The sequence below is a fragment of the Sminthopsis crassicaudata genome, chromosome 2 (assembly GCF_048593235.1).
Source record: "Sminthopsis crassicaudata isolate SCR6 chromosome 2, ASM4859323v1, whole genome shotgun sequence".
Lineage (NCBI taxonomy): Eukaryota > Metazoa > Chordata > Mammalia > Dasyuromorphia > Dasyuridae > Sminthopsis > Sminthopsis crassicaudata.
In genome coordinates this window covers 26190103-26259342 of record NC_133618.1, presented here as the reverse complement: position 1 = coordinate 26259342, position 69240 = coordinate 26190103, and the positions used below count along the sequence as shown (strand labels likewise).

General features: G+C 37.9%; 3 protein-coding genes across 3 annotated transcripts in view; all 3 read right to left on the bottom strand.

The window, feature by feature from the left end:
• Positions 1 to 12063: 12063 nt before the first annotated feature.
• On the bottom strand, positions 12064 to 16847 carry LOC141552605 (major histocompatibility complex class I-related gene protein-like). The gene is made up of 7 exons (XM_074284689.1): positions 16745 to 16847; positions 15977 to 16240; positions 15493 to 15750; positions 14133 to 14411; positions 12923 to 13042; positions 12419 to 12451; positions 12064 to 12095 (listed from the first exon to the last, which is right to left on the bottom strand). The coding sequence occupies exons 1-7, from the start codon at positions 16845 to 16847 to the stop codon at positions 12064 to 12066; spliced, it is 1089 nt and encodes a 362-aa protein (XP_074140790.1).
• A 36-nt stretch (positions 16848 to 16883) lies between these two features.
• LOC141552604 (H-2 class I histocompatibility antigen, alpha chain-like) lies at positions 16884 to 29286 on the bottom strand. Its single transcript, XM_074284688.1, has 5 exons — positions 29103 to 29286; positions 28411 to 28677; positions 27167 to 27445; positions 26930 to 27046; positions 16884 to 17005 (listed from the first exon to the last, which is right to left on the bottom strand). Exons 1-5 carry the CDS (start codon positions 29284 to 29286, stop codon positions 16884 to 16886), a joined length of 969 nt encoding a protein of 322 aa, XP_074140789.1.
• Positions 29287 to 63677: 34391 nt separating this feature from the next.
• Positions 63678 to 69240, bottom strand: part of LOC141553142 (zinc-alpha-2-glycoprotein-like) — a 5769-nt gene continuing 206 nt past the window's right edge. Inside the window, exons 1-5 of the mRNA XM_074284984.1 lie at positions 69230 to 69240; positions 66924 to 67184; positions 66161 to 66427; positions 64367 to 64645; positions 63678 to 64239 (exon numbers count right to left, since the gene is read on the bottom strand). The exon at positions 69230 to 69240 is cut by the window's right edge and continues 206 nt beyond it. Coding sequence (XP_074141085.1) covers positions 64100 to 64239; positions 64367 to 64645; positions 66161 to 66427; positions 66924 to 67184; positions 69230 to 69240 — 958 coding nt within the window. The 3' untranslated portion in view covers positions 63678 to 64099. The remainder of the gene's footprint in view (positions 64240 to 64366; positions 64646 to 66160; positions 66428 to 66923; positions 67185 to 69229) is intronic.

The following is a 69240-nucleotide window of genomic DNA, read 5'->3' as shown; positions in this document are numbered from 1 at the left end:
ATCCTGTGCCTTTTGCTTGGGATTACCTTTGGTCTGCAGATTTTTAGGACACACTGCAATTCATTGCAGCACAACATCTGTTTCTGATAGGAGCCAGTAATGTTTCTAGGAAGCATCAAAATGTTTATTTGGTAGGCTGACACAGCACTCAGTATTTCAGCTTGTACAGCATTTTCCATTATTGGAGATTCTTCTATATTCTTAAGTTATTCTGTCCAAGGAAGGTGATTCAACTAGCTAGCTGAATATGCAATTTAATTTAGGCAATTTTAATGTTAATTTAGTAACATGAATCAGCAAAAATTATAGTCCTGAACCAATCAGCTTTTAGTTTTTTTTTTTTTTAAAGCACTGGTAAGTGCTATAATAACGGGCAAGGATTATGAAAATGAAAATGAAATTTGAAAATGTACTCATATTCTATGAAGTTATACATGAATAAAGTTATAGAATTATAGTTCTTCACACTAAGGCAAGGTAAGTATTACATCTGGTCTAGTGATAGGATGAGTAAAGGCCTTTTCTAGATAAGGTGGGAGATGTAAGCACAAGAAAGGAACAATTTCAAGGAGTGATAGTGTAGCTGACCATGAGTAGGGTAAGCCAAGTCTCAAAAAAGAAGTAATTTATTGAACCCATGTTACAGAGGTCTGATATAACCCGGTTCCCTATTTTCTTCCTCCCATATGCCCACAAAAGAGAAATATACTAGGAATCCTGATAGGATAGATTCATATTATGCTACAAGAATGAGGGAAGATTGTGACTCTGATACACTATTTACAGTCTGGAGGGGTTGGTTTAGAATCTCTCTTGTCACATTATCTGTATGATCTTGGGTAAATCACTTGCATTCTCTGAAATTCCATTTTCTTATCTATAAATGAAGTGGACCAAGTGACCTTTGACTTACCATTGAGCTGCAGCTCTATGATTCTATGATGTATAAGTACTGCCTACATATGACTACTAGATTTGAACATTGCCCCCCAAAAGAAAGAAAGCTGCTATAATTCTATAATTGTGGCTGCTCTGTTGTCACCAGCTGTAAAATCCACTCTTCCTCCTTCTATCATCGTCTTTAGGAGAAGTGAAGGAGGCAGGCAAGCTGCCACTCGGCTTGTCAAAGATGAATCCTGGACTCTGGAGTCTGGAGCCTGAAGTCCTTTCTCCTCAGTGTTCTGTGTCAGAGAGGCTCTGACCCTCTCCCTCAGCCTTCCAATATTTGCCTCTGATTACCTCACCACAACACATTCAGTAAGCGCCAATCATGAAGAGAGCCACCACATCACATATGTTTATAGAACTATTATCACACCTTGAGTAGTAATTATCCTTAAGTGCTCTACTCTCTTAGATTCAAATACACCTTTTCAGAGTTCTAGCCCTCCAGTAAAATGTCTAGAGTGCTAGACTTGGAGTCAGGAAATCTTGAATTCAAATCTGACCTTAGACACTCTTTATGTAACCCTGAACAAATCATTTCAATTTTATCTACCTCAGTTTTCTCATTTGTAAAATGGGGATAATTAGAGTACCTACCTCTTGGAGTTATTTTGAGGATCAAATGAGATATTTGTAAACTGTATCAATGTTTGGCACAGGGTAGGTGCTAGATAAATGCTTATTCTCTTCCCTTCCTGTTGGTGTACCTGGGGATGACTGACAAAGAAAGCCATTTGGAATTTTACACAAAAAGTTATGAAAACCCTTCAGTGTATCAATACTATTGCTAGTCTTATACCCCAAAGAGATCCAAGAAAGGGGATTTGAGTCAAGATGGGACAAGGTCACTAAAATAGAACAACCCCACTTCTATTCCATTCATCTGGGATGGGAGCTGAGAACTATTGCCAGAAAACCAAGTGTAGAAGGACTTGCATCTGCCCTGATCCCTTAAACCTTCTAGCTTCTCAAGGAATGTGCTCTCCATTATTTAAGGGTGAGGTTTTTTTAAAAAATGCATTTAATATTAGTTTATTCTTAAAGATAGTTCAAAATATTTTATAGTTCCTGGCACAGCTTTTAAAATTTATTTTATTTTAAATTTATGGAATAAAACAAGCATTTCCACATCATAGTAAAGATAATTGCCTTTAAAATTGCAAATCTATTTTGTACAACTTGCTATTCTTTTAAAATATATAATGAAGTTATATAAATGTCTTTTTTCCTTTCCTCACCCTCTTTCTAACTGTATTTTGATAAAGAATACCATAGACAATGTAACAGTATCAGTATTAAACCTATATGTACCAATATTATAGCATTTAAGTTTTTAAAAGAAAAGTTAAATGAATTACAAGTTAATAGATAGCAGTACAATGATAGTGGCGAATTTTAATCTTCCCATCTGGGAACTAGATAAAACTAACCAAAAATAAACAAATAAGGAAGAAGTTCAGGAAGTGAGTAGAGTTTTAGATAAGCTAGAGAAAGATATATATACCTTTTCCTCAGTGATTCATGGAACCTTTACAAAGATTAACTATATATGCGAACATAAAATTTTATAGTTACAAGCAGAAAAGTAGAACTCCTAAAAGCATATTTATCAGATCATAATGCAATAAACATTATATTTAATAAGTATCTAAGGAAACAGATTAAAAACTGATGGGAATTTAAACAACCTAATCTTAAAGAATTAGTATGTTAAAAACAAACCACAGAAACAATCAACAATTTAATAAAAGAGAATGGCAATAATAGGACAACATATCAAAAGATATGTGATACAGCAAAAGCAATGAGCAGGGGAAAATTCACATCTTTAAATGTCTGCATCAATAAAACAGAGAAAGAGAGCAGACTTGGAATTGAAAATGGGCTTAGAAATTTTAAAATATTGAGTTCTTTTAAAAATTTTCATTCATTTATTTAACAAGCCTTTATTAGAGTCCTTTAGCCCTTTACAATTATACCTCTAATCCTTGTAGCCCTCAAAAACCAATAAGGGCTTTAGCATTGGACAGCATGATGCCTGTTATCCTGGGATTGAGCTCAGCTGTGGCCCTTATTATATCCCAGAAGAAGACAGTTATACATAGAAAGAGAAGAGGGAGAGTAAGTTCAATTGTGACTGGAAAAGAAATGATATTGACCCAAATCGGGGTCCAAAATTTTGATTGAATTTTTTTTGGAGTTTCAGGAAGGGGTATCTAGGTAAGTTCTATTATCATAGCACCAGCTTTTAGTGTACTTATTTCTGTTGTGGGAACTTGAAAATAAAAGGAGTTAGGGCCACTTCCTAGACTAACAGAAGTGATCTGGTTCCTATCCTCTGAGAATTCCTAATCTTAAGAAAGAGACATATTCTTGCCTTATTAATGTTCCTAGTATAGTTTGGTATATCATGAAGATAGATAGATGGTCCTATATGAGTTTTATAGACTGTTTTTGGGCAGTAGGAACTACAAATTAGAATTATTACAATATTAGAATTTTGCTGTTCTCTAAACTGTGAATGGCTAGAGTCATAAAAAGCAGGCCCAAAGATAGACTTTAGAGACCAGGTAGAAGTTTAATTAATCACTTGCAGAATGAAGAATACAATTTGCAAACTGGAAGTTCTGCTAGGTAGGAAACCTCCATCTATTGCAGAAAAGGTAGAAATTTTGTACACAAATCATAAGTGGGAAGGGAGGAGGAGGATGGATTAAAATACAATCATTCCCAGAGTTTGGTGGGTTTCCCGGGACAAGCCCATCAATGGAAGACAACATAAAAATTCTTGAATTGTTTCAAATCTGTGATCATCCCCTATTTAGTGCATAGAACCAGAATTCTGTGATGTTAATAATTTTTGTGGTTCTTGATTTACTTCACTTATGGTTCACAGGTATTGTACAGCACAAGAATATAGCTATTGTCAGAATGATTGGTAATTTTAGGCTATATTGTGAACTTCTGATTCCCAAGGCAAAAAGGCAGCTCTGAAAATTTAAATTATTAGTACATCCATTATACATATTATATGGTTTACTATGAAAATAATAATTTCCCCCCCATGATATGCTACAGAGCAAGATAAGCAACCTTGGTCCTTGCAACATAGTGTAGGGCACAGTAGAGAGTTGTGAAAAGAGAAAAGAAAGTGATATGTGGGAGGGGGATATTTCAGAAAGCTGATCTCACTAGCACTTGTGCTTATGATTAATCCCTTCCTAAATCTACCCTCTGTTTTATTACACCTCCATTCCATCCTGTTTCTCTGTTGAGTGAAATATATTTTTTTCTGCATGTCCTCAGAATTGGAGTAGAGAAAAAAGAGGTTCTAAACCTTCCTCACTTTATTAAAGATGGAAAGATAGACAAACAAAGACACACACAGACAAAGATAGAGACACACAGAGAGATAGAGAAAGAGACACAGAAAGACAGACAGACAGATAAAGGAGAGGAGAGAGACAAAGAGACACAGAGAGTTAGAGAAAGAAACAGAAAGAAAGATAGAAGCAGAGAAGGAGTAACTAGACAAGATGGCTATTCAGTAAGATGGTGAGTTCTTTAAAATAAGTTGTTAATTTCTTCTTGACAAAAATATAGAGATTTCCTCAGGTCTACACTGAAAAGAGTCAGATCATATCAACAGGGGAAAAACTCCTCTCCTCTGGTTCACCAGTGAATGATGATGTATTTCCCTTCTGAGAAAATGCTTTCAAAAGACCTCAAGAGATTGTTTGGTTCTATGATACCTTATTGATTGCTACAAGATTGGAAATCCTTTGTAACTGTGTTGGAATTTCCAAGTTTGGTAGATTCAACCAAGGACTAACTGAGTGTGTCTTTTGGCTAGTGTTTTCTAGTTAAAATCTACATATTTGTAGATTAAATACAGAACTTTCTATCCTAGCTCCTACTTGGTGGGTAACAATTTGACCTGCTTAGCAAGATAATAATCCCTGCTGCCTGGAAGTAAATTCCACAAAGTGGAAGCAAACAAGAGAAGCAAGCAACATAATTTAGCAGAAAGAAAACTGAACTTGAACTCAGAAGTCTTAGGTTCAGCCCCAGTTTTGCTAATTTTGCTACTAGATGTGTAGCCTCAGTCAAGCAAGATGTGTGACTTCTCTAAGCCTCAATCTCCTTATTCCTTAAATGGAATAGCTCACATATCTGTGGCGATTTGAGGCTTACAAGACTTTTTCATCACAACAACCCTATATTATGTACATTATTACTTTCATTTTACAAATGAGGAAACCAGGATTCAGAAAACTGATGTTCTTGGAACTACATAGTTAATAAGTGGCAGAGACTGTCACTTAATAACAATTGCACTTCCTATTTGTCAGAATTTTCATGCAGATTTGGGTGTAGCACTTGGATTGCTGACCATGGTTCTGAAACATTGGAGTCCTCCGAATTTTTGTGCCAAATTACCAGTGAAAAAGCGGAAGGACTGCACATTATTATGTCTTTGTATGGATGAAATATCAATATATGTATATGTTGGGTTATATAATACTAGGTACAGTCAGATATAATTTTTATTTATTTATGACCTATATAGGAGGCCTTTGCTGATACACACCATATAAGATGAGCATGAATGTATTATTCTCTGATTGGAACACTCTAGATTTCCATGGGGAGTAGTAGTCATTTTCCTTAGGACCCATTGTGTGACTTTGATATTAGCTGGGGAAGTGATTCCAGCAGGGGCTATACCCTACCAAAACTTTCTGTCCTTTACTTTTCCTTTGGACCTTATTCCACCTCTACCTTTACCCCAACTCTCACTGAAAGACTTGATCTTATTCTAATTTCATTTACTTCTTCAAAAAACTCCATTAAAATTTCCATGTTTACATGGATCTCAACTTTCTATCAAGGGACTGTGTCTACCAGTTTCCAGGATATTTTTATCACGTCATTATCTATCTTAAGTCTCTAAATAATTTTGAACTTGGAAGTGGTAGAGGGGTTTGGAAGAGATTCCAGCCTAGAATTGGAAGAAAAAGTAGCATTTGAGTGATAGAAATAGAATAGCCATATGTCTTCCAAGGGCAGCATGATAGAGACAAGGGGCAAAAGCAGGCCTAAGGGCAAGGTAGATGGAAGTAGAAGTAATTAGCTCAGGGGAGAGTGCCAACCTCTGTGGTCAAATTAGGGCTACCTTAAAATTGGGTTATTAAACTTTTTAGTTCCCGAAGTTTGTTGTTTTCATTTCTCAGAGTCTCTGTTCCTTAGTCATAAAATGAAGTCATTGAACTAGATTTTCCTTTTAATTCCAGAAACTAGATCCCTTAGTGGAACTTGATCATGGTCATTTGAAAATCCTTGAGATCCAGAGGCAGTGGGCAGGGCTGAGAAAATAGATGCTAAACTCTTCCACTTTATGTAACAAACCCTGACTGCCTCTCAGCCTTGCAGCTGTGACCGCAGACTCTGTTGACAGTTGGCTGGGTTCCCACAATTAAAGGATTATATTTTGTTTCTCCTTCCTCTTGACCTTCTCTCTTTTCCCCTTTCAGTGTGGCGGCTCTAATAGCTAGTCCTAGTTGAAGAACCTGGTGAACTTCATAGGTCCCAACTTTATGGATCAAAGTCATGCCATGGCTAACCCTAAAGGCATCCCTAGTTTTGGAACATAGTTCATAAGTTGGCACAACTCCACTTAGTAGATCCTTGACTTCACCTGGAAATCATGCAGTGAGTGAATTTCAGACTCCATAGTGATGAACTCACCACTCTGGAAAAGTTCAAAGCCTTACAACATCCTTTCTTCCAAACAATCCTGTGAGGTAGGCTACACAGACTGTGTTACAGATGAGTTTCAGAGAAGTGAAATGACTTGTCCAAAGTGACTCAGGGAGTTTGTAGAAGAGGTGGGATTTTAGCCTTCCAGGTCTGCTGATCATCCAGAAATCTTTCCACTACAATATGCTATCTTTATGAATTGAATTATGGTCACAAAAATGCAATTGTTGAGTAACATGATCCAGATCACCTTTGTCTTAATAGGCTTGGTCCTGTTAAACTTGAGGAAGAAATTTATTAGTCACTCCACAGTTGGAACTATGATCTTAGGTTTCTATCATAGTGACTAATCCATAGAAACAATAGCAGCATTTACATAAACAGAAACCTTCCTCTCTCTCTCTCTGATCCTTCCTTATGGTATACATAGTCCTCATTCCAGATAGTTTCTTGCCAAACAACCTTCTAAGAGTCTCTTGCCCACTAATCCCTGCTCCAGCACCAGGGCAACCCTAGTATCACACATCACCCACCTAAGGTCTGTTTTGCCAAGAATACATTTTGCATTATGTGCAAGCAACTATATACAAAAGCTATAGACAGGATAAACAGGAGACAGTCAATAGAGAGATAATACCACCATTAAGGGGGATTGGATAAGGTTTCTGGAGGAAGAGGGGACTTTTGCTGTGGCTTGAAGGAAGAAAGGAAAATGAAAAGTTGAAGAAGAGAATGAAGACCACTCCAGGCATGAGTGAAAGTCACTAAAAATGCATGGAATTGGGAAATACTGGGAGAATAATTTACATTGTATGGCCCCCTTTCAGTCATGAGATGTAAAGGTCAAAGGGACCTTCCAAAGGGACTTCCTCATTTGAAAAGCGAAGGAAATTAGGTTTGAGAGGAGAAGCAGCACAGCTAATATGGCAGAGATGTTGAGAGAGAGCCAGGACTGAAATCTAGATTCTCTTAATAACAACTTTAAGGCGTTCTCCCATCTACCACACCACTTGTTTTCTCAAATTTTCTAATTTATGAACACATTGTCAAGAGAGTATCCAGACTTTTGGTACCTTTTAAGACTCTAGTGATAGAGTGTTCCCAGCATCCCAAATTCATTTATAGCCTAGAAGCCGATGCCATCTCATTTCCAGTTGTGGATCCCATTTACCTCCCTCTCAAATCTTCTCTGGGTTTACTTAGCACAACTCAAATTCTTCTATAATTTAATTTTTTTTTTAAAATTACAAACCAAGGGGCAGCTAGGTGGCACACTGGTTAAGAGTACCAGCCCTGAAGTCAGGAGGACCTGGGTTCAAATCTGACCTCAGACATTTAACACTTCTGGGCAAGTTACTTAACCCCAATTGCCTCAGCAAAAAAACCAAAAAACAAAAACCAAAAAAATCCCAAACCAAACAAAAATAAAAAAATCCCCCCCCAACCCATTATAAACCCAAGCAACTTTATAGAAGAAAAAGAATTTATTGATCATTACATTCTAATGATTTATATCTCTTTAATTTCTTCCATACTTTGCAGTGTGACATTCATATAAGCCAAGAGATTTTATTTGATTAAATAAGGGAAAAGGAACAACTTTACATTTAAAGGAAGGCATGAGAAAACAATAGTGGAAAAATGCCAAGGACCTTAAAGTATTTTGTGGATTTTTTTGCATCCTCCCACTATTTGATATCCATGTTTTACATTCTTCAATATTTTGCCTTCTAAGTCTTCTTTTGATTACATAAGAATATACTTGTCATGTCCATTGTAATTGTCAAAATTGCTCCAAGATGGCACCCGGTTTCTTCTTCAGTGGACTCTTGCAAAAGTGGAAGACACCTTTGAGACCTCTTCGTCCAACTCTGTAGTTTTACAGATCAAGAAGAGGACCAGAAGGAGCAGCCATGTGTCTGAGGTTACACAGCTAATATGTAGCAGAAGTGGAATTCAGATTCAGTTCTCCCAAATTTCCATCCAGTGCCCACAGCTTGATTCCTTATTTGTAAGTAGTTTGCATTCACCTTTCTTTGTATTCAGTTATTTTGAGATTTTATTTCGTTGCATTTCTATGAATGCTTACAAATTTTCGGCTTGCCCTTTTCACATCTGTAAAAAAATCCTATGGAGTTACTGTACCCATTTTATCAGTGGAGTAAGGGCCAGTGAGGACACAGCCAAAGATATTGGAGACGTGGGATCATGTATGTTTTGAGGTAAGGTACACACAGACTAGAAAGACAAGAAGGGGCCAGTTTGTTCCGAACTAGAACTAAGGGGTTTATATTTGAGGCTAGAGTTAGTCGAAAGTCACTAGGGTTGGTTGAGTAGGACAAAGACAGGGTTGGGCATGTGCTTTAGGAATCATTTTGCCAGTGGATTGGAGTCAGGAGAATCTTGAGGCGGTGATTAATTTGGGACTGATTGCAAAGAATCTTGGTGAGAGGTATTGACGGCCTGAAGTAATGAGGTTGAATAAAGACAAGGGGTTGTATTGGAGAGATATTGTGGAAGTAGGAATGATAAGGTTTGACTATTGGTTGGATATGAAAGGTCAGTGAGAAGGAATAGAGGTTTAAACTTGTTAAGTGGAAGAAATATGATTGCACCTCTAATATTAACAGAATGGCCTGTTACATTAGTGACTTCTGAGTCAGAAAACCTGAATTCAAGTCTTACCTGATACATACATGACCTTGGGCAAGTGACTCAGCTTCTGAGTGCCCCAATAGAACTATCTCCCTATTCCTGACTAGTTGTGGATCTCCTTTGGAAGAGGGATTTTTCTCACTGGGAGATGACTATATAGATAGAAATCACTGGCACTGTGTTAGGTACCAAAAGACTGGGTGAAATTACCGACTCCATCTCTATCTGTGTGACTTTATATGTCACATATTCTGAGCCTCATTGTTTATCATTTCATCATTTTCATTATTTCACTAAGTGGAGACTAATAGCTGTAGCCTATTTCTCATAGGATCTCAGTTTCCTCATCTGCAAGATGGGAATAATAAGTCATGAAGAGGGTCAGCAGAGAATGTGGCTTTCTAGCCTAGAGGACTTTTGATCAGGAAAACCTGGATTAAAATTTTGCCTCTTCAACACTTCAACTCTGGGAACCTGGAAAAGTTTCTGAACTTAGACCATTCATTAAGTAAGTAATAGATGAAGTCTATGTTAAGAAAATTGCAGGCCCTTCACATAATACTTGTGAAGTTTACAGCATGGAATTGTTGTTTGGAAAACACATCAGAGCTAGTACGGGAAGTCCTGAGGGAAGAAAATCTTCCTACCAATGCAAATTGACATGTTCTTTGAAAGTTACAGTCTTAGAGCTTTGTCTCAAGCACTGAAAGTTGAAATTACTTATACAGGATCACAAAACCATTAGGATCACATAGAGTTACATGATTTGAAATAGACTTTAAACCCAGTTTTCTGGACTCAGAAGTCAGTTATCTACCCACCCAGTGGGCCTTACTACATAATATAACAAATAAAATTTTATCTAATTTTTCTGGATTAACAGGTGTATAATGGTATATAAAATCTGTTGTAATTTAAATTTATTATTATTATTATTTTGGTTAGAGTGCATTTCCCTCTAGAATTATCCATTATCTGTACTTCCTTTAGAGGAAGTTATCAACTCATCTCCTTTGACTATTTCTTAATACAGAGAAATTGACTGAGAGTATTTTATTCTTGGGATTGGTCAATTTTCATCAATTATATTGGTCATACCCATTTCTTCCCATTCTGCCATTTTATTTTTGAGATTAAAAAAAATTTTGTGCAAATGTTTTTCAGACTTTGTTTTATATTTTCTGATATGTTCATCTATTCCTGGTGATTGTTTCTATTTCCTCAAGATCAAGAAATTTACCTTACCATCTGCTTTGCTGTTTTACCTTTAGAACCACTGGGCCTTTTCATGTAGAATGAAATATTCTTGGGAGCAAGGACTGTCTTTCTTTTTTACTTTTATCTCTAGCACTATGCTAAGTACTAGAGATAAAATTAATAAATGCTTTTTCAGTCATTTATTTATCATCTACTTATTCACAAATGAGTTATTTTATCTTATTCCAGGTTTTCTTTAAATAACTTTTTTGGGAAGGGACATGAGAAAATAAAGAAACTGTACTGACTGGTCTCCCACAGATTTATATTATATAATTTCAACTGGTCTCACTGAAATGAACCAATCCTTTAATACATCTCTAAATGAGTCCCTATGCTACTCAAGACAAAGACTTTTTTTTTTTTTTTGGCTGAGGCAATTGAGGTTAAGTGACTTGCCCAGGGTCACACAGCTAGGCAATGTTAAGTGTCCAGGACCAGATTTGAACTCAGGTCCTCCTGACTTTGAGACAGAGACGTTTCTAAACCTTTTAATTGATCTTTAAGCTTCCTTTGAATCCTCCTTCCTCCATGCCTTTAGCTGAGAACTTTGCCTCATTTCATTGAAAAGATTGAAGCCACTTACTGGGAACTTCTCTTATTCTCTCCTCCTAATCTCATGTCACTAAGATGCCTTCCCCTACTGTCTCCTCATTATTTCTATCTCATAGGAAGAGGGAGCTCCTCTCCTTATCCTTTTATATGAACAAATGATCCCATTCTATACTATTTTCTCCAGTGAGGATGAAGTCACAAATCGTCAATCTTTCAGTGATTTGGCTGCTTGCTTGATGTCTACCAACATGTCCATGTGTCCTCCATGCTCAAAATGCTTCATTTGTTTTATCTTTCTTTGCTAGCCACAAGCCTCTAGTTATCATTCTTTTCACAACTAAATTCTTTGAGAAGACCTTCTATAATCAGTCTCATCTTTTCCTTCATTCTCTTCTAAAATCTGTGCTCTGACTTTCAATCTCATTATTCAACTGACATCGACTCCCTGTAGGTATTTGTTCAAGACACTCCATTTCTTGACTCCAAACATTTTCACTGGGTATTTCTCTCAGTGGAGGAAGCCTGGCCTTTTTCATCTCTGTTTCCTGGCTTTCCTGAGTTCCTTCAAGTACCAGCTTAATTATACTTTTACAAAAAAAAAAAAAAAAAAAAGCCAGGAGTCTTCTTTCTGAGATTATCTCCAATTTTTTGTTTGTTTCTGTCGCTTTCAAATTTCTCTATTTCTTTGTTTTTTTCTAAGTCTCTAAGTATGAAATCTATGTTGTGTGCTGTTTTCCTTATTAGAATGCAAGCTAATTGAGACTATTTTTGCCTTTCTTGTAGCTTATAGCAGGTGTTTAATAAATCCTTGTTCATTTGATTATCTAGAATTTAAGACTTTTTGTAGTGTGGAATATGAAAATAAGTGCGTTTTAACCAAACATCCCTTTCCTATATTTTGAAGTTGAGGGACTTCCTAATTTCTGTAAGGGAGAGGGAGAAGGTTAAAAGAAGGAGAAGAAGAATTAGAAGGGGAAGGGGAAAAGGAAGAAGGAAAAAGTTCTCCTAACAAGATGGCATTCCTGTGGAAAGAGATGTTTGGAATATTTAGAATGTTGAGATTAGAATCCTCTCATCTCCCCAATATCTGTTGCCTAGCAGCTGAAAGTAGGGAGGAGACTAAAATTATGGGATTCCTTCTATATACATTTCTCCTCCATTGCCCCTACCACCTTCCTCAGTGAACTTCCTGAAGTACCACTCGATAGCTTTCTTCCCTTGGCCCTCCCATCTCCTTGTCTCTTACCTTCTTCTTCATTGTGCTCTTGGGTCCTGTGGCCTGTGGGAGAGATGGAGAGAATTCTAGAGAAAGACCTGGGAGAACCAAAGAAAAAGACTTTGCCCTGTGTGGGGAAAGACCTAAAGACAGCCTTTCATTTAATATTGAGGATCAGGCCACATGTGAGAATTTGCTAGTCTAACAATGATCACATCAGAATCACCCTGTGTATAAAGAACAGGGGTTTCCTCGTGGCCTGGAGCAGTCTTTTCTTTCCCATTAGGACAGGATGGAGCCAACTTTTTTCCACGATACACTAAGACTAGTCAGTGACTGGTGGGCCTCTGCTTTTGGTCTTTCTTCTAGTATCCAGCAAAGGGATCCATATGGCTAACTGCCACCTGCCCCCCCCCAGCAAAAAAATACTCCTGAAATATTGTGTACTCAGGCCTTGAATCTCTGTGGGAAACACCAGGTTCTTCTTAATTTTGATCCCCCCCCCATTCCCACCTTTGTCCTCCTTGTTCCTACCCCATGCATCTTTTTTCCTCCATATGATGAAGGCTGCAGCTGAGACCAGGAACAGGATGGTAGTGGCTGAGACACTTAGAGACAATTCCCAGGACTTTCCTCTGGTGACTTTCCCTGGTGCTGCAGGGAAGGCAGAGGTTATAGACAGAAAAGTGGATGGGGTCTCTTCCATGGCATTGTTTCTTATGGGAACTTGGAAGCATTCTGCTGTATGAATCCCTTCCCCTTCAGTAGCAGATCTGAGGCCAGTAAGAAGATTTTTTCTCAATTATCCCATCATTTTCAAAAGGAAACTGGGGTTCATTTGAGTACTATTTATGTAATTTGAGATTCAAGTTTGGTGAACTACATAGGACTCTTCTTATTGGTGGAGAAAATAATTATTCAATGCTGCACACCCCTTTGTGAAAAGGCAAATTGGCAGAAAAGCTTGAGAAAGAAAAGATCTGTTTCTAGCCTTTTGTTTCAAGAAAGGATACACGTTTCTAGACTGTCTTCTAGACTACCTAGCTATAGATATCTAGATATATCTAGACATTTATATCTAGATGATCTAGAGGTAGGGAGAAAAGATTTTGGGAAGTAGCAGGACAAGCAGAGGAGCCAGGACCTTAACCTATTACTGATTTTCTATCTTGTTTCCCTAGAGATTTATGGGAATTTCCTCTCAGGTGATATTGGAAGCACCACGGTTTGAGCTGAAATGTTTTGCTCACAGTCATTCTGTGTATTATCTGATATTTTCTAAGCCTCTCTGAGTCTATAGACTTGGCTAAATAGGTTTGCTCATCATTGACTATTTGTGATACATTTTTTTTTTAAATTAACATTTGCTGGGAAGGAACAAGCCTTTGGATATAATTAGCACTCCTTCTTAGGGATAATGATTAGGAAAATGACTAGAACCTAAAAATCATTTCCTCTAGTCTGGTGATATATGAGAGGGCAGATAGATATAAAAGATACCCTCTTTCTGGTACCCTCTTTCTGAGGAGAGCAGAATAGCCAACCTCATGGTCCTTTTTCTTGTTCCTCTCTGAGCAGGAATCAGAGTCTCCTTTGGAGAGGGGTGGACAAGATTTCAGAAATATCTCTTCATGATATCCTATGAGCTGCCTTTGGGGAAACCTATGTGGACATGTATAATCCACATGGCTCCCCACATAGATCCCATTTGCCAGACCTTTCGTAGGCCTTTGGGCTCACTCACCTGGGTACACGGCAGGCACCCCTAGCTCATAGTGCTCTACAACACAGGCGTAATTATCTCCAGTATCCCTTAGCTCAAGCTCCACAGTCAGTTGGAGGTAGAAAGTGGCATCAGCATTGGGCAAGGTGCCGCTGGAGGTCTCCTTTCCCCATACCCCCATTTGCCCATCTTTTTCCCAGTGGAGCAGGATGGGGCGGGGGTAGAAGCCTCGGGCTGTGCAGAAGAGAATGATCCTGCCATCTGGGGTATCATGGCGAGACACGGTCACCTCAGGGGGCTCTGGGAGAAAAATGAGGCTGTCATTCTGAAAGATCAGGGCACACCTATGATTTTCCCATTACTTCTAGCATCAAATAGAAAACTTTTTGTCTGGCCTTTGGCGACCTTCACAATAAGATGCCTCCTTATCTTTCCAGTCTTGTTATCCCTTATTCTCCTCTATATGCTCTTCCATTCAGTTACATCGGCCTTCTTGCTCTTGTTCCAATAAGATATTCCATGCCCCAAACTTTGTGCCTTTTCAGAGCTGTCTTCATTACCAGCTGGGGGTGCTCTCCCCTCAGGTACACCTCCTAGGTACCTTGGTTTTCTAATTTCTGCAAAAGACCTTTCCTGACCTCTCTCCTTCTTCTCCTTCACTCAGAGATGATCTCAATATTTATCTATATATCTTGTACATACATCATTTGCATGGTCCCTCCCATTAGAATGTGAGGGCAGGGACTGATTTTGTCTCTCTTTACACAATGCCTGATATACAATAAATGTTTAACAATAATAATAAGAATTTATCGATTGACTCTTGGTTTTATCCTTTTCTCAACTTTCCCCCCCTCCAAAGGCCCTCATAGGCAGTCAGGTGATTCTCCAGGAAGTTAGACTAATGAGGTTAAAAACCCCTTGTGATGCTGCCTCTGGGATTGGGGAGAGAAGGGTATTCAGTATTTTAGATCGATGTCCCACTGTTTCTTCATTTTTATCCTCTTATAATAATAGTAAAGTAACAGTCCACACTCTCCTTTAAGGTTTAAAAAGCTTTTCCCTCACAAGCATCCAGTGAGGGAGGTAGTCTCTGATTCCCTGTCTTCCTTCGTCTCTTGTTTCCTCTATCTCTGTCTCAGTCTTTGAATGTCCCTGAGGATTACCATCCTTCCATTTCATGAATTGTACATCTCACTGATGTGCTAATCTTGTAGATACATTGTCTTCTCAGAGCAAGCTCTATATAGATGGTTTGGAAATGTATATCCTGAGGGTTTCCAGCTATATCCTAGTCTCCTATTGATGTCTGACAAGAATCACAATTACTTTCAACTGCAAGATTGTGATTCTGCATGAGAAGGGGAGTCTGGGGACTTACCATTCTCTTTTAGGTGAAAGAGTTCCAGAACAATCTTCAGAAATTTTGGGCATTCATCTACTAGTATCCTGTCCCATTGGACGCTTTCCTCCAAATAATTGCAGAAGCGTGTGACCTCTGACTTCTTGGTTACCCATCCTTCACTCTGCTCATCTAACTGGCAGACAGTCTCCCCATCAAAACCAACCCTCATTCGGCTGTCCACTTGGATGTCTCCATCCAGCTCACAGAAAACTGTGACCTGGGTTGTTTGAATCTCTGTGGGGAAAAGGAAGGAATAGAATTGGATCCTTTTTTGGGAGGCAATTGGAATAGCGAAGGAGCCTGGCTGGGGACCCTTTGATCATTTACTAGCACACTCAAGCCCTTGAGTCAATGTCTTAGGAAAGACTGACATCTTCAGGGGAGGAAGGTAGAAAAGAATGGTCAGGAGATGGAAAGGGATGAAAGAGGGAAGGATAAAGTCCTGGTGGAGGAAACTCACCCCAAGTCTCATTGTAAGAGACCATCCAGTAGGCACAGAAACGCCGCAAATCATCCTCTCCCCCTTGCTGCAGATGTTCTTTCAGTTTCTCCATCAGTTTGTTCTTCAAAGGTGGGTAGGCCCAACCCAGTTTGATCAGCAGCTCATTGTTCTGGGTATCATAGGAGAACAAGAGCTGGCCATCGACCCACACATTGAAGATGACGTCTGGAAGGTTGTCGATTATGGCCAACCCAGTAAACTGAGTCTCCAGGTTGTGGAGGGCTGGATGACAGAGAGGGTGACTGTTGCTAACATCTAAACATGCTTTCTTACCCATCCCTCCCCATTCTTTTCATTTCCTGATGGAGAGTGATGAGGGCAAATCCAGAAAGGGGTAACCTGTGGCTTTTTAATTCTACATACTCCTTCCTTTTACTAACCCTATCCAATCTATGGGACCAGAGGAAGATTCTAGGAAGGAGGCCTGTAGGCCTTTCCTTGTATCCATAGCACTTAGTACAGTACAATTAAACGCCCATTGTGAGTTATAAATAAAACTTATTGACTGATTAATGGAACTGGAAGTTTCCCACAGCAGTGAAAGTATCTCTCTCTCTCTCTCTCTCTCTCTCTCTCTCTCTCTCTCTCTCTCTCTCTTTCTCTCTCTCTCTCTCTCTCTCTTTCTCTCTCATATAACCAGAAGCTCTCTAAGAGTGGGTTATGAAATCTCCATGGTATTGGAGGCTGATTCACTTGGGGAGGCCACTCCCATTGGCTCAGACTCACCTGCTTTGGTCTCCCTCAGAGCAAACACTCCCAGAAAGAACAGCCAAGGGACGAAGATTCCTTTCTTCCTCTGGCTTCTCATCTGGAGGAGTTCACAACCCATTTTTCCTAGGATCTCTTGGACCTTCTTCCTGGTGACTCACACTGGATGGTTCCAGTCTCCAAATTCCCTCTTCTCCAGGCCTAAACCAGTTTTTGAGGGCAGGTGCAAGGAATCAGCTCCACAGTAAGGATCAGCAAACACTTCGGGTCTTCTTGCTTCTGAAAGAGGAAAAAGTAGGGCATTGCGAGTGCTAAGTCCTTTTTACCCTCCAAACTCCATTATTCTCCAGTGGGGAATGGAACTCTTAAAGCCTTTTTTGACCTCCATCTAGGCTTGGCTCTCCCAGACTTTAGCCTTCTATTAAATGACAGCTGAGGTGCTATATAATTAGGCAGTACCTACTCTGGGCTTATGGGAATGAATGGAACGAAAGAGTCTGTGGCAGGAACAGGAAGCCCTAAGTTAAAGTCACTATAAACACTGCTGGGGCCCAGAGTGGGGAGGAGACATTTGTTCTCCTAAGAACATTAATTTCCTTCGACCTACACACGTTTCACTTTATCTCAAATAGCAGAACTAAGTGTGGTGGTGATGGGTGGAAGCTATGAGTGGGCAACACACAGTTCTTCAATATCGAGAAAAACTGAATTGTATCAGCCTGGGCATTCTTGAAAAACAAAAACAAATACAAAAATAAAAACAAAAACAAAAACAAAAAAAACCAACAAAACAAAACAAAACAAAAACCAGAAGACAAAAGGAAGATGCAATTGAATGGAAGAATGGTTCCCAGATTCTTGTTGGAGTGGTAAATAAAGGAATTGGTTTTATCATGGATTTGAATGCATTAAGAAACATTTTCATGGTGCAGCGTTCATCAATTAATCAACAAGCACTTTAAGCATTGTGTGCCAGAAACACTATTAAACAAATATTTGCAGAAGACTATTATGAAAATCAATGTTGTTTACGTGCCAATATATGTTGGACAGGATAAAGTGCTAGAGAAATTCTACGAATTCACTAAGACTTCTAAGTCTCTAAGTCTCTAAGGATACATTTTAACATCTGTTATTTCAGTTGAGGATAAGGGAGGCTGGCAAAAAATAGGTTAACAAATGTGATCCAGGGGCCAAAAAAGAGAGATATCAAAAGCTTGTAGAAGGTAAAGAATCATATCTTAAATACTTTATCATGAATACTTTCTATTAAAAGGCACTGGATAAAATTAGAATTAAATGTCATAATATGATATTCCTAGGCCTGGGCTGACCCTCATATTTTACTTCTGAGGAAACAGGCCAAAAGAGACAAAAAATCTTGTCCTAGGTCAGGTGAGGTTCTAGGGGAACAGATACTCAGGAGACTTTGTGCATCTTCAATTTGGAAAAACTATTGCTTATGAGCCCCCACCATTAAATTTACCATTAATAGGCAGACAGCTGACAAAGTAGCTCAAAGGATAGACATTTATTGAAATGGAATTGTAAGAATAGCAGTTACAAAATCTCTCTCCCCATTTCCTCCCTATTCCTATGGAGTGTACAACAGATTATAATCTCTCATGACCACTTGTGGCGTCAGAATAGTGGGCAAAAACTAGAGTATGCAAATACAAATATAAGGAACATACATGACAGAGGCAGCTCGTGTCCCTGACACTGTAGGGCCTAAATGTCATTCCCCCTTATAGTAGATTCCTCATGCTGTTCTCGTGTGGATGCACTGTTGCTACTTGTAGGTCACTCAGCTGAAATCTCAAGTAACAAAGTTTCTATGGACATATACTTTGACTCATTGGATACCATTCTTGGTAGGTGTGACATCTCCTACTGGGAAAGTTGTTTTGCTGTAAAACACTATGACTAATGGGTAGGGGGAGGAAGGAGAGAAATCCCCTTACCCTCAAAGGTTAGGGATAAGTTCCTCTGAAGATTGTTTTTTTCTTTGCTTCTAGAGGCCCTACTCTTTCGAATAGTCTTTTGTCTCACTTTTTTAAAGGCCACCAGGGTCATGACTGAAACAAGCTATTAAATGACTATCTGTCCTATAATTTTACCTATTTTTGATTATAAAAGTTTGCATATTTTATTAAGGAATAGCAATCTAGATATGCCTTTGCATTTTGTTTAAGACTTAAATACTTTGTTGGATCTATTTCGATTTCCTCCTTCTGTGATTCCATCAACTAGGTTAGGAAGAAATAATTGACTAGAGATGATTAACTTTCTACTTCAACTATAATAATAAAAAATAAAATTGATTACATTTTAACAATCTGGAAACGACTCGTTATTAATGTGAGAGTCATTCTTGAGTCAGCTGTTGATTTATAGTCAGATTATTAACTTTTTAGGATACAGATAAAAGTGGGAAAAAAATCTAGAAGAAATAATAAACAGGGAAAAAGGCACTGTGTATAATTATATTAACTTCAGCCTCAACTAATTATTTAAATGTTGAAATGAAAATAATTGAAGGATGGGCATTTATACAACTTATTGTCATCTCCCAAAGAAGTTTAGTTAGTATAAATGAAGTGTCATAATAAGGATATATTTGTGTATGATAGTTTCTGATAATTCTATTTTCTTTTATGAATCTGTCTTTTCATTTTGTAAATGTGATTTTCTTTTCTTTTTCTTGTTCAGGCTAAGTATTGGTTAATTGATTTTGTTAGTGTGCTAGAAAATAAAACTTCTTCCTGGTTTTGTTATTATTTCTATAGTCTTTTTATTCCCAAGTTTCTTTATTTCTCTTACAATTTTTAAGACTCATTTTTTTTGTATTGACATGTTAATTTTTTCATTTTCTAGTCTTTTGAAAATGTTATGTTGTTTGTTGATCTCTTTCTATTTTATTAATATAAGTTTTAGTTGTGAATCTCTCTGTGAAAATGGATTTAGCTATGTGTGATAATAATAATTAATAATTATGCACTCCACAAAATATATTGCATGTAATTACATCTTATATAGTTATGTATCAATTATAAATACATAATAATTATCTAGCAACAAAAGTTACTTCACAGTTATGTTCTCATTTTCTCCCCACAATAGTCCTGGGAAATAGGTACCATCTTTAATCTCATTTTATCTTTTTTATTATTATTAATGATATTATTAATCTCAGAAAACTGAAATTAATGGAGATTAAGTGACTTTTCCAGGCTCACATACCTAGTAAACATTTTAACAGGATTTTAACTGATGCTTTCTGCCTCCAGGCCAGAGCTTTATCTGCTTGTCAATTGTTATTTTCCTTTTATTATCATTCTCTTTAATACAATTATTCATTATTCCTATGACTTCTTTTTTGAGTGTTATTACTTAGTTAAATTTGGGTCTTTGTTTTTTATATATCCTTCATTTTAATTTTATTCCATTATTATTTGTAAAAGATGTGTTTTTATTTTTGGCACTTAAAAATTGTCTCCATTGATCAATAAATATTTATTAAATGTCTATTCTAGGGGCAGCTAGGTGGTGCAGCTGATAGAGCACCAGCCCTGAAGTCGAGAACTTGAGTTCAAATCTGGTCTCAGACACTTAACACTTTCTGGCTGTGTGACCCTGGGCAAATCATTTAATCCCAGTAGCCTCAGGGGAAAAAAAAAGTCTCTTCTATGCCAGGCTATGTGCCCAACATTGAAGATACAAAACAAGAAATGAAACAGTCTCTGCCTTTAAGGAACTTACATTCTATTGAGGACAACATGGATATATAAAAGTATTTAATAAATAATAAATAATTATTATATATACTAAATTATTATATATACTAAATAATATAAGATCATTTCAGGCACTAGAACTTGAAAGATTTTAGGAACTCCTCATGGAACATTTATGATTTCCTTATTTCTTAGTACATGATAGAAGTGATGTTACGATGGCATTTTTAGAATCCTTTAGGGAAAAACCCACTGTTTTGAATTTATTATTCAAAAATTTCTACAGGTTGGTCAACTATGTTTTTTCCAGTGGTTTCTTTAGCTTTGCATTTTCTTTATTGTTGGATTTATTCAGCTCTTAGAAAGGAATATTAAAATCTATTATTATTGCGATCTTACACTATTATTGTGTTACTATCTATAAATACCATTTTATTTTGGCAAATCATTTAAGTTTGCTTTTGAGAGGTAGAATCTATATCAGTTTGTGTATACATGTTATTATTGCTACTGTTATTGTTCTTTTTGAAACTGAGTCACCCTATCTTAGTCCTTTAGGTAGGGATTGCTGATTGGCACTGAAGCTTTAACTTGTTCTGTTTTTTTTGTCTGTACTTCTCTTAAGGCCTTCTGGTGGTCCTCAGACTCCCTATATCATATGCTGGGCTTACTCCGCTTTTGTTCACTTATTTTTTAGTCATATCTGACTCTTTGTGGCCCCAATTAGGGTTTTCTTGACAAAGATATTGGATTGCTCTGCCATTTCCTTCCCCAACTCATTTTATAGGTAAGGAAACTGAGGCAAACAGAGTGAAGCTTGCTCAAGGTCACAATTAATAAATGTCTGAGGTCAGATTGGAACTCAGGAAGAGGAGTCTTTTTGCACCAGATCCAGTGCTCTAGCTACAGTACCACCTACCTTTTTTTTACTAAGTCTCAAAACCGAACCCAAGTCCTCCACTAGGCAGGGATTTTAGGTATGGGTTACATACCTGGCTGGTACATATATTTTAAGTAATTTTTAAAAACTGTCATGGAACAGCTAGGTAGTGCAGCAGATACTTCACTGACTCTGGAGTCAGGAGAAGCTAAACTCAACTCAGGCCTCAGACACTTAACTAGCTGTATGATGGGGGCAAATCTCAACCCTGATTGCCTCCAAAAAATTATCTGATGCTTCAGGCATACTATAAGCCTTATTCTTGTGCTTAACATGAGCTGTTTTATATTACTGTCTTGCCTGGATAAATGAAATTCCTTATTTTTTCCTTCACCCTAAACCTAGAATTTTGTTTCACTACCTTGTTTTTACCCATATGCATCTATATTTAAAACATTTTTTCTTTTAAATTTCCTCTTTCAGTATGAAGTTAATAATCACCCACAAGCATGAATGTTTCCTCATGTAAAGAATCAAAAAGAGGATCTGTAAAATCAGGGAGTTGGACTCGATAGCCTCCTACCTCCATTCTAGTTATGAATTTTTCATCCCATGACTATACGAATCTTAAACTATGAATTATTCAATATAATTTGTAAGTGCCTATTAATGACAAAATTACTATGTCTTCATCCCCCTTTGAACTTTTTTTTTGTTTTTATCTGTGTATTTTAATGCTTTATTGATGCTCTCTTTATTCTTTCTTTTATCTAATCTCTATGTAACTTTTTTCCCCTCTTCTCTTCCCCCTCCCTTGTCTCACCCGGTAGAAGTCTTCCTTTGGGTCAAATAAACAAATCAAACCAGCTCTTTACCATATTAGTCATGATCAGACATGGATGGCCATCACACACCTAGAAGTGAATGGCAGATCTCATTATTAGTCTTCTGAAGTCATGGTTGCACAATGCATCAATCACTTCTGTAATCCTTCAAAGTTGTGTTCCTTTACATTATGATGGTCATCTGAAAATAGTTCTCCTTCTTGGATTTTGTCTCTTGTGAACTATTATTTTTCTTTCTGCATTGCAATTACTTCATGAAGAATGTAGTATGTAGTGTCCGGACTAGATCTCTGGAGGATCTCGGTACCAGCTCGAGTCCTTGCTCATAGGTGAGGAGAGAAGAGGCGGGACTCACATGAATGGTCAAACATGGAATCCGCTTATTCCAAATTCTCTCAGCCTTATATACCCTAATACTTCCTTATGTAGCTATAGCACTGTTCATGCACTATATACTGTGTATGCGGGACCACATAAACAACTTGCTATTGTGTATAGATGTCTCTTTGCCACTTGATATAGCTTTGCTTTAATTACAATACAGGTTGTCCTGCCCCCTGACTTCTCAGGAAGGCCGAGAGCCCTTGAAGAGGATGGAGAGCTGAACCAGACACAGCAGCAGGGTTCCTTTTTCTGGACTCTCCCAGGTTTCCCCACCGTCTGTGGCCCTCTACAGTAGTATGGGGGCAGCTAGATGGTGCAGTGGAGAGAGTACTAGCCCTGGAGTTAGAAGAACATAGTATGGTTGATAGCTATGAAAAGTTTTCCTTCTCTCCTTTTCTTTTCAGTTAAAGCCTTTTTTGATTAGATTCTCAAGGCTCCAGCAGATACACTCATTCCCGTCCTTGTTAGGTGTGTTCCAGTCCTATAATACTTATATTTTAAAATACTCCAAAGACCCAGATCCTTCCTCATATACCATATTTAAATTTTTTTTTTTTACAAGGCAATTGGAGTTAAGTGACAGGTCCTGGGTCACACAATGAATTATATCTAGTGTCTGAGGTTGTATTTGAACTCAGATTCTGCTGTGCTTTATCCTGTGCCAAAGTGTTGCCCCTCACGCACCATCTTTCTGGCCAATTGTCTGTTTTCCAGCTCTTCCTTTCTCATCTGAATCTTTTACCTTCTATAGGTGGCAACGACAAGGAAATCGCTGTGGTCCCGAGATATTCCATTTCAAGCCAACTGATCTCCAGCAGCTGCTTTGTGCCACTCACTGAGCTCAGTGCTGGGGATACTCAGAAGGCCAAAAACAATCTCTGTTCTCAAGGAGCTCCAGTGTAACAGGGGATAGGAGACAGTGTGAACAAGGTACAGAGAGAACAAAATGGAGACACCATGAAGGGAGGGCGCTGAGGTTAAGGAGCACCAGGAAAGCCTCCTTCTAGCAGAGGGGATTTTAATAGCGACCTGAAAGAAGCCAGAGCAGTAAAGAGGAAGCAGTGAGGAAGGAGAGAGATCCAGGCATGGGGGAGTAGGCTTCAGAGAAGGACACTTCCCAGTGTCCTTGATGTGAGTAAATAAATGTGAGTAATGCCCGCCAGGGAGTAATGCTGTTTATTAAGCAGGCAATGTGATCTCGTCATTTTAATTTATTGCAGCATTGTCCATAAATGCTTCCTACAGAGAAGTTCCATTCCAATTGTTTTCCAACTGAATTATGTCCCTTGTCCCCATCTCCTTGCCTGTAGTTCTCATGATCTCCCAATTTATTTACTCACAACTCAAGATCTCCCACCAGAGGGCAGCCTATGCTAAACTGGCGGCCGCGTGCCTTTGGTGTTTCTGTTCTGTCACAAAATATGTGTGTGTGTGTGTGTGTGTGTGTGTGTGTGTGTGTGTGTGTGTGTGTGTGTGTGTGTCTCCCTCTGTCCCTGTATCTCTCTATGTCTCTCCCTGTCTCTGTCTCTGTCTCTCTCTGTCCCTGTATCTCTCTCTGTCTCTCTCTCTCTTTGTCCCAGGCTCTATTTGTCTGTCTCTTCTTTTCTCCTGTGTTCTTTATCACTTGATGGCTCTCTCCCTGCCTGGCTCTGTCCCAGCCTCTAGTACAAAGGTTGCTCACTCTTCCCTGTAGCAGGTTCCTGGGTCTCTTGACCTGAAAGACAAATAGAAAAAAACTACAGAAATCCCACAGTCTGGGAGGGGCCTGAAAAGATGCTTATTCATTCTCCTGTTTCAGACAGGACCACAGGGACTCAGACTGAGATCTGCCTCTCTTCAGTTAGGCTGGGAACTGGCAGTGAAGGCAAAAATGATAATTCCCCTTCTACTTTATACTGAAGGTCTACAATGATTCTTCTGGGCTGGTTAGATTGATCTAAGTAGAAAAATAATAGGGGACATTTGTTCAGAAACATAAGGTTTTCAAAGTATATTATATATTATACATATTAATTCACCACAACATTGAGAATATTATTTTATCTATGATTTTACAGATGAACAAACTTGAGGGTCTTCACATAAGTGTTTTGTTTGTGGTCACAAAGCCAGGAGTTATCTGGAAGTGATTCATACCTTCGTCTCTCTTGACTCCAAAGCTACTCTCCTTCCTACCAAAATTTGTGGCCTTTCATAAGAAAAAATTCCTTCCTTCCTTCCTTCCTTCCTTCCTTCCTTCCTTCCTTCCTTCCTTCCTTCCTTCCTTCCTTCCTTCCTTCCTTCCTTCCTTCCTTCCTTCCTTCCTTCCTTCCTTCCTTCCTTCCTTCCTTCCTTCCTTCCTGATTGTTGTTAAAGTATAAGTTAAATACAATATATGTATACTTGTCCATACAGTTATTTTGTTGTACAAAAAGAATCAGACTTTGAAATAGTGTACAATTAACCTGTGAAGGAAATCAAAAATGCAGGTGGATAAAAATAGAGGGATTGGGAATTCTATGTAGCGATTCATAGTCAACTCCCAGAGTTCTTTTGCTGGGTGTAGCTGGTTCAATTCATTACTGCTCTATTGGAACTGATTTGGTTCATCACATTGTTGAAGAGGGCTTTGTCCATCAGAATTGATCATCATATATTATTGTTGTTGAAGTCTATAATGATCTCCTGGTTCTGCTCATTCCACTCAGCATCAAGTCTCTCCAGGCCTCTCTGAAATCCTCCTGCTGGTTGTTTCTTACAGAACAATAATATTCCATAATATTCATATGCCACAATTTACTCAGCCATTCTCCAATTGATACCAGTAAAGATTTGAATCCTCTTCAATTAAGTGTTAGAGAGTTGCCTGGGAATCTGAGAATAACTTGTTCAGGATCATACAGCCAGTAGGTGTCACACATGAAACTTGAATTCAAGTCTTTCTATCTTTATCATAGGATTTTAATTTATTAACATTTTGCTTCTTATTTTGATCCTAAAAAGTACTTAATAAATATTCTTAATAAGATAAAAAGGATGAATGACTTATTTATGAGCATCCAGCAAAGATAGTTTGATCACTAAGTATCATCAAAGTTTTTGATGATTCAAATTTGATACATCAGATTTGGAGATGATTCCAAGCCAGGAGAGATTTCTAATGTCATCTAAAGATTATAAGGAAAACCAATGGCCAACTCAGATCCTAAAAGGTCTTAATTTTAAAATTTATTTACTAGTTTTTTGGTATTTAAATTTATTAGATTATGATTTACATTTTTCCTTCTCTCCTCTCACTCCTCCCCAAGATGGCAATCTGAGATAGGTTATACATGTATAATCATATTAAACATATTTCCACATTAGTCACATTGTGAAAAAATAAGAACAAAAGGAAAAACCATGAAAAAGAAAAAAAAAAAAACAGCACCAAAGGTGAAATTAGTATGCTTCAATCTGTGTCCAAATCACATAGTTCTTGCTTTGGATGTGGACGCCATTTCCCATCACGAATCTTTTAGAAATATCTTAGATTATTGTGTTGCCAAGAAAAACCAAAGTATCAAAATTGATCATCCACATAATGTTACTCTTCAAAAAAAATCTTTAAAGGGGCAGAACAAGAGGCAGAATATAGTAAGATGAAATTTCATAGGAGTTTTTATATATTGTGGCACTCCAATGGAATAAACTTCTATGAAAGCTGGGACTATTTTTCCTTTTGTGTATGTGTTACAAGAGTCTAGCAGTACACTAATTGATCCTTGGCAAATGCTTATTAGGTTAGATTGGATCAGATTGGAATATAGATAAATAAATTAAGTCTCATAGTTAAATTAAAAATAGCAGTAAGTATAAGGCATATGTGTACATATGTAAATACACACTATATTTTCTGGGAAGTAAAGACCTAAGGATTTTAGTAGAGGGAAAGCTTGATATTTCAACAATGTGACTTGACCTTGTGACAGGAAAAAAACCCCAGAGTAGTCTCCAACTGCATTCATAATTAATCATCAATAATTATGACCATAATTAAGAATTAATGGCATTTATGTAGCATTTCAAGCTTTGGATGACATTTTACATGCATCACACAACTGTGAAGTAAGTGTTATTATTTTTCCCTTTTGCAGATAAACATACTAAGATCTTGGAGATGTTGACTTGGCCAGGAGCTCATTGAGAAATTTTTTGACCAAGTATAGTTTAGACTGCCTAACTTCTGTGTCCCATTTTTATTCCAAGATTCTGGAATTCTTTTTTCAAAACATTTTCCTACAACCAATTATTGCATTTGTTAATACACAATATCTCATCTCCTTGTCAGCTCCCCATTCAATACCTTTCTGTTACCTCTCTCTCATTACATGCAAACCTGTACACCATTTCTTCCATGCTTTGAGGGCTCCAGCACAGCTCAGCAATAGGATGATGGCCAACACTATGCCCAGTGCCAGGAACCAAGATTTCTCCTTTGTGAGCTTTCCAGGGACTGTTGGGAGAAAAGGTAGATTATAATTGGATTTATGTTCAGTGGAAGAAGGAGAAAGGAAATGAAACTACACCCTGGTCTCCTGGGGAAATGATGAGTCTGCCTGGCTTAAGCATTCACCTGAATACACAACAGGGGTCTTCAGCTCAACGTGTTCCACCACACAAGTAAAATTCATTCCTGGGTCTTCTGGTGGGAGCTCTAAGGTAATGTGGAGGTAGAAGGTGGAATCCATATTGGGCAGGATGCCACTGGAAGTCTCCTTTCCCCACACACCCAGCTCTCCATTCTTCTCCCACTGCAGCAGGATGGAGCGTGGGTAGAAGCCTGTGGCTGTACAGGAAAGAATGATGCTGCCTTCTGTGTTGACATGGTGAGATACGGTCACCTCGGGGGGTACTGGGAACAGAGTTCAAGGAAGAAGTCTTCATGTTATAATTTAAGTGAATATTTGATGCTTCCCTTGTCTCTATTAATTTTCCCTGAGCATCCTTTATCTTGTTTGACCACAATTGGTCCATTATCTCTTCAAAGTAGCATGATAAGTTATAACCCTTTGTATTTTCTTGGACACCTAAAAAGTGTCACATAAACACTAATTATAGCATCAGAATCTGTTGGTGTTGATGGCCATATCAACAATATTCTAAACCAAATTCAAGTAGAATCTTTTTCAGATTCTTCCCATGATTTCATCAGTGGGAACCATTTTAATGAAGATTACAGACCCTTTATGCTATAACAAAAATGTTATTCTTGTGTTTGTCACTGCCACCCCAAACTCCAACAAAATAAAAATAAAACATTACATGATGGTTATTACAAAATCTTCTGATTATGATGTTCTAAATTTGGCTAGATGTCTTACTAGTCCATCATTCTTGGAGTTGTATGTATAGTTTTTCCAACTTGGTAGAAAATAACCGAATATGTATTCACTTTGCTATTTTGCAGCCCCTTGAGGGGGCTGACAAGAGGAGATTAAGTTTAGCAGAAGGAATAGAAGGAAAGATAGAAGGAAAAAAGGAAAGAAAAAGAAAAAAAGGAGGGAAGAAAAAGGATAGAGAACAAGAATGGCAAAAGAAAAGAAAGAAGAAAAAGTAGAAAGAGAAAAAAAGGACAAAAAAGAAAGGAAAAGAAGTAGAAAAAAGGAGATGAAGTGGAAATAAGAAACAAGGAAATAAGAAAGGAAGAAAAAAAAGAAACTCAATTTTTCTCTCATTTCTCTGACTTTCACATTGTAAGATGGGGTTATGGTCAAAAGTCCTGCATCTTGCCTGTTTCTCTGGGGTTCCAAATTACTACACAGAATGAAGGAGATGACTGGACCTCCTGGGAGGAATTGGGAAGAAGCAAACACTCACCATTATCCCTTATGCTTCTGTATCCCATGATTTTCCTCATAAAGTCAACACAGTATTGATTCATGTAGCGTTTCCTCAGATCAGTCCAGAAGGGGCTCTCCAGAATGTGCTGGTATTGCTTGACTTCAGGCTTCAGGTACTCCCATTGCCCAACTTCTTCATCTATCCTGTAGATTTCCTCTCCATCCCAAATTATATGGACATGGCTCTTTACCTTGATGTCACTGTCTATTTCACAGTCTGCAAGGAGCTGTGCTGTGTGATTTCCTGTGAAGGGATATTGGGGTAGGTTCCTCTAGGACTGGTGAAAAGGGAGAGATTAGTGACTAGGATCAGTTGCAGCCCATCCCTAAATTGAGGTCTCAGACAAGGGCACCCATGCTCTGAGTTCAGGTTTATTGATTTTAAAAGTTTGGAAAATAGTTAAAGTTCTTCGGTGAAAGGTAAAAAGTGTCTTAGAAGGATTATAGAAAGAGATTGCACAACCCAGGATATACAATCAAGTGGATGAAGCCTAAGGCTCAGGAATTCTTTAATGCTTTCTCCAAGTTAATAAATAAAAATGAACTGGGACCAAAAACATCCATTTCAGTGGAATGATCTACTGGGGATGGATCGACTGGATTTGGAAGAGAAATAGACAAGGTAATGATGAAAAGAAGGTTGGGGGGAGATGAATGGGTCTGACTTACTGTTAGGGTTTGTATCATTCATTGCTAAGAAATGCATCATCCAGCGGAAATGTTGCTCATGGTCCACCAATAAATTGCGCTTCTGGATAATGTAATCCTCTCCCAGTGCTTCAGTGATCCAGGGTATCTTGATAATAAGTTGCTGGTTTTCTTTGTTATAGAATCCCACTTCAACTTCATCCATTAAGCTAATTGCACTTAGTTCAAAGAGAGAATAGGTTGTACCCACTGCAATGAACTGACCCACATGCCTGTGGTGTACTGAATTATGGGAAGGAAGAGAAGAAGAGAAAATGGTATTTCAGATTGGGGTTAACAGAGGATCAGTGATTCCTCTCATCCATTCCTTTGCCTTTCCTCTGCACCCCATCATCAGTATCGGTAACTACAAATAATTCTAAAATCTTAAATATCCAAATCTTAGTCTGTCTGTCTCCCTTGTACTCCAAGTATCACCAGTTATGTGGTGGATATTATTATTATTATTTTTCCAGTCTAGTGTTTTTATTTTTATTTATTTATTCATTTATTTATTCATTTTATAATTATAACTTTTTTTTTTACAATACATATGCATAGGTAAATTTTTACAACATTATCCCTTGTACTCCCTTCTGTTCTGAATTTTCCCCCTCCTTCCCTCCACCCCCTCCCCTAGATGGCAGGCATTCCCATACATATTAAATATGTTACAGTATATCCTAAGTACAATATATATGTGCAGAACCGAATTTTGTTGTTGTTGTTGTTACAAAGGAAGAATTGGATTCGGAAGGTAAAAATAACCTGGGGAGAAAAACAAAAAATGCTAACAGTTTACACTCATTTCCCAGTGTTCCTTCTCTGGGTGTAGCTGATTCTGTCCATCATTGATCAATTGGAATTGGATTAGCTCTTCTCTATGTTGAAGATATCCTATGTGGTGGGTATTAGAAATGGGATTCATACCTAGTTATGTGGTGGATAGAGTGCTGTGCTTGTAGTCAGGAAGACCTGAATTCAAATCCAGATTTAGCCACTTACACTCTTTAAGATTCAGTTTCTTCATCCATAAAACTGGTATTATAATTATACTTATTTTTCTGATGTTCTAATGATCAAATGAAATATTTGTGAAGCACTTAGCACAGGGCCTGCAACATAGTTGAGGCTTAATAAATACTTATTTGAAAAAAGAAACTTTTCTTTGGACATTTCTAGTTAGATTGCTTATAGGTAACTGAAACTCAACAAGTCAAAAACAGAACTCATTATCTTTCCAGCTAAACCACTCGTCTTCCTTACTTTCAATTTCTGTCAAAAACACCACTAATATTCCAATGACTCAGGTTTATAATCTCACATTCATTCTCTCTCCCTCCTCTCCTCCATCAAATAATATCTGATCATTGACTTAGTCTGACTGATTTTATCCCAGAACTTCTCTCAAATCCATTTCTTTCTCTCCATTTACACCCCAGGCCCCCCCAGTTTTAACCTTCATCCTCTTTCACCTGAACTTTTGCAACTTCCTCCCAATGTTTCTTTTCTTCAGATCTCTTTCCTCTAAAATCAGTCTTTTGCTAAATTATCTTTTTGCTAAAGCTCATCACTGATTTTCTTTAAACAGCTCCAGTGGTTCCTTTATTGCCTCTAGGATAAAATACAAACTTTTCAAACTAAGGGCATTTTACGCTATTCATAACCTGGATCTGCCTTACTCTTGGAGGTTTTTTTCATAGGCCTCTCCTAGTACAATTGACATGTCAAACAAATCAGTCCACTTATTTTTCAAAACCGCCGTTCTATCCAGCAGGTTTTTTGTTGTGATTATCTTCTCAGCCTACAGTGTAATTCCTTATCACTTCCAGTTTTGAGAATCCCTAAATTTCTCTAAACTACAGTCCAGATTTATCTCTTATAAGGTATTCCCTAATTTCTGTATCTATTAGTGTTCTACCCCAATCAGAAATTGACTTGTATTTAATTATACACGGTATGATTATGTATGTCCTTGGGAGAAGGGAGTGCTTGCTATAACACATGGTACATAGTAGGGAATTTATGTGATATACATGAAAGAGCTTTGACTTTGGAAACAGAAGAACTAAGTTTGAATCCCATTTCTAATACTACTTGTGTGACTTTGGGAAGTTACATAACCTCTCTGGGTCTCAGTTTCCAAATTTGTAAAATGACAAGGTTGGACTTTATGACCTTTCAGGTCCCTTTCTATTCCCTCATACATTCTCTCCTCTTCACTCCCATAGCCTTGACCCTAGTTTGAGTCCTCTCCCCTACAATAGCTCCTCACTTGTCTTCATCCCATTGCTCTTTCAGCTGCCAAAATGATTTCTCTAAAGCATTCCTCTGACTATATTACTTTCCTCATTAATAAACTCCAAGATCTTTCTCTTACCTCAAGGATAAAGTTCTTTTCTTGGTATTTAAAACCTTTTAGAGTGTGGATACTTCTAGTCTTTTCTCATGGCTTCATACTTACTCCTCTCCCTCATTCAAGTACAGCTTACTTGCTGTTCCCCACACTTGAACTCTATCCAGTTCCCCATCCTGCCTTTGTCCTCTCTGTCTTTGACTTCCACTGCCTGGCTTCCCTGGATTCCTTCGAGTCTCAGTTAAAATGTTATCTCTGGGAAGCCTTTCCCAGCACCCACAATTGCCAGAGCTTTCCTCTCCTAAATAACCTTTTGTCTACTCTGAATGTATCTTGTAGGCATCTTTTTATTTATGAGTTATGTCCCCCATTATAATGTAGGTTCCTTGGAGTCAGAGACAGATTTTATTTGCTTTATCCTTGGGACTTAGAATGTTAGTTGAAGTATACAAATTGTTCAATAAATACTTGTTGAATGACTTATTGGCTAACGTGAAAACAATGGCTGAGCTTCCCCCATCAGACCCAAATCTCGATGGTCTCCCTCTTCTCTATCTGATCCCTTTCTCCTTAGACTTACCTGCCTGGGTCAGAATGAGGAACCAAGCTGAAGAGAGCCATCCCCACCTCCTCTGACACGCCATGATCTTCAGGATGGGGCTGCCCAATGTGTCAACCACATACTGGGTGTGGAAGGTATTAAGCCCTGTGTTTGTGTCCCAGGCACTGCCTGAATGAAAATTGTAACCTCCTTTGTATATATAGCATATCTCCCTACCCTCTCTCCCCACCCAGAGTGGGTTTGGTTTGTCTGAGGCTGTCTTCCTGTCACCACTATGATGTCTGCTAAAAACCATAACTTTTTCTATCGAGAAGATTTAAGAAAGGAAGTGAAAGTCTGGGGTAAGAGCAGGGGGGGGGTCTAAGAGCATGGTTATTGTCTGGGGCCTGGAGATGGGCTGGTTCAGTGACCACCATCCAGCTGGTTTTCCTAAAGGGTGGTTGAACCTAGTAATTTTTAGATCTGAAATGATCACCAGGGAAACTTCATTCTGGAGGAGAAATACAGGAAAGAGAACCTATTACCTCTTTCCTTACACTGCCCTCAGGGAGTCCCCACTCTAATGGGACGATAGAATCCTTGATTTTAGGGAGTTCCTGAATTTATGGGGCAGATTTTAATGGAACTATGGCTATAAAAGTACTAGAAAAGTACTTCACATACATTATTATCCCATTTGATCCTCACAACAATGTTTGAGGTAGGTGCTCTTCTTTTATTTATTTTTCAGATTAAAAAAAAAAAAAACAGCACCTGAGAGAGATTAAATAGATTTCCCCAGACTGATACCATAGAACATTTCTAAGGAAGAATTGAGAGGTTATCTTGCTTTTGTTGGCATCTCGACACTGCCCCTCGATGTCTGATTGTTGTCCTGCCCCAGACAAAACTCCACAGAAATCCTTACAAACCAGCCAGCTTGCCCTCCCAAGGCCAGACTCCAGAAAAATCCGTAATCATTCACTGAATCAATCAAGTTCAGGTCTACATGGTCTGTAACCACATCATTCATCTAGTTCAGACATACTAAACATACCACAGAAATCAGCCAATAAGTAGCACCGACAGGATATAGAACAGAATATCGAATCAGAAACCTCAATATATCTTTCCTTTGACATAGTGTGTACATACTCTCCTTCTTTATTGTCCTTTGGGTTAACTTCTGATGAAATCAGGCCAATTATAATATCATTGAATTATATGAATCCCCTCCTACCCCTGCAGTGTGCTTTTCTGTATGGATTCTGGGTAAAGACATGTATGATTCCATCATCATCTTTTGGACCTTCCCATGTTAGCAAATTCCTTCTGTGATCTCAAAATCTATATATCATGTAATCAGATCCCATAAATAGCTTGGTCTTGTTTTGCTGGGCTGCTAACTCCTTTAGGGAACACAGTCTTGATGTTTGTGAGTGTTCTGACCCAAATGAGCAAATAAAGTATTATACACCAGATCTCTGAAAACTGCCCATTCCTTTTCTGCTCCACTACTGCCAATTTACCCCCCAAAGTTAGCAATGAATTGTTCCCTCTTAGAAAAGTGCTCTAATCTGTTGAAATTAATTCTTCTAGTAGGCTTTTTGCCTTGGGGCCAGCACTTTTGTTGAATGCAAATATTCAGCAGGGGAGGAGAAGTCTATGATCAGTCCAGAAACTCTGCACAACACATTGCCTGTGTCAGTCTCGAATCCTGTCTGTTTCTCCTCCTTACAATCACATAGTCTATGAAATGTTTGCTATGAGGGTGCATCCGTGCAATTTTATTGTATTTAGGTAAACAGAATAGCATCTTGGTGATGAGTTGGTGATGAGATGCACAATGGTAAGTGATCACTGCTGTTACTACACTCACAAACATCAAGACTGGTTTGATGAAAATGATGGGGAAATTCAGAAGCTGCTAAACAAAAAGCAAGAACTCCACAGGTGTACCAGCAGGATAGTTCATCCATCTCTAAGAAAGCAATATTCAAAAGTAGAATACAATCAAAACTTAGAGAAATGCAGGATTTTTGGCTAGGCAAGAAGGCAGATGAAATTCATTATTCTGCTAATAATAACTCAAAGCCCTTTAATGATACACTAAAGTCTATTTATGGGTGAAAGACCTATGGTGCATCCTACTAAGCAACTACTTAGTGCAAATGGAGCCACAGTGATTAGTGATAAGGACATGATCCTAGAGAGATGTGCTGAACATTACAGAGTGTTCTCAACAGGCCTTCAACAATCAATGCTGAAGCCACTGACCATTTTATTTAGGTTGAAATCGCTCTCTTCTGAAGTTTTAACTGAAAAGAGGCTTTGAAAGCCACTAGGCTACTTTGGTATGGCAAAACACCTGGTGCTAGTTCTATACCAGCTGAGATTTGCAAGCTAGAGAGTCCACTCCTAATACAAAAAGCTGACTGAAATTTTCCAGAATATAAGGCAAAAGAAGGTTATGCCCCAGGTGTTCAGAGATGCCTCCATTGTTCATCTCTTTAAAGATGAAGGGAATAATTTGTCCTGTGACAATCATGGTGTGTGTGTGTGTGTGTGTGTGTGTGTGTGTGTGTGTGTGTGTGTGTATTTCTCTTAGTTATTGCTGGCAAGATTCTTCTAGAGTCCTTTTTAATAGGTTGATCCTACACCTGGAAGAGGATCATCTGTAAAGGGCTGAAACTCTTGAGTTAATGCACTGAGGTGGGACAACTGAGCACTTAAAGCTAATTACTGATTGGACAATACTCTATAAGAATATGTTTGGAAAATGGCCCTTCCTACTATCCTGTGCTGGCCCAATCATTTGGTGTATACAGAGAATTGTGGGAGGGACTAGGGGGTGGAGTAAGATGAGCCAGAGTCACTTCTGGGCGGGGACAAAGAGGTGAGATCGTGGAGATGCTTTGCAGCCATTCCCTTCACTTCTACCTCTAAAGATCAAGAATAAGACTAAGGACTTTTGCTTATTCTGACTCCGACTGATTCTAAGGTATCCAGGGTGCTAATGTGGTCATCACAGTCATCTACTTGAGAGCCAGTATGGCTTTGGAAGGTTGACACAGTGTTTGTTGTCAGACAACTCCCAGAGCAATTCCAGGAGCAGAAGCAATTCCAGGAGCAGAATAAAGATCTGTATGCAACATTTGTAGATCTGACCAAGGCCTTTGAGAATACTGTCAATCACAAGGACTTGTGGAAAATAATGTCAAAATTTGGTTGCCAAGAGAAGTTGATCAGTATAGAAATTCATTCTACAACAATGGTTAATGCTTTCAAGCTTTCCAGTCACCAATGGAATGAAACGAGACTATCTGTTTGCTCCCATGTTTTCAGCCCTGTTGCCAGATACCTTTAATAAGAACAAACATGGCGTCAAAGTGGCAAACTCTTCAATTTAAAAAGTTTACAAGAAGGGGCAGCTAGGGGGCGCAGTGGATAGAGCACCAGCCTTGAATTCAGGAGGACCTGAGTTCAAATCTGGTCTCAGACACTTAATACTTCCTAGCTGTGTGACCCTGGGCAAGTCACTTAACCCTAGCCTCAAAAAAAAAAAAAAAAAAAAAAAAAAAGTTTACAAGAAAAAAACGAAAGTGGAGGGATTGCTGGTGCATGATTTTTTGTTTGCAGATGATTGTGCCTCTGAAGCTTAGATGCAACAAAGTGTAGATCGATTCTTTGCTACTTGTATTAATTTTGGCCTAAGAATTAAACCAAGAAAACATAGGCACTCCATCAGCCAGCACCACACTATCCATTTGTAGAACCATCAGTTACACAGCAAGTGAAGTAATATGGAATGCTGTGGATTAGTTCACTTACATGACCAAGTTTAAGTGACTGAAATGTTCTCACTTTATGCTACAACCTAGTATGACTTTGAGGAGAATGATGGATGCTTCATGCAAAGTAGAAAAAGAGGAAGAGATGGCTGATAAGAGGAGGAAGTAGATCAGACTAAACTAGAACACATAGAAAATTCCCTATAATTACCAGAGAGGACTTGGTTCCTTCATTTTTTTTCCTCAAGGGGTTTGATCTCAGGGCCCTCATTCTCTTGACATTTGACGTCATTTTCATTTCCAACTCCTTGGCCTTTGTAGCTTCTGAAATCCTGGTCACTTCCCCCAGTGGAGAGATGATGGCCCCTGTGTTTGAAAGTCAATCAGTGCCCGCTATTGTTATCTTCAGTGAACAAAGTCCAGCAACAAGGAGGTTTCTGGATAAGAACTTGGCCACAGAATAAAGTTCAGTGAGGGATTAAGGAGCTTCAAGGAGGAAGAGTTGGTTCATAAAATCTATGGAGAAAACTTTATCTGTCAACCCATTTTTCCGCACCTTTCTAGATAATATACATCTCTGTACAGCTGAATTTCAGGCATCCAGTGCAAGACCTGTTTGCCCAGCTCTTAGAGTTGTAGCTTCCCCTGATGTCTGGTTCAAGAACCACATTCTACCACCTTTCTTGGTCTCTTCCCTCTACCCTAAAACCCTTCCCCAAACCTTCCATCTTGTATATGTTTTAGATAAAGTCAAGATAATATAAGATAATGATAATAATGGTTAACATTTACACAGTCTACTATATGCCAGGCACTGTCCTACTTACTTTATCAAAATGATCTTATTTGATCCTCACAACAATCCTGGGAGTTAGGAGAAGTTATTATTCCCATTTTACAGCTGAGGAAACTGAGGAAAATAAGTCATTTTCACTTGGGTCTATTTCTTTGTGAACTCATATGGGATTATTTTAGCAAAGATACTGGAGTGGATTGCCATTTCCTTCTCCAGCTCATTTTACAGATGAGGAAACTGAGGCAAACAGGGTTACGTGACTTGCCCAGAGTCTCACGGCTAGTAAGTGTTTGAAACCAGATTTGAACTCAGGCCTTCCTGATTCTAGACTCAGCGCTCTATCCACTGTGCTAGTCATCCCCCAAGCCAGAGGACCTGGGTTCAAATGCCACATTTGTATGATCTTGGCAATTTATTAAATTCTGTAGACCCTCAGTTTCCTCATCTGTAAAATGAGAGGGCTGATCGAGGGTCACTGAGATCCTTTCCATTTTAAAAACTGTTATTCTAAATGTATTCATGTTAGTTCCACAACTTTTTATTTTTTGAGTTTATGCATCTTATGAGGATAAATCCAAAATTGTCATTCTCTCCTTATCAGCAGGGACATACACAGAACTTCAAAATGAACAGGTTCTTCCTTTTTGTTTCATGAACAAACATTTAATGAGGACTTATTAAATACATTAGATGTTTATGTATACATCTTTGATCTCTTCACACACACATATAAACATATATAGATGCATTTATATGTATATAGTACACTTCACACACACACACACACACACACACACATATATACACATACTCATAGACTATTCTTAGGGGGCTGTGAGTTGTCCTTCAACTTGGTTGAATGAAAGTCAAGTTCATTTGCCTGTCACATAAAGAGTCTATTCTTCTCTTGAAAACAGGGGCCACATCTTTCAGTCCTGCAGAGTTTGATATTTGAACATCACTGTAAATGGTTCTCATGGAATTCCCCTCCCATTCCCCTCCTAGTTTCTTTCAGCTTATTGAGAATACTTCTAACCAGAGGCAAGGTTAGGAATTATTTCAAAAGTGGGATGGAAGGAATATCATGAAGACATAGGATGAAACTCTGATGGACTTGATTCTTTTTTTTTTTTTTAACAATTAGGTGATTCAGGCCAATTTCAATAGACTTATAATGGAGAGAGCCATCTGCATACAAAAAGAGGATTATGGGGACTGAATGTGGATCACAATATAGTATTTTCATTTTTTTGTTGTTGTTGTTTGCCTGCTTTTTTTCTTTCTTTCTCATTTTTTTCTTTTTGATTTTTCTTGTGCAACATGATAAATGTGGAAATACGTTTTCAAGAATTGTATATGTTTAACCTACATTGGATTACTTGCTGACTAGGGGAGAGGGTGAGGGAAGAAAGGGAGAACATTTTGGAACACAAGGTTTTCCAAGGATGAATGTTGAAAACTTATCATTGCATATATTTAGAAAACAAAAAACTAGTATTAAAAAAAGACATAGGATGAAGTGGGGGGATAGAGGAATATCAAGGAACACTGAGCCCCTCTGGAAAATGGGAAGAGTCATCATCCTACTCCTGATAAATGAAGATGCATTAGAGATATTCTGTTTGACTTCAGAGGGCAGAACCAAAAACAATAGATGAATGTGGCAAATAGACAACACATTTTGGCTTGATGATGGGAAAATTTTCTTAATGATTATAGCTTTAAAAAGCTGTCTCCTCTGAAGGAAAAATTCACCCAGTATTTTCAGTGAACCATTGGTGGTCTACCGTAGGATGTGTCCAGGAGTCATGCAGAATACTTAGGAAATGGATGCATTGTAATCTGCTCCATGGGAAGAATTACTCTCATGGATGAGATCACATATCCTTCAACATAGCAAAGTATTCATTGTATTCATTTATTTTCTTCCCTAACTACAGCACAGGCCTCTTTTTAAGAATATGAAATGAACAGATCTTTTATTTCTTTGATATCCCTTACAGTTTTAACTCAAGGGATGTCTGAGAGAAATGATTATTTATGTCTTGTATTAATAATTAATTATTACATTGAGACCAAAGTTTTTTCTTTTTCTATTTCCTCATCCAGAAATCAATCAGCATAGGAAATCTTTCTAAAAGGCTTACCCAGCTAAGATGGCTGAAATCTAATCAAAGATAGTAAAAGAAATGATAAGTTAAGGCTAATGAGTGCTTTCCTGGCATATAAATTAGGGTAATATTATATTGCCCTTTGAGAAAGGTAAATTACCTTCATGGATTTACCTTTTTAGGCTTTCTTTCCCCCAACCATGGAGTGAGAGACTTGGAGGAGGCCTTGGAGTAATCATTTTCTTTCTAGACATAGATCCATGATCCTGTAATCCTTGCATGGACTGTTTTTCTCTGATGTTCTCCTTTTCACTTGATACCACAGTCTGGCTTGGTTCTCTCCCACACACCACCTTGTTATTTTATTCTGCTCATTTCCCTTGCTGAGGTTACTAGTCAGCATACTTTTGAGTTAAGGGGGAATCCCCAAGCATTGGGGTTGTCTTTGATGGAGAAGGTGGAAAAGATTAAAATGACCACAGAGACCAAAATAGTAAGGCATTCTGAGAAAGAGAAAACTTTACTGACTCATGGATTTGCCGAGCTGGAAAGACCCTTCGAGACCATTTAATCCACCTGAATAAGGCAGCCTTCTACAATATTCTTGGTGCCTGGGCATGTGGTTATTTAACCTTTGCATCAAGACCTCTAGTGATGGGAGGGACTAGCTGGTGCTGACTGATTCCATTAAACAAAAGTTCTAATTGTGAAAACTTAATCTCCAATTTTACTTTACCCCAGAAAAACGTTCAAGGGGAAAATGAAGAGGGAGTTTTGCTGCAGAGAGCATTGTAGGGCAGTAAAACAACTCTGGATTTGCAATCAAAGAGCTTGGGTTCAAATTCTGACTTTACCTTTGACTTACAAAAGATCTGTTTCCTCAAATGTAAAATGAGAGAATGGACTATTCCCTTCTTTCTGTGTGATCTACTGTGACTCTTAGGCAGTGAGAGAGCACACATGGGGTCTGATCAGAGGAATTGGCAATGGGTTTAGAATCAGAAAGGGAGAGCTGGGATCAGTGGTTGAGAATTGCAGAGATTTAACTTCAATAAGGGAGAAAAGCTTATTATTAACTAGATCAATCCTCCAGTGGAATGGGGTGAACTGGAAAACAGAGAGCATTAGAACATGTCATTAGATATCTTCACACCGAGATTGAATATCCTTTTTGAGGAGGGTATAGAAGGAATTCTTGGTCAGATCTAGGTTGAATTGGTTCACCAGAAGTCCTTTCAGTGCCGACCTTCTCTGTCTGCAGGAGAAATGTGAAGAATTAAGGCTTGTTTGCTGTAAAAGAAGAACTACCCCTCCATACCCTCCCCCACCACCAAGGAGCCCATGCTTTCATAGTAAAGGTTCTTTAAGATGGATCTTTGCGTCCATTATGAGACTTAGCACTTTCTCAGTTCAAACAACAGTTACAAGTATCGGATGAATTCAGGGTTCTGTGGCACACCATCAATATCTGAAAGTGACTGCTCTGAGTTTCCTATTCTCACCACAGACTCTATTTCATTTCTGCTTTCAAGGTTACCAGATATGTTCAGGTTCTGCATGGCAAAAAATATCCTAGCCAGCAATGATAGTCTCAGGCAGGACCAATCCAAGTTAAGATGGGGATGAGGAGTGGGAAGGAAGTGCTTATCTAGAGGCTATGTCTCTACTGAGGTTTGGAGATGGGAGCCCCTCCCACTAGAGTTCCAGTACCCAGCCAAAGGAGAAGGAAGAGGAACCAGAGAGGGTCTTTCTCATCCTTGCTGCTCATTCTGGGAGTAATTTCTCTAATGGACATCCAGGCAGGTGAGTCTCAGAGAGCAAGAGCAAGGAAGGATGGGAGACACTGTGGTCTGGACCTGATGAGGGTCTCAGTCTCTGATCCAGTGGAAGACTCTTGATATAGACAAAAGACATTCAAGGAAGCAAAAAAAAAAAAAAACAAGGGCAATATGACAATAATCATAAGTGCAGAGGATGAATCTGATGGGATACTTTCCTTCTATCTAAGCAAGTAGTGGTTCAGGGAAATCCTCCAGTGAGAAAGTGAGATTCAACCTCAGAGAACGAGTAAGAATCAAAAGGATTTAGGGCTGGTTGGGGAACCTACAATTACACAGGCAGTGAAAAGTAGAGAAGAATAGGGGTTAGTCTTCATAGAATCTCAAGGACCCAAAGAGTCAATTCTAAGCCTTTATTTAGAGAAGAAAGGAGCTCCCAGGCTGTCCTGTAATGAAGAGGGAACAAAGAAGGAAAAGTTAATCAACTTTGAGGAGATTTAAAAGGAAGAACTCAGAGAAATGGGAGAAAACATAGGCGTGATGTCTCATAGGTAAGAAGCATACTTACCTGCATGCCCACTTGGAATTTATGGGAAATATTTTCATTTGATTTCTTGGTTGGCTCACCTTGTGTTGAGTTGACTTTTTGAACCAAAGGCATCTCCAGTGTTCTACCAGCACCCATTCCACAGGATTGTGGGGAGATGCTAAAAGGAGGCAATTCAAGTAAAACATTTTTCAATCTTTAAAGCACCATAGAAATTCTAGTCATTGTTGTTATTATAATTCTAAACACACAATTTCATTGCTCCAAAGCAGGAATTTCCCACTATCAGTTCAAGTCAGCACCTGTTATAAAGCTTTGTCTCAGGAAATTGTTGCTTTGGCCACTGAAAGGCAAATGAGTTAAACTATGTCACACAGCCAGTAAGTGTCAAAGATGGAACTTGAAGCCAGACCCTTGTGGCTGTACTCTACCATACTGCCTTTATAAGTATTATTATGACTACTGCCACTTCTGCTCCTGCTGATACTAACATCAATAGAATGAAATTCATGATATGTATGTACAAAACAATTATTATAATTTTTAAAATTTCAGTAGTATTTTTTCCAAATACATGTAAGGATGGTTTCAGCATTCATTTTTGTAAGACTTTGTATTCCAAATTTTTTTCCCTCCCTCCTTTGCCTCTTCCTTACCCAGGAAAGTAAGTAATTTGGCTTAGGTTAAATATGTGCATTTTTTTCTTCTAAAAATTATTTTTTCTGGTTATATACATTCTTTTAAAAAAATACACATTTCTTTATGAATTATATTGAGAGAGAAAAAAGGGAAAACCATGGGAGGAAAAAAAAAACAGTAAAAAGAAAAAAAAAAAGTGAACATAGCATGTGTTGTTACATTCAGTCTCCTTAGTTCTTTTTCTGGATGCAGATGGCATTTTCTGTCCAAAGTCTATTGGGATTGTCTTGGATCACTGAACCACTGAGAAAAGCCAAGCCTAGTTGATCATCACATAAATCTTGCTGTTACTCTGTATGATGTATTTCTGGTTCTGCTTGTTTTGCACAACATCAGTTCATGTAAATCTTTCCAGTCCTTTCTAAAATCAGCTTGTTCATCATTTTTATAGAACAATTCTATTCCATTACCTTCATATTCCATAACTTATTCGTCCATTTCCCAATTGATGAGTATCTACTCATTTCCCAATTTTTTGCCACCACAAAAGAGCTGCTACAAACATGTTTTGGTACATGTGGGTTCTTTCCCTTTCTTTGATTTCCTTGGGATAAAGACCCAGTAGTAGCATTGCTGGATCAAAGGGTATGCACAGTTTTATAGCCTTTTGGGCATAGTTCCAAATTACTTCCACTAACAATGCATTAGCTTCTCAGTTTTTCTAAATCTCCTCCAACATTTATTAATATATTTTCCTGTGATTTTAGCCAATATGAACGGTGTGAGGAGGTACCTCAGAGTTGTTTTAGTTTGCAGTTCTCTAATCAATAGTTAAGATATTTTTTTCATATGACTGTAGATGGCTTTAATTTCATAATCTAAAAATTGTTCATATTTATCAATTGGGGAATGACTTGTATTCTTAAAAAATTGATAGTTCTTTACATATTTTAGAAATGAGGCTTTTATCAGAAACACTGGCTGTAAATTCTTTTTTCCTCCAGCTTTGTACTTCCCTTTTAATTTTGTTTATAATGGTTTTATTTGTGCAAAACCTTTTTAATTTAATATAATCAAAGTTGTCCACTTTGCATTTTGTAATATTCTATAGTTCATTGGTCATAAGTCCTTCTTCTCCATAGATCTAGAAAGTAAACTATCTCTTGCTCTTCTAATTTGCTTATGATATCATTACTTATGCCAGAACCATGTACCCATTTTGAACTTATTTTAGTATGGAATGTGAGATTTAGGTCTGTGCTGAGTTTCTGACATTATTTTCCAAATTTCCTAGCAATTTTCGTGAAATAGTGAGTTCTTATCCCAGAAGATAAAGTTCTGGGCTTTATCAAATACTAGATTACTATAGATTACTGTGTCATATGTATCTAACCTATTCCCCTGATCCAGCACTCTTATTTCTTAGCTAATAACAAATGGTTTGGATGATAGCTGGTTTATAATATAGTTTTAGAACTGATACTGCTAAACCATCTTCTGTTATACTTTTTTCATTAATTCCCTTGATTTTCTTGATCTTTTGTTCTTCCAGATGTATTTTGTTATAATTTTTTTTTTTTTTTTTTTTTTTTTTTTTTGCAATTTGATTGGTAAGGCACTGAGCAAGTAGACCAATTTAAGTGTAATTGTCATTTTTATTATATTAGCTTGGTCTACTCATGAGCAATTGATATTTCCCCAATGGTTTAGATATGACTTTGTATGAGAAGTGTTTTGAAATTGTATTCATATGATTTCTGGGTTTCTTGGCAGGTAGATACCGAAATTTTTTTTTTGTTTACGGTTATTTTAAATGGAATTTCTCTTTCTATCCCTTGCTGCTGGGATTTGTCAGTAATATATAGAAATATTGATGATTTGTGTGAGTTTATTTTATATCCTGCAATTTTGCTAAAGCTGTTAATTGTTTCAAATAGGTTTTTGAATGATTTTCTAGAATTTTCTAAGTATATCATCATATCATCTGCAGAGTGATAGTTTGATCTCATTGCCTATTCTAATTCCTTTAATTTCCTTTTCTTTTCTTATAGCTAAAGTCAACATATCTAGTACAAAACTGAATAATAGTGGTGATAATGGGTATTCTTTCACTCCTGATGTTATTGGGAATTCTTCTAACTTCTGTCCATAACAAATAATGCTTACTGATGGTTTTATGTAGATGCTGCTTATTATTTTAAGGAAAACCTCTTTTATTCTTATGCTCTCTAGTGTTTTTAGTAGGAATTGGTGCTGTATTTTATTAAAAGCTTTTTCTGCAGTCATTGAGATTATCACATGATATTTTTTTACTTTTGTTTTTGATATGGTTAATTATGGCAATAGTTTTCCTGACATTGAACTAGCCCTGGATTTCTGATATAAAACCAACTTGCTCATAGTGTATTATCCTCCTGATAAATTACTGTAATCTTGTTGCTAATATTTTATTTAAAATTTTTTCATTTTTTCTCTATTTTGGCTCTTTTTGGTTTAGGTTATCAGTACCATATTTGTGTCATAGAAGGAATTTGGCAGGACTCTGAAATCCTTTTAAACACATTTCCATATTTGTCATGTTGTGTAAAAAATATCAGACCAAAAAAGAAAAAAAATGAGAAAGAAAAACCAACCAAACAAAAGGTGAAAATATAATGTTTTTTATCCATATTCAGTCTCCGTAGTACTCTCTTTGGATGCAGTTGTCATTTTCCTTCCCAAGTCTATTAGAATTGCCTTGAATCACCACATTGTTGACATGAGTCAAGTCCATGACGTTGATTATCACATAATCTTGTTATTTTTGTGTACAATGTTCTCTTACTTCTGTTCACTCAGCATCAGTTCATATAAATCTTTTTGAACTTTTTCTGAAATCAACCTGCTCATCATTTCTTGTAGCACAATAATATTCCATTATATTCATATACCATAACTTATTCAGCCATTTCCCAATTAATGGACATCCACTCTGTTTCCGGTTCCTGGCCCACTTCAAAATGGGCTGCTACAAACATTTTAGCATATGTGGGTCCTTTTCCATCTTTTACTATCTCTTTGGGATATAGCCCCAGTAGTGATACTGCTGGATCAAAGGGTATGCACAGTTATAACTCTTCGTGCAGAGCTCCAAATTGGATGGATCATATTTGCTTCCACAGTACATATACTAAAATTGGAATGATACAGAGAAGATTAGGATCATACCCAAATTTGTGAATGGTTTGATCATTTCACAACTTCACCAATAATGCAGTAGTGCCTCAGTTTTCTCATATCCTCTCTAATATCTGTCATAATTTCCTATATTTTTAGACAAAATGAGAGGTGTGAAGAGGTTCTTTAGCATTGTCTCAATTTGTATTTTTCTAATCAGAGTGATTTATAGCATTTTGCAAAACAATTATTTTATCCATGCGTTTAACAGTTCTCAGCATGTTAAATACACAAGAATGTAGGCCATCTAGAAACTTATTCTGGGATGATTTCTATCTGATGATGATGATGATGATGATGATGATGATGATGATGAAAGTGAGTGTGAAGGAAATGCATCCCTTGGGTCTTGAATAAGTCAGTGATAGATTGGTGGCTACATAAGGGGAGATTGAGATACTACCAGGAAATCCGATCCTAACTGCAGCATGTCTAAAGTCTTCTAACTCTTAGTGACAGATCCCTGATGGTCAAAGCATAGCAGCTAATTTTTAAAAATAGACAATGACAACATATACTTAGTGATCTTTAGCTGGCAGGGATAGTCCCACCAATGAGAGAAATTTGAGTTTTCAATGAGAAAGAAGCAAACCTGGAGTTTTCTTGTTTGCTAAAAAAAAGACCAGAAGCCTCACCTAGGCTCCTATGCTCCTTATATTTGGAGTTTGAAAAGACTCAAGATTATCTAATTCAGCCTCATCATTTTGAAAATAAGGAAACTGAGACCCCAAGAGGTAAAATGACTTGATTAAGTTAATATCCAAAGTCTTCTGGTTTCATTAGTAGCTGTTAAATCTTATAGGATCCTGTCTCCATGGTATTTGAATTATTTCATTTTGACTGCTTTTATTCTTTTGTCCTTGACTTTGGAGTTTTAGATTTTGACTATAATCTCTCTGGGAGTTGTCATTTTGAATTTTTTTGTCTGAAAGTGACTGGGGCATTCTTCAAGTTTCTACTTACCTAGGGTCATAAGGCAGTAAACAAAGACTCCTTCTTGGTGAGTTCAGAGCTCAGCTCAACACCAAACACAGAAAAAAAAAAATGATAATAATGATCACAGGCCAATGAAAGCTGAGAGCTAGATATCCTCTGCCCCCATAGATAAATCAGTGGCAGGAAGGACTTAGTGTCTACACTGGTCCTGACTCCCCTTCCTGAGCTTTCATTTATCTACTCAATTTAATCGGTGTGCCTAAAAAGAAAGCTGGTCAATCTCTGATTCAGGATGACCTGAGTTCAGTGCCATAGTAGGTGCATGATCAGGGACAAGGAATTTAGCTTCCAATCTTTTAGTTAATTGCCAAGCACTAAACCTTAGAGCTTAGTTGCTCATCTACATCAGTGGAGGGAGCTTCCATGCTGGAATTTCCTTTACATTGATGATATGACAATTCCAGTTCAATAGATGAAAATTCACCCTAGAAGTCGAGATTTCTTGCTCTCATGACCATGGCTTGCCACCAGGGGGAGGGCTGGTTCTACTTTTACTGTAAGATAATCTATATATTCTCTTTCCCCTTAAAGTTAATTGAAGCAGGTTTGGAATTTTTCAGGATACTTTACATAGAGACACGCAAATAAAAGGCAGACCTTACGACAAATAACCTGACAGAAGAAGAGCTTTATTTATTAATTTAAAAAAATATCTAGAAATTGAATAGATGGGTTTATAACAGCCGATGGGACCCCTTAGCTGATTCTTCTTCATCTACCTTGTCCTTGTCTGGTCACCTCAAAGTCCCTCTTTTTAGTCTCCTAAAATTTCTCCCTCCCTTTCATTTCTTTTCCTTCCCTTCTCCAGGAAGTGAATGGAATGGGAACTCCAACCTCCATTATATATGATGATCTCTTTTCTTGGGATTCTAAAGCTGATTAAACCTAAAATTGAAGACTTGAATTTTTCTCTACCAAAGTAAAGAGAAAGTTCCTTCAACACCATGATCATCAATTGCCATTTTATCTGCTTCTATTGATACCTTTCAAAGGAAAGGAATGGCCTTGTTGTTGTTTTGACATTTTCAATTATTCTGTGTGAATCTATTTGGAATTTTCTTGGCAAAGATACTGGAGTGATTTTCCATTTCCTTCTCCAGCTAATTTTATAGATGAAGAACTGAGGCAAGTAGGGTTAAGTTACTTGCCCAGGAAACATAGTAAATGTCTGAGGTAGGATTTGAAACAATGTTTTCCTGATTCTAGATACTTTATCTACGGTGCTCTCTTAAAGCCCAAGTTTATATGAGTTCTGGAAGGCTATGTAACTAATGGTATCAAACCCAAACAGAAATGTATCTTTGTTTCAGATAATGACTTAGAAAATGATGGATTCAGATTATCTGGGTCGTGTTGTATTTTGGTTTTGTTTGCTAAACATTTCCCAATAACATTTTAATTTGATCCTGGAAAGTCAAATTTATACCAGAACAAAAATTGCCACTCCCTTCAACAGTTCCTACCAAGTGCATCCAGTCTATGTTTGAAGACCTCCAGAGGTGAGGAACTCACTGCATTCTTTAAAGACCTGGGGATATTCAGGACAGAGAACAGGAGATTTGGGGATGGAGCAGGAAATGATAATTGTCTTCAAATATTTGAAAAGCTGTCTGGTATAAAAATGATTTGACTCTGCTTGATTTTTGGAACCAGGAACAATGGGGAGAAATTTCTTATTTTATTTCAACATTAATTTTTGGAAAATTTGAGTTCTCTTTTTTTCTCTTCCCTTTGTCTTGTACCTTCATGATACAGCAAGCAATTTAAAATAGATTATATAAATACAATCTTTTAAAACTTATTTCCAAATTAGTCATGATGTGAAAGAAAAATCAGAACAAGGGGGAAAACATAAGAAAGAAAAAAGCAAACAACAAAAAAGGTAAAAAATAATATGCTTTGATCCACATTCAGTCTCCATAATTCTCTCTCTGGATCCAGACAATATTTTCCATCCCATGTCTATTGACAGTGTCTTGGAACATTGTATTGCTGAGAACTAAGTCTAGCATAATTGATTATAATATCAATCTTGATATTACAGTGTACAATGTTCTTCTGGTTCTGATCACTTCACTCAACATCTCTTTCCAGGCTTTTCTGAAATCAGCCTGCCCATCATTTCTTATAGAACAATAAATTCGAATACATTCATATCCCATAACTTATTCAGCCATTCTGCAACTGATGGGCAGCCACTCAGTTTCCAATTCCTTGTCACCAGAAAAAAGTTGCTACAAACATTTTTTACACATAAGTCCTTTCCCTTCTTTTATGATCTCTTTGGAATACAGACCCAGTAGTGACATTGTTGGATCAAAAGATATACAGTTTTATGACTCTCCAGAATGGCTGGATCAGTTTGTAATTCTACTAACAAATCATTGGTGTTCCAATTTTCCCACATCTCCTCCAACATTTAGCATCATATTTTCCTGACATCTTAGTCATTCTGATGACTGAGAGAGGTTATACCTCAGAGTTATTTTAATTTGCATTTTTGTAACTTAATCTTTAATAATCTCTAATCAGTTTAGTGCATTTTTCCATGACTAGAAATGATTTTCATTTTTTCATCTGAAAATTGTCTATTTATATCCTTTGCCCATTTATCAATTGAGTAAATACTTATATTCTTACAAATTGAGTTAGTTCTCTATATATTTTAGAAATGAGGCATTTATCAGAAACAGTGGATTTAAAAATGGTTTTCAAGCTTTCTGCTTGTCTTCTAATCTTGGATGTATTGGGTTTTTTTGTACAAAACTTTAAAATTAAACATAATCAAAGTCATACAATTTGCATTTTTTAACATTCTCTATTTCTTGCTTGATTATAGAGTCTTCCCTTCTCCAAAGGAATGATATGTAAACTATCATTTGTTCTCCTAATTTGCTGCTAGTATCACCCTTTATGTCTAAATAATGAACCCATTTTGATTCTTATCTTGGTAGAGGGTGAGATGTTGATCTATGTTTCATTTCTGCCATACTATTTTCTAATTTTCCCAGAAATTTTTCTTTCTTTCTTCCCCCTTCTCCCCCCCAGGCTGGGATTAAGTGACTTGCCCAGGGTCACATAGGTAGGAAGTGTTAAGTATCTGAGACCACATTTGAACTCTGGTCCTCCTGAATTCAGGGCTGGTGCTCTAGCCACTGTGCCACCTAGCTGCCCCCTAGCAATTTTTCAAATAGTAAATTCTTATCCCAGAAGGTAGGATCTTTGGATTTATCAAATAAGTAGATTGCTATAATCCTTTTCTATTATGTCTTGTGTACCTAATCTATTCTACCAATCCACCAATACATAGTATCAAATAATTTTGATGACTGCCATTTTATAATATAGCTTTATATCTGATACCAGGTTACTTTCTGTTGCCACCATTTTTCATTAAATCCTTTGATATACTTGACTTTTATTCTTTTAGATGAATTTTGTTATTATGTTTCTTTCTTTATATAATAATTTTAGGCAGTTTGATATTTGATTGAGATGCACTGAAAAAGCAGATCAATTTAGGTAGAATTGTTATTTTTATTATTTTAACTTGGACTCTCCATGAGCAATTGATATTTTTCAATTGTCTAGATTTAATTTTATTTATGTTAAAAGTGTTTTATAATTATATTAATATAGTTCCTGCTTTGTCTTGACAAATGTTTCCTATTATCTTTAATTATTTTAAATGCAATTTTTCTTTCTATCTCTTGATGCTGGACTTTGTTGGTAATATATAGAAATATCAACAATTTATATGGATTCATTTTTTATCCTGCAACTTTGCTAAAGTTGTTAACTGTTTCCATTAGTTTTTTTAGTTGATTCTTTAGGATTCTCTAAATATACCATCATATCATTTACAAAAAATGATAGTTTTGTTTTCTCATTGTCAGATTTATTAGTATATAGTTGAACAAATTAACTCTTACTTATTGCTTTAATTTCGTCTTCATTGATTCATCTTTTTCATTTTTGATACTGGTAATTTGGTTTTCTTCTTTCCTTTTTCTAATCAAATTGACCAAAGGTGTATTTATTTATTTATTTTAATAAAACCAACTCTTAGTTTTGCTTATTAGTTCAATAGTTTTTTTTCCCCAATTTTATTAATCTCTTGGTTTTCAGAATTTCTTCTTTGTTGCTTAATTGGGAGTTTTCAATTTGTTTTTCCCCCTAGGTTTTTTAGTTGCCTACCCAATTCACTGATATCTTCTTTCTCTATTGTATTCATGTAAGCATCTAGAGGTAAAAATTTTCCATTAAGAACTGCTTTAGCAGTTTCCCATAAGTTTTGGTATGTTGTCTGATTATCAAATTCTCTTTGATGAAATTATTGATTGCTTCTCTGATTTGTTATTTGACCCATAAATTCTTTAGCATTGAATTTTTAGTTTCCAATTAAGTTTTAATCTATTTTTCCATGGACCTTTATTATATGTATTTTTATTTTGTTGTGTTCTGAAAAGGATGCATTTGATATTTCTGCATGCCCTAATATATAATCAATTTTTGTGTAGGTATTATATACCACCGAGAAGAAGGTATGTTCCTTTCTGTCCCTGTTCAATTTTTTCCAGAAGTCTATCATACTAAATTTTCTAAAATTCTATGCACCTTCTTAGTTACTCCCTTGTTTATTTGATCATTAGGTTAATCTAGAACTAATAGATGGATGGTGGGATCTGCCACTAGTGTAGTTCTGATATTTATTTCTTCTTGCAACTTACTTACCTTCTCCTTTAAGAATCTGAATGCTATACTACTTGGTGCATATATACTGAGTACTAATATTTCTTCAATATTTTTGGTACACTTTAGCAAGAAGTAGTTTTCTTTCTTATCTCTTTAAATTACATCTGATTTTGCTTTTGCTTCATCTGAGATCAGGATTGCTACCCCAGATGTTTTTACTTCAGCTGAAGTATAATATATTCTTTTCCAACCTTTTATAAACTTTATTCTGTGTGTATCTTTCTGCTTCAAGTATGTTTTTTTGTAAACAACATAATGTAGGATTCTGGCTTTTAATCTATTTTGTTATTTCCTTCCATTTTATGGGAGAGTTCTTCCCATTCACAGTCACACAGTTAAGATTATTATTTTCCTCCATTTTATTTTCCTCCCTTTCTACTTTTCCCTCTCCTTTCCCCTCTCCTTTTCCCCCTTTGCTTTCCCCCCCTTTTCCTTTTCTCTTACTTCTGACCCCAACCTCTCTGAATCTTCCCTTCTTTTTTTTTTTTTTAATCATTCTTCACTTTTCTTCCCCTTTCCTCTTCTACTTCTGCCTTCCCTTGTCTCAACTCACTCTTTTTTTTCCATTTCCAATCTTACTTCACTGTTAGGGTGAGATAAATTTCTATAGCAAACTAAGTAAATAATTGTTCCCTCTCTGAGCCAAATCCAATGAGATTAAGTTCAAACAATGCTCATTCTCCTCCCTACTTTCCCTCCACTGCAATAGGTTTTTTATGCCTAGTTATATGATATAATTTTACCACATTTTATCTCCCTTTTCCTTTTTTCCAAGTACAATTCTTTTTCCACCCCTTAATTTCTTTTTTATACCATCACATTAAAGCCAACTTAACACCACGCCCTCTGTTCATTGCCCTGACAAAGATATAGTTCTCAAGAATTACAAATATCATTTTCCCATGTAGGGATGAAAATTATAAAAAAAATTTTTCTTCCCTGTTTACCGTTTTTTTTTTGCTTTTCTTGAGTTTTGTATTTAAAAATTAAATTTTCTATTCAGAAAGTGATTGAAAATCCCCTATTTCATTAAATGTCCATCTTTTCCCTTGAAGGATAATGCTCTGTTTTTCTGGGTAGTTGATTCTTGGTTGTAGTCCAAGCTCCTTTGCCTTCTGGAATATCATATTCCAGACTCTCTGATCCTTTAATGTAGAAACTACTAGGTCCTAGGTAATACTGATTGTGACTCCTCAATTTTTTTTTTTTTTTCTGACACATACTTGACAGTATTTTCTCCTTCATTTGAAAATTAACCCATTCTGTTTTTCTGACCTTGCTCTTCCTTAAGCATCCTGGTGATCCTACAATCCTGGAGAATCCTTATGTTATATGCTGGGCTTGCTGGAAATATCCAATTAACTTTAAGCCTTTTAAAGTTATTTTTCAATCATGTCTGACTCTTTGTGGCACCAGTTGAGGTTTTCATTTCCTTGTCCATCTCATTTGATAGATATCAACAAATTGATAGCTGGGTGGATTGTGCACTGGCCCTGGAGCCAGGAGGAGCTTAACTCAAATAAGATCTCAGATACTCACTCCCGGTGCAAGGGTGGGCAAATCACTTTACCTTGATTGTCTCAAAAATTAGCTAATATCTTCAGGCATTCCGTAGTGCCTTATTTTTATACTTGACATGCCCTAATTATGTTATCTTATCTGAATAAATGAATGAAATTCCTGATTTTTCCTTCACCCTAAACCTAAGATTATGTTTCACTTTGCTTCCACTCTGATATATTTATAGTCAATACTTTTTTCTTTTAAATTTCCTCTTTCACTATGAATTTAATAATCACCCACAAGCATGAACATTTCCTCATGAACCAAAAAGAGGATCTGTAAAATCAGGGAGTTGGACTCCATCGCCCCCCACCTCCCTTCCAATTATAACTCTCAGATTCCATGACTGCATGAAATGAAACTATGAACTATTCAATATAATTTTTTAAAGTTCCTATTAATGACAAAATTACTCTTTGTCTTTGTCCATCTTAGAATTCTTATTTTTGTCTATGATTTTAGTGCTTTATTGATGCTCTTTTCATTCTTCCTTTTATGCAACCACTACCCACTAACTTTCCCCCCCCCCCCTTCTCCTCTCTCCTCTGTCCCACCCAGAAGAAGTCATCCTTTATGTCAAGGAAGCACTATCAAGTCAAACTCTTCACTATGTAAGTCATGGACAAATAGCTATCACATGCCCAGAAGGGAGGGGGCAGATCTCATTAGTCTTAATTAATTAGTCATTATTAGTCTGAAGTTAGATTGTGCAATGTTCACCAATCCCTTCTGTGGTCTTTCAAAGTGGTTTTCCTTTACATTATTATGGACATCTGAAAATAGATCTCCTTTTTTGGATTTTGCTCATCTTTCCACATTGCAATTATTTCTTAAAGAATGTTCTTAGCTGTGTGACCCTAGGCAAGTCACTTAATCCTAATTGCCTCATCCCCCACAAAAATCAATAAAAAAGGAATGTAGTATGGGGACAGCTAGGTGGCACAGTGGATAGAGCACTGGCTCTGGAGTCAGAATGTAGGGTAGTTGATAGATATGAGAAGTTTTTCTTCTCTCCCTTTCTTTTCAGTTAAACTTATTTTTGATTAGGTTTTTAAGACTGACATTAATAACTGTCCTTTGTATGTGTGTTCCATCCCTATTATTTTATTTTAAAAAAGTCAAAGACTCAGGTCCTCTTTCATATACCATATTTTTATTTACATTTTTTGCAAGGCAATTGGGGTAAAGGGACATACCCAAGGTCACACAATTTGTAAGTGTCAAGTGTCTGAGGTTGTATTTGAACTCAGGTCCTGCTTTTCTATATGCACTGCACCACTTAGCTGCCTCTCATATGCCATCTTTTTAGCCAACTGTTTATTTTCCAGCTCTTCCTTTCTCATATGAATCTTTTGTCTTCTCTGGGTGGTGATAAGGAAACCACCTGTGCTGCAAAATTGTTCTATTTCAAGTCAACTGGTGTTTATTAAACAGCTACTTTGTGCCAGGAACTCCCTGTACTTCTCTGATCTCAAGCTTCCAGTGTAACGGGGGATACGAGATGCAAACCCCTGTGTATGAACAAGGCATACAGAGAATAAAAAAGGGATACCACGAAGGGAAGGCACTGATGTTAAGGAGTACCAGAAAGTCTCCTTGTAGAAGAGGAGATTTGAATTGGGGCTTGAAGGAAGCCAGAGCAGTAAAGAGGAGGAAATGGGGAAGGAGAGAGATCCAGGTGTGGGGGAGGGAGAGAAAATGCTCTTAGCAGAGGGGGGAGGGGGTGTCTTGTTTGAGGAACACCACGGAGTCTGGGCCAGCTTCAAAGTCCAGGCCAGGGCTTTCAGGTTCATGTCAGTAGCGGGATTTAGGCCTGTAGGGATTATGGGAAATGGGTAGTGCTCCCCCACTTATACACATGGGCTCAGAAGGGTCACTAGGAGCAGATTTATTTAGTCAGATCATAAAGGGGGAAGTAATGCCCCCATCGAATCACCTTGTTCATTAAGAGACCAACATTCTTATGGGGGCTTTCCCTACTGTCAATTGTCTTCCAACTGAATTAGGTCCCCATCTCCTTGCCTGTAGTTCTCATGATCTCCCACCAGAGGGCAGCGTATGCTAAACTGGCGGCCGTCTGCCTTTGGTCTGGAGAATGGGAAGACACGGACAATTCTTCAAAAAGGGAAAGTCCCAAGGGGGCCGTTATGGGGAGGGGGGAAAGCCCCCGGAGCCTCGGCCAGGAGGGGGCGCGGGTGAGCCTCAGCCTGCCAGGGCAGGAGCGGAGGCTCGGCAGTCGGACACCCTGCCGTGAAGCGGCCCGCGCTGAGCCGCGCTGGCCCAGAGGAGCCGTTTCCTTCAGGCTTCAGCATTTTAGAGGAAGCTCTTCCCAGCGCTGCGGCGGGGGCGGAAACCGGCTCGGAGGCGGCGGGAGGCTCCGGGCGGTCCCGAAGCTGCTGCGTCCGCATCCCGGGGAGCAAGGGGGGCTCTTCCCTCCGAGGCCGAGCAGCCTCCCCGCGGGTGCCCCGATCCACCGGGCCGCCGCCGGGCCGGAAGAGGCAGAGGCCGGGGAGGTGGGCGCGGGGCCGGGCAGACTAGGGCCGGAGAGCGGCCCGGGGCCAGGGGACCTCTCCCCGGGGGCAAAGAACGTCTCCCCGTTCCACCGGACGGACAGAGCACCTTCGCTGCCTCCTCCGTGGCCCCGAGACCAGCAGGAAAGCCTCATGACTGTCCCGGGGACCGCCTGAGTACCCGCTACATGCGTCCGTACTCGTGTATGTGGCCACGTGCTCACACGTACATAGGGGACACACGTGCGTGTGCAAGTACACGTTTGTTAAATATAAGGCAAGAGGGTTATCTCTTCCTCCCTGTCTCTGTCTCTCCCCTTTTGTCCTGTGCCTTCCAAGTCTGGGTTCATGTCGGCAGCCTCACTTGTGGCTGCCTCCCCTGCCCGACTCTGTCCCAGCCTCCAATGCAAGGGTTCCTCCCTTTGTCTGTAGCAGGTTCCTGGATCTCTGGACCTGAAAGATAAATAGAAAGAAGCCACAGGAAGTGCCCAGAGGGGAGGGGCCTGAAGAGATGGATTATTGGTATCCGGACCGGACCTCACAGGCTCAGATGGAGGCTTCCCCAAGGGGAGCTCTGCCTCTCCTCAGTCAGGGTGAGAACTGGGAGCGGAGGTAGAGGAGGATTCCATCTCCTCTTCACACGGAGGGTCCACAAGGATGGAGACGGATTCTTTGGGGCTGGCTAGATTGATCTAAATAGAAAAATGATATGAGACATTTGTTCAGAAATTTAAGTTTTACAAAGCCTGCGTGTATATCTCTGCCTTGATTGCTCCCATGTTATATATGTATGATTTTGCAAATGAACACACTTGGGGGCCTCCACTTACCTAAGTGTTTTGTTTGTAGTCACCAAGCCAGAAGTTGTCTGGGAGTGATTCATACCCTGGTCTCGACTCCAAGAGGCTCTCCTTCCCCCCAAAACGTGCTCTTCTCATAAGAAGAAATTCCTTCCTTCCCTCTCCAAAAGGACAGTCTTTACTTCTTCTTGTTTTGCCAAACTTATTTTCCTGCCTTTCCTTGATCAGAAAATGCAGAAGGAGCAGCCAGGCTGACCCTCCATCCGTGGTGAAGGGCCTTGGTTTCCTTGACAACATCTCAGTTTGTGAAGCCCTACATCCCAGTCCCTGTGACCGTGGTCATGTCTAAACAGGAACCATGGTCCTTTGCCACACAAAAGGCCCCCAGAACTACCCTGGGCTGATGGGTCCTTTCTGCCTGTCTGTAGCAGTTGGGACGTCTGTCTCTCGGCAGGAGCTGTGCTAGCCCGCCAGCCCCAGCGGAAGTGAAATTGTGTCTGTGGTGGGGGCAGGAAACCTCAGGGTGATTTCCCTCAGGTGTTGGGAGAAAGAGGCCGCAAGAGGTGAGCTGCAGGACTTCCAGGAACAGGGCTGGTACTCACAAGAAGTGGCCAAATTGGGCTGAATGAAGAAATCTCCAATAACACAGACTCCCTCAGGCAGTTTGTGGGGCAGGGACCCCCCCATTGGGAACGCCTTAGGGGGTTCCCAGTCTATAAACAGAGGCCCCTTTGGATGTCTGCCTGTCTTTGTACTTGGACTACACCAACAAAGTGATGCTATTTCATGGCTGTGGAGGGCTGATGATATTGGGACGGTGACCAGTGGGAGCTTCTCATCCATAGAGAATACAACTGAAAGGGAAAAGCAGACAAATGCTGGAAAATGTTTAACAACTGACTTCCTCCAAAAAGAATGGCTAGGAACACACTTTTAATTTTAATTTGCAATGTTGACATTTCCCCCACCATTTTCTTGTCTGGAAATCAACAAAATAATTAAATCCTGATTTATATTGTCTGTTGATTTTTAAAGTATCCGTGTTCACATTGTAAATATAACAATCAGCTCTCAACCTGAGCTGGTTCTAGAATACCTCCAGGTAGGTTAGTACCCGCTAGTCAGCAGAGTTGTAGCTAGTGTGGGGTGAGCAGTGGTCCCACATTAATAGCATCCTGGGGGTCTCACTTCCTGGCAGTGTATTCTTCCTCTCAGAAAGGTTCTCTTCCACATGATACTGCTCTGACACATGGGGCACCTAACTGCAGATATCATTTCCAGGGTTCTACTGTGTTACCTCTCTCTGCCCCCTGTGACATGACTACACTTACAGTTGGACCATCGACTCTCCTCACTGTCTCTGCCCATCCCAATAAATAAGCCCCATTTTCCATCATGTAGGTTAGTTGGGACTTTTCCATGTACTGTGGCAGCAGGTGCTAGAAATAATCAGGTATATAGGCAGTGGGGCAGCCCCTTTGTCACTGGATATTTCCACATAATGATAATGTCACAGTTGGGTATTTTCTGAGGTGGAGTTAATGGGCCTTGGAGAGTGTGCTGCAACTATGGCTCTGGGTACTATTGTTTTAGCTTTATTTTGCTTGCTCTTTATTCCCAATTCTTTCTCTTTGCTAATAAGGCTAGCACAATTTCTTTGTCTATTTCCTAAAGCACAGGTATGTCCTTGTTAACCCTGCTCTTCCACAACTGTAATGGTTGTATTATCTCTAGCATCAAATATCCACTCCTCAGTTTGTCACATAAAACTTTCCCCAATCTGCCTCCCTCCTGCCTCCTTACACATCATCGTCTTCCATCCAAACAATCTTGACATAAATATTTTACTGTATATGGAAGCTTTTCTTTTTGTCTTTGATGCCTGTGAAGTTTATATCCCAACAGTGGGGATCAGTGCGTCAAAGGTTATGGAGATTTTAGTCACTTTATCTGTGTAATTGTTTTCTAAAATGATCAGACCAAGTCATAGCTCCAGCTATCATGCATTAATGTGTTTTGCTTTCTCAAAAAAATCTTAAAGACTGATTCTTGATTATTGACCTTGTTGCTGACATGTTTGCAAAGACTTTAAAGACTTATACACTGCGTGTAAAACAAATGTTCCTTCAGTGCTTCAATGATTATGATTTAATGGGGATTGGTCCTCTTTCCAGTGGTTCAGAGTCTAATCCTTCAGTGCCTCATCTGTAGCCTTTCAGAGTTTGGTTGGCCAAATAATTCATCCCCTCCACTCAACTGTGTGATGAACTTCTCAAACATAGTTTGGCCAGCAGCAGGTATGGACTAAAACAGGGCTGAGCTGGAAGTCTCTACAGTTTGGAAGGATTGCATTCCAATGCTTAGCCTTCAACATCCCAGAGTTCCCTCTATGCAATCATGAAGCACTAGAGTGCCATATATATATGCAGCAGCAGTCAGACATAATGGATAGAGAGAGAGCCTCAGAACCAAGAAGACTGATTTCAAGTCCAGCCTCTAGAAAATACTGTTAGTTCCCTTAGACAAGTCAACAGATTTTTTTACTTCTCTCATTCAACTCTTCAAATATCATGTGCCAAGCACATGCTGACATAGGTCAGTAAAGTTATTTGTAGTAATGAAACCCCAAGTTCTGTCTCTATCCCTAAATATAGTCAGTAGATATTATATTTACTAATGTGGAATTCCAGAAATAGAATCAACATAAAGTATTAGTGCTTCATAAAAATGTAAGTGAGTGAAAACTAGGGGAACGATTCATAAGTTCATTGATGTTGTTGGGAGAACAACCTGGTGAAACATAAATTTGATTCTTGTACCGTAAGCTCCAACAAATCCAATCTGGATCAGTAGATTAAAAATGTGAGAAAGAATATTGAACAGGTAAGAAGAAAAAGAGAATATATTTATCTTAATTATATAAAACTGATTTCTTTTTCATTATTAGATATTATAGCAGATGAAGGTTGGTGAGTTTATTGCATAAAATTTCAAACTTCACAGCAAATAATTATTGAAGTAATATTTGAAAAATATGCACCAAAAATAAAAAATAAATGCTTAACATAAAAAATTTATAAAGATCAAAGATGAATATTTAGGTGACATTCCTAATCACTATTGAACAATTCTAAAATGGATGAATAGTGTCTGAACCAAGATTGAAGAAAACATAGCAGAGGACATTGATTACAATTATTCTTCAATAATTGAAAAGTTTGTGATTTGCTTGTGTGGGTGGGCAGTTACTTCACTGACAGAAACCACCAATTCTCTATAAATTAATAGGTAATCTTCACCAGTGGAATGGTTAAAAATTTTCTTGTGCCAATAGATAGTAGTGAATCTTTATGAATTCAGGAAGGCCGGTGTTGGGGCAATAACCATGTCATACCACAAATGAAACTTTTTGAGCTGCAAGGGTTTGGGCTGCACAGGTAGACTTGGAGAAGTTTAGATCACCATTGCCATGATGAGACATAAACAGAGGATGTTAGTGAAGGAAGACAATAGCACAAAAAAGAAAAAATGTAAACCTAGATAAAAAGATGAAAAGATAGATACTTTGTGTTTTTCATTTAATTTCCATTGTATATTTTGTTTCTCTCCTTCTACCCCAATGGAAAATATTCTTAAGGGCAGGGACTTTTCTTTTTGTTATTTATTTTCCAGATAGCTAGTTCAGCAGGTGTAACGTGCTGTTGTCTCCAGAAACTGCCGCTCGATCGCTCTCTGGTCTAGAGGATAGACTTCTTCCTCCAGAGAGACATCTCAAGTCTGGTCCAAACAAGACTCTTTCTATCTCTCGAGTGCTGCCCTTTTTTATCCTCCCAGAGAATGGGCGTGGGATAACGCAAGGGCTTCTGGGGAAAATTACTTCAACCAATGAACTTGCTCCTCCTAAGCATGCAAGCTCCTCCCCAGGAATTCACAAGTAAAACTCCCAGGAAAGGCCGGAACTAGAGAATTGTCAAGTACCAACTTAGCACTCAGTAAGAACCAAATATCTCATTAGCACTCAGTAAGAACCTAACAAGCAGGCATGTGATAAATAATACTAATAATGATAATAATAGCTAACACTTATACATGGCTTTAAGTTTTCAAAGCACTTTACAAATATGATCTCATTTGATCCTCACAATAACCTGGGAGGCATGTGCCATTAATATCTCCATTTTGCAGGAAAAGAAAAGGAGGCAAAAGTGTCAGAAGCTGGATAGAATTTAATTATTCTTGACTCTGGGCTTAATGCTCTATCAATTGTGCTACATAGGGGTCCTTAAAGTAGTGGTTGAATTGAAATGAATAGATGAAGAAACTAATACACTGCTATGCCCATATTGCAATGTGAATTTGTTATTACATATAAAGGGTTATAAATGTGTGTTTTCTTGGGTTTTCTATTTAAAATAAAATGCACAATAATTTTTAACATTTGATATTTGTGACATTACTTTTCAAAGAATTCTGCCTTGGCCACTGTGTGAAAGGATAAAAATCTCTTTGGTGGAGAAAAAGAGGAGAGCAAAATTTGTATTTCTGGGACACAGCTTCAGGTACAGAAATAATGGGCTGTTGGCTAAGAATGGACAGTCAAGCCACTGACATTAATCTCTGATAGCTAATGAAGTCTAATGAAATACAGTTGCTTAGGTTTGGGAGGTTAGATAAAGGGACTTTAAATGGAGATTGAGAGTGGAAAGGAGGCTAATATCAACATATATTTCCCCAATTATTCAGAAACTAGCAAATATCTAGTAAGGAGAATGTCCAGTGTTTTATAGGAGGCAATATCAAAGACAAGAAGAAATAATAAAAATAAAAATATGACTATATTTAAGTGTGTTAAATATCAGTTGTGAACAATTAGAAATACTAATGGTATTGGTAAATATAATTTCTCCACCATGAAAGAGGAGGAGCATTATGCATTAGGAAGGCAAATATAATTTCTCCATCATGAAGTAAGAGGAGTGTGAAAAGGAGAAATTTGTAACTGAGTGGTTAGACCTGTGGTTTAGCTCTTTTTATATCTGCATGCCTAATGTAGCTATTTAACATGCTCATGGGAAAGGTAGAGACAAAAGAGGTGTGGGTTTTGTGAAGTTCTCATGTCAGGAAACTTGTATATTTACAAGGAGGCAAGTTAGGCTTTATTATCATTTTACTGTATAGAACTTTAGAATTTGTGTAAAAAGAAATTGTCCTAATGCTAGACCTGATACTTACTGCTTAATTTTCACACTGAATTAGTCACTTATTCTAAGTCTCAATTTACTCGATATTTAAAATGAAGATGTATCATATTCTTTCTAAAATTTCTATAAATTCTAAATCTTATAAATAGCACAATGTCACAGAGACTTGGAGAAATGTGATTCATATTTGCAATAGAAGCTAAATCAAATTTTAAAATACAGCACTGCAAAATTAGAAGATACAGTCTTGGGAACAAGCTTGGAAACATCTGGGTGATGACCAATGGTGGGAGATACACAAGTCACATTATAGTGGGAGTATACTATAGACCAGTCAGCCAGATACAGGAAAAAGATAATGTGTTTGAGAAATAGATTATGAATATGGCACACTGTCATGATGGGATGTTAGCAGGATAACTACTGAAAGTCTTTCTGTTAAAATAATAGAAGATGAGAAATTCTTGCCTTACTGGCAACTTTTTTCTTTCTTTTTGGATGTTTCAATGCATTTGATATTCAAAGGTATCTATAATCTCCCAACATATTATTGGAAAGAGGGAAATAATTTTAATTATCTGTTCTCTGGGGCTGAGTAGTCATTTTTTCAACTGAATATAATCCATTTTCTTTTTCCTTTTTTTTCCCCTTAGGCTGGGGTTAAGTGACTTGCCCAGGGTCACACAGCTAGGAAGTGTTAAGTGTCTGAGACCAGAACTCGTATAATCCATTTTCTTATGAAATATTTTTTACATTTTCAGCATTCTTGTCATCTTTGCTGAATTGTCATTATTATAACTGAAGACCTGAGAATTGTAAGACTGTGGCTATTCTCTAAGCAAGGATGGTTTGGGCATTATAATAATCAAAAGAGCAATGACCTGTTGAATAATGATGTAACTTATTGATGTCAATTATTCCTCCATTGATATGTTTTGCTACTCCTCCATGAATAACTTCTTTTGAAGGTCAAGGGAACCTCTTCTACATTCATGGTTCATACCAAAAAATAAGAATTTGTTTGTTGAAGTAAAATTGATGAAGATCTTGGGTGGCAGCGATAATACCTTTTTAAGACTCATGAGGGATAAAGAAACCAAAGTGCAACTGCTTATGACTGAAGCATAACATTTGAAAGCATGAATGTCAAAGTTTCAGAGAGACAACACATAGCTTCCCATGCCCCACAATTCTACCATAAAAATCTAGTGAAGGGAAAGAAGTTGTATTCTAAAACAAATGCAATTATGATAAAGAAGGAATTTAGAGAAACTGCTTAAAAAATAAATGGGATTATACAGGGTCCTCATCTTCCCATTTCACTTTCCAAAGATATTTATAAAAGACAGAAGAATCTGGAAACTAAAAATAATTCTAAAAAGTAGGCTAAGTACAAGTAAGAATTATTTTACTATCACTGAGTTGAAAGTGATGATAGATACTCTGCACAATAATAAAGAGCTCTCTACTTTTTAAAATTACATTTGGTAGAAAAGAAAACTCAGTGAAGAAAGAAGACCACTTTTCAGAATGAGTGGAAGGATGGTAAGAGAATGTAGGAATACAGCTAGGTCCCAATCAGTGTAAATAAGGAATCCAACGAAATGTCTCCTTATTCAAATTTGCATTGTGTATTACCATTGGGCTAGAACAAAGGACCATTTTTATATCATTATAACTTCAAAAGATATGAAAATGCTTCTGTCGTGTCTAGGAAAAAAAAGTAGAACATGGAGATAAGGTACTATGGGTAACAAAGAATTGAAGTCCATGGACTCAGCAGACTTTGATCAAGAACATCTCAGGGTCCGATAAAAAAGACCTTGATAATTTATTGCCAAGTCACTGACAGTAATCTCTGAAAAAAAGTGATGAATGGGAAAGATTCTGCAGGTGTGGAAATGGACAAATTACCTATTACGTTTTAAGGGAAGATGATAGATTCCTAATTGTATAAGGAAGTTCATTCACTATCAGCACAATTTCTATTAAATATTACTAATAATATTAATTACTACTATATTATTACTAATTATATAATATATATTGTATAATTAGTAATTATATAATTACTAATATTACTAATAATATTAATTATTTACTATAATAATATATTAGTAATATTTAATGTTACTATTAAATATTACTAATATATAATTAAATATTACTAAGTCCCTCACTTGTTGTCTTTTTTGAGTCCTGACTATATTTTCAAGAGTATAGAAAAATCTCAATGAGGAATTTTTTTCTATCAGTAAATATTTGAACCCTCTACAATTAAAGCTCAGAGAATTGCCTGAGGCTCCGAGAATGACATCTTCAGGGTCACACAGAGAATAGGTATCACAAATGGGATGCAAATCCAGGTTTTGCTAACTTCAAGTCAAACTCTCTTCCTTATAGTGTCGTGCTGCTTCTTATTTAGGTAATAACAAGTATTTAATAAATCTTTGTGGAAAGGATGAGTTACTGAGTTGTAAACATCTAACAAGAGCAGTTTAATCACAAAAAGCCACTGGGTTTGTGATGACTGGGTGAAGCCATAGATGATATGTTCATCAAATTTAGAGATGACTCCAAGGTTAAATAAATAAACATAAGCCAGGATGATCAGTCAAATAGGATCCCCAAAACCTTTAAATAGCAGAACAACAAGCAGAATATAAGATCAAATTTCTATTGGAGTTTGACATGTTGTGTCACTCCACCAATAAAAGCGCCAAGAAAGCAGGGGCTATTTTTTTTTTCCTTGTCTTTGTGCTACAAGAGTCTAATAATACACTAGCTGGCCTTGACAAATGATAATTAGATTGGATTGGATCAGATTGGAATATAAATCAGCTAAATCTCATAGTTGAATTAAAAATACTACTAAGGATAAGACATTTTCATACACAGACACACACAATGTTTCCTGTGGGGGGAAAAAAAAGACAAGGATTTGAGTGTTCTGAAAGTTTAATGTAAGTCAACAATGTGACAGCCTTCGTGTAACAGAAAAAAAAGAGTAGTCTCCAACTGTATGAACAATTAATTAATGATCAATAATACCCATAATTAATATTAATTACTAATATTTACATAGCACTTCAAGGTTTGACTGAAATTTTATTTGTATCCTATTACCATAAGATTAGCACTATTCTTATCCCTCTTTTACAAATAAAGAAACTGAGGCTTGGAGAAGTAGATTTATCCAGGATGTAATCGAGGAGCTTTTTGACCAGGTGTAGTTTAGCTTGTATAACTTCTGTGTCCCATTTTCAGCCTAAGATTCTGGGATTCTCTTCTCAAATTATTTTTCAACCACCAGTTATTGAGGTTGCTGTAGTAGCAATATTTCCCATCTCTTTGGGAGCTCCCCATCCAATACTTTTTTTCACCTCTCTCTCATTACATTCACACTTGACTTCTTTTTCCATAGGATGAAGGCTCCAACACAGCTCATCAGTAGGATCACAATCAACATTATGCTCAGTGTCAGGACCCAAGGCTTCTCCAGTGTGGGTTTTTCAGGGACTATAGGGAGAAAGGAGAGAATGTAATTGGGTGTACATTCAATGGAAGAAGGGGAAAGGGAATGGAACTGTATTCTGAGATCTGGTCTCCTGGGGATGTGATAAGGATCCATGGCTGAAGGGCTTACCTGGATACACAGTAGGGGTCTTCAACTCAGTGTGTTCCACTACACAAGTATAACCTGTCCCTGAGTCCTCTGGTGGGAGCTCTAAGGTAAGGCAGAGGTAAAAGGTGGAGTCCATATTGGGCAGGATACCACTGGAAGTCTCCTTTCCCCATACACCCAGCTCCCCATTCTTCTTCCACTGCAGCAGGATGGAGCGTGGGTAGAAGCCTGTGGCTGTGCAGGAGAGAATGATTCTATCTTCTGGGTTGACATGGCGAGATACGGTCACCTCAGGGGGCACTGGGAGCAGAGATCAAGAAAGAAAGCCTCATGATACTATCTCAGTGAATGTTTGATGCTTCTCTTATTTCTACCTTTTTTGATATTCCCAGACTTTTTAATGCAACACCCCTCATCCTATGGGAGCCTATGGACTCATCAGGTCCTTAAAAATGAGATGATAGCTTATACCTCTCTGCACTCATTACAGTTTTTTACAGAGTTTTTTTTTTTTTTTTTGTAGTAAGTTTATTTATTTTTAATACACATTGCTTTGTGAATCATGTTGGCAGAGAAAAATCAGAGCAAAAGGGAAAAACCATGGGAAAGAGAGAAAAAAAAAACAGAAACAATAAGTGAACATAGCATGTGTTGATTTATATTCAATCTCCATAATTCTTTTTCTGGATGCAGATGGCATTTTCTGCCCATAATCTATTGGGATTGCTTTGGATCACTGAGCCACTGAGAAGAACTGAGTCTTTCAGGGTTGATCGTCGCAATTCTTGCTGTTATTGTGTTTAATGTGTTTCACTCAGCATCAATTCATGTAAATCTTTCCAGGCCTTTCTATAATCAGATTGTTTGTCATTTTTTATATAACATTAATGTTCTGTTACCTTCATGTACCACACCTTGTTCATCCATTCCCCAATTGATGGGCATCTACAAAATGGATTTGTGTTGGAGTTGATTATTACATCATTAGCAGCTTTCCAAAATATCTTCATGTAATTTGATCTTCTAAGATGGATTGACAACAGAGTCTTTTTCAACAGGTCAACATTCCATAAAAGCCATTATTTTATCAGTAGGGGTCCTTCTAATATAAAGATTGCAGACCTCCTATGCTTACTATGCACCTTTCATGTATTTCTTTCATTGCCCCCCTTCAAGTGCAACAAATTAAAAATTAAACCAAATACCTGGTAATGATGTTTTAAATTTGGCTAGATGATTCACTAGACAGCAAATGGAAACTCCATAATTCTTGGGCCCATACAGAAAGTTTTTCCAGTTTGGTAGGGCAGAAAAAGTACATATTCAATTGTCATAGCCTTTGAGCTCCTAGGATCAGTCTCATGCCAAGATCAGGCAGGGATAAAGAGTTTAACTTAATTAAGAGAAATAAAGAAAGATAAATAAAACTGAAAAAGAAAGGAAATTAAAAGAAAGAAAGGAATAAATGGGGGAAGAAGGGAAGAAAAGTAGAGAGAGAAGGGAAAGAAAGGAAGGAGGAGAGAAAAGATAGAGAAAATAGAAAGAAGGACAAAGAGAGCAAGAAGAAAAGGAAGATAAATAGAAAAGATAAAAGGGACAGAAGATGAAAAAGAAAAATTACATGAAAAAAGAAGGAAGGAAAAAAGAAAAAAACCCCTCAATCTTTCTCACATTTCCCTGATTTTTTCATTCTAAGTTGAAGTTTTGGACAGAAATCAGGGATCCTATTTGTTTCTCTAGGGCTCCACTTACTGCACGAAATGATGGAGGTGACCTGGACTTTCTAGGGAAATATGGGAAGAAGCAAACACTCACCATTATCCCTTAAGCTTGAGTATCCAACGATTTTCCTCAACAGGTCAACACAATATTCACTCATAAAGCGTTTCCTTAGATCTGTCCAGTAGGGACTAGCCAGAGTGTGTTGGTATTGGTTGGTTTCAGGCTTTAAGTTCTCCCACTGCCCAACTTCTTCATCTATCCTGTAATATTCTACCCCATCCCAAATTAAATGGACGTGGCTCTTTACCTTGATGTCATTGTCTATTTCACAGTCTGCAAGGAGCTGCACTGTGTGGTTTCCTGTGAAGGGAAATAGGGGTGGGTTCCTCTGGGACTGGAAAAAAGGGAGGGTTCAGTAATGGGGATCAACTGCAATCCATCCCTAAACGGAGGGCCCAAACAAGAGCATAGAGTCCCCATTCTCCAAGTCAATCTAAAAAGTTTGGGAAGTGTGCAAGTTCTTGGGCAGAAGTCAGAGGTTTTTTAGGATTGAAGAAAGAGCTGGTGAATCAGGATGGGGAATTATTGGATGAAGCCCATGATCCAGCGGTGGATTCTTTGAAACTCTCCCTCCAGGTTAGTAAATATTAATGGACTGGGACAAAGGACATCCATTTCAGTGGTATGATCTATTAGACTTGGAATTATTATATATTAATGCTAATAGATCTTTTAGGGGTGGATCTATTAGACTTGGAGTTATCTATTAATTCTAATAGATCTTTTAGGGCATGGATCTATTGGACTTGGAAGGTAGCATGAAGAAGGATGGGGGAAATGTGTGGGTCGGACTTACTGTTAGGGTTAGTGTCATTCTTTGATAAGAATTGGATGATCCAGCGGAAATGTTGCTCATGGTCCACCAATAAATGATCCCTCTTGGTAAGGTAATCAGCTCCCAGTGCTTTGAAGATCCAGGGTATCTTGATATTAATTTGCTTGTATATATTGTTATAGGATCCCACTGGAATATCATCCATGAAGCTAATTACACTTAGTTCCAAGAGAGAATTATATGTGCCCACTGCAGTGAACTGACCCATATGTCTGTGGTGCGCTGAATTATAGGAAAGAAGGAAAGAAGAGAACATGTTTCTGAAGGGTTGGGGATGCCAGAAGACCAGTGCTTCCTGTCATCCATTTCTTTGCCCTTCCTCTGCCTGCCACCATCAGTAAGGGTAACTATACAAATGACTCCAAAATTTAAATATCCACCTATAAGTCTCCTCTCTCTTATAGTCTAAGAATCACTGGCTAGATGGTGTGATGGAAAGAGTGCTGTGCTTGTTTTCAGGAGGACCTGAATTCAAACCTGGGCACTTCACTTAGGTTCTGTGAACTTCAGTTTCCTTTCCCATAAAACCGGCAAAATAATGGCACCTTCTGCTCCGAGTTCTTTTGATGATCAAAAGAAATATTTGTAAAGCATTTACCACAATGCCTGGCACAGAGGAGGAACTTAAATGTTTATTTGAAAAAAAAAAAAAAGAGAGACCCTTTCTTTTGGATAGCTCCAATTATGTTGCTTATAGCTATTTGAAACTCAACATGTAAAAACCAGAACTCATTATCTCTCCCCCAAAACACAGTAGTCTACTTTCTCTTTTTAGCAAGGTCACTGCTAATAATCCAATCATCCAGGTCTATGATCTCAGACTCATCTTCCTCTTCCCCCAATATCTGACTAGTACCTGAGCCCTCTTGATTGCACTTCTACAAATTCTCTCAAATTAAATTTTTTACATCCCTCATCCTTGACTAACCGTCATCCCCTGTCTGCTGGGCCCCAGCACCTGCTTTTAGGAGGGTCATCTCCAGTCTTCTTGATTTATATTTGGCCTTTGGACCCAGTTGGTACTGGAGGAGAAAGTGAGGCAGGCAGGTGACACAGCCCTCCCTCATTTAAACAAAATCCACTTGCATATCACAGCATCACCTCCCTGATGTGATGATTCTATTTGAGAAGGAAGGACAAACACAACCTGCTTGTGTCCTGCCCCAATCAGAAATTCATTTGAATTTACTTATATTTATAATGATTATTCATATCCCATCTTATGCAAGTTCCTTGGGAGAAAAGAATGCTTACTATCATACTTGGCACATAGTTGGGAATTTGTATGGAATAGTGGAAAGAATATTGACTTTGGAATTGGAAGAACTAGGTTTGAATCCCATTTCTAATTCTAATGATGTGACTTTGGGAAAATCATATAACCACTTTGTACCTCAGTTTCCAAATTTGCAAAATGACAAAGTAGGATTTTATGACTTTTCCCGTCCCTTCCTATTCTCCTGCCCTCTTCACTTCTATAGCCTGACCCTCATTTGGGCCCTCTTATCCCTTCCCTACAGTATCCTGTTTACTGATCTCCCTACCTCAAGCCTCTTCCCTCTTCCACCCATGGTCCTCTAGGCTGCCAACATGATTTATCTAAAGCGTTCCTCTGACTATCTCATTCTCCTGCTTAGTAAACTCCAGTCCCTCCAGGATAAAGTTCTTTGCTTCACATTTAGATCCTTTCAGATATGCATACTTCCAGCCTTTCTAATTGTCTCCCACTTTACTTTTCTCCCTCATTCTAATTGTCTCCCACTTTACTTTTCTCCTTCATTCAAGTAACCAACAGCAGTTACCTGCTATTCCCCACACATGATACTCCATCCCCTCTCCTTTGTCCCAATTGTTTCTCCTGAGTGTTTCCCATTGAAACATTCTCCACCCTTTCCTTCACCTTCTGGCTTCCCTGTATTCCTTCAGGTGTCAGATAAAATGCCATTTCCAGGAAACCCTTTTTGGGGCCCACAATTGCCAGAGCTTTCCTCTCCAAAGTAATCTTTTACCTACTCTGTAGCATCTTTCAAGTATCTTTTTTATTTATATGTTGTCTCCCCCATTAGAATATGAACTGTTTGAGGCAGGGGCTAGGCTTTATTTTATTTATTTGATGATATCCCTAGGACTTAGAATAATAGGTGGAGCATGCAAATTGTTTAATAAATGCATGTTGACTGACTGCCTGCCTTATCTGAAACCCAGTGACTAAGCCAAATCCACATGGCCTTTCCCCTCTCTATCTGACATGTTTCCCCTACACTTACCTGCCTGGGTC

What these genes read in the sequence shown, in the direction of transcription:
- LOC141552605 (XM_074284689.1), bottom strand. Translation starts at nt 16,847, where the DNA reads ATGGGTTGTGAACTCCTCCAGATGAGAAGCCAGAGGAAGAAAGGAATC. An exon ending in CTTTCACCTAAAAGAGAATG is followed by an intron (nt 14,412 to 15,492) that starts GTAAGTCCCCAG and finishes TTTTTCTCCCAG; the next exon opens with AGCCCCCTGAGGTGACCGTG. An exon ending in AGAGCACAATGAAGAAGAAG is followed by an intron (nt 12,096 to 12,418) that starts GTAAGAGACAAG and finishes TCTCCCTTACAG; the next exon opens with AAATTAGGAAGTCCCTCAAC.
- LOC141552604 (XM_074284688.1), bottom strand. Translation starts at nt 29,286, where the DNA reads ATGGATGAAGTTGAAGTGGGATTCTATAACAAAGAAAACCAGCAACTT. An exon ending in CAGAAGCATAAGGGATAATG is followed by an intron (nt 27,446 to 28,410) that starts GTGAGTGTTTGC and finishes CTCTGTTCCCAG; the next exon opens with TACCCCCCGAGGTGACCGTA. An exon ending in ATGGAAGAAATGGTGTACAG is followed by an intron (nt 17,006 to 26,929) that starts GTTTGCATGTAA and finishes TTCCTCTTTCAG; the next exon opens with AAGCAAGAAGACCCGAAGTG.